The sequence below is a fragment of the Phocoena phocoena genome, chromosome 4 (assembly GCF_963924675.1).
Source record: "Phocoena phocoena chromosome 4, mPhoPho1.1, whole genome shotgun sequence".
NCBI classification, from domain to species: Eukaryota; Metazoa; Chordata; class Mammalia; order Artiodactyla; family Phocoenidae; genus Phocoena; species Phocoena phocoena.
This window is the reverse complement of record NC_089222.1, coordinates 73621384-73687547: the sequence shown is the minus strand read 5'-3', so window position 1 is coordinate 73687547 and position 66164 is coordinate 73621384. Positions and strand designations below refer to the sequence as shown.

At 38.9% G+C, this 66164-nt stretch overlaps 4 protein-coding genes across 6 annotated transcripts; 2 read left to right on the top strand and 2 right to left on the bottom strand.

The window, feature by feature from the left end:
- The first annotated feature begins 16687 nt into the window (after positions 1-16687).
- Positions 16688-54155, top strand: SENP5 (SUMO specific peptidase 5). 2 transcript variants are annotated; one of them, XM_065876729.1, is made up of 10 exons: positions 16688-16833; positions 26590-28130; positions 37021-37126; positions 37288-37426; positions 37692-37739; positions 39662-39739; positions 48482-48619; positions 51268-51351; positions 52829-52879; positions 53748-54155. In XM_065876729.1, exons 2-10 carry the CDS (start codon positions 26621-26623, stop codon positions 53856-53858), a joined length of 2265 nt encoding a protein of 754 aa, XP_065732801.1. In that variant the 5' UTR covers positions 16688-16833; positions 26590-26620; the 3' UTR covers positions 53859-54155. The 2 variants fall into 2 exon arrangements, with proteins under 2 accessions (XP_065732801.1, XP_065732802.1); XM_065876730.1 differs by lacking the exons at positions 16688-16833; positions 48482-48619 and having other exon boundaries at positions 26621-28130; positions 53748-53858.
- Positions 29588-29713, bottom strand: LOC136122934 (short transmembrane mitochondrial protein 1-like). Its single transcript, XM_065877049.1, has one exon. The coding sequence runs from the start codon at positions 29711-29713 to the stop codon at positions 29588-29590; it is 126 nt and encodes a 41-aa protein (XP_065733121.1).
- Positions 54156-58804: 4649 nt separating the features above from the next.
- Positions 58805-65263, bottom strand: NCBP2 (nuclear cap binding protein subunit 2). Of its 2 annotated transcripts, none has more exons than XM_065876688.1 (4): positions 65161-65263; positions 63056-63237; positions 59988-60126; positions 58805-59378 (listed from the first exon to the last, which is right to left on the bottom strand). In XM_065876688.1, the coding sequence occupies exons 1-4, from the start codon at positions 65236-65238 to the stop codon at positions 59307-59309; spliced, it is 471 nt and encodes a 156-aa protein (XP_065732760.1). In that variant the 5' UTR covers positions 65239-65263; the 3' UTR covers positions 58805-59306. The 2 variants fall into 2 exon arrangements, with proteins under 2 accessions (XP_065732760.1, XP_065732761.1); XM_065876689.1 differs by having other exon boundaries at positions 59307-59378; positions 59988-60109; positions 63198-63237; positions 65161-65238.
- A 205-nt stretch (positions 65264-65468) lies between these two features.
- On the top strand, positions 65469-65768 carry NCBP2AS2 (NCBP2 antisense 2 (head to head)). Its single transcript, XM_065875842.1, has one exon. It carries the CDS (start codon positions 65469-65471, stop codon positions 65766-65768), a length of 300 nt encoding a protein of 99 aa, XP_065731914.1.
- Positions 65769-66164: the final 396 nt, after the last annotated feature.

Below are 66164 nucleotides of genomic sequence, written 5' to 3'. Positions count from 1 at the left end.
AAAGACCCCATCTCCAGATTCTATACAGTGAGGGGTAGGGCTTCGATATATGAATCGGGGGCAGACACAGACATTCAAGCCATAATAGGTCATTTTTTTAAAAGAGTTTTTTAGTTATCTCCAGGTTTGTTTATTTTTTCTGGGTTCTTTTTTTAAGTATAACACTGTCTGCAACTGCACTAAACGTTTCACATTGGGTTTTCTCAGTTCTCAGTGGGACCCACTGCTCATTCATTTCGCTCCTAGGTCTTTTTTTTCCTTTCTCATTTTTTCCAAACTATCTCATGACTTCCAACCCCTTTATCCCACCATCTCAACACTTTCTTCTCCCCTACTGCCACAATTCTCTGGGTTTTTGACTTTGCCTTCTTCCTTTTGGTCTCAGTGAAAGATGTTCTTCCTCTCAGTGGCCAGACTCAGCGGGGACCCGTTCGCAGTATTCCACCACCTCCCAGGTCTCCAGGCCACTTTGACTGATCCTAACTCTCCTATACCTTTTACCTATGCCTCTGTTCTTTCCAACCCTCAGCAAAACAAGCATGCTCACCTGTCTTCCTTTTAAAACAGTTTCCTTTGACTTTCCTCAGGTAAACTTGTGGAAAGAGGAGACCATACTTGCTGTTTTTCTCATTATCATATTGCATCTACTGTCAACATGTCTTTGAAACTATCTGTACAAACCTCTCCAAATCACTGAATTTCCAAGAGATTCTCAAAACATCAAAAAGAAGACTTCCCTAGGGACTTCCCTGGTTGTCCAGTGGTTAACACTGTGCTCCCAATGCAGGGGGCCTGGGTTCGATCCCTGCTCAGGAAACTAGATCCCACAAGCATGCTGCAACTAAGATTCCGCATGCCCGCAACTAAGACCCAGTGCAGCCAAATAAATAAAGCAAAAAAAAAAAAAACAACAAAAAAGTGACTTCCCTTGACTGTTAACTAGCGTGCTCACTGGTGTATTTGAGAATTTCTAAGATTCTACTCGTTATCAGTCTTCCTTTATGCAAAATAGAGGACTTTTATTCCTAGCTTTTTAAAAGTGCTGTGACCAGATATTTATTTTGGGCTAAGGTCCAGAATGTGATGCAGGTATGGATTTGGTAAGCTTTTAATCAGTAGGGTTCTGTTTTCACCACTGAATATAAAATATACAAGTAGCTCTTGGTAAACTTAGCAATCGGGAAGGAAGAGTGGTAAGGATAAAAAAAGAGCAAATTCTTAAAAATCTCTTCAGAACGTAATTTGTACTGTACATTATTTGAGTAGTCTTAAAACGTGTGTTCTTTTAGCATATTAATGTGGGCACCCAAAGGAGAAAGGCTTACCTAAGAATGTGCAGAGTGATGGAGGAAAGCCAGCCCAGCCTTAAAAACCAGTCATAGATTCTTGGTCAGAAATTAAGAGTTGATGAGTATAAAGAGATTTTTATAGCCTGTGTAGTCCTGATTATAACTTTTTAACCTAGGCATCTTAGTTTTTGTTTAGGGGAAAAGACTAAAAATATTGCCTTTCTAGAAAACAAAATATGTTCAGTATATAATGACAGCCTTTGTATAAATTTGTAACCCATAAGGTTGATTATTTTGAAATGAACAACACTCGTGGATATATAACTTCTGGTATACTCATTACTTTTTATCCACAGATCCCAGTTTATGTTCTGTAGCAGATGAAAACATTCATCCTAGTTGTGCTGCCCTTTTTCTTTTTAAGCAATCAAAATGGAATAACAGTGCCACATACATTCTTGTCTTTCATTTTTAGATCTGTAGGTATATACAGTATTGCCATGAATGCACTGCCAAAAAATGTTTTTCTCTATTTCTTAATGAATTACTTTACCTTGACTTCTCCTATATTTAAAAACAGAAATGCACCATTTTCAAAAACTATTTGATCTGGGCCATAAGATTAAGGAATGTCTAACAGTACAATCTGATTCTGATTACTTTAATATATTGTCTTTAAAATATTTAAAGAGTTTTGTGGTTGAAGCTAGGAGACCTCTTAATCACATTCAGTATTCCTTACACTTCAGGATACTATAAGTTTTGCTTCTAGTAACTTTGTTGAAGAGCTTCGTTTTTCAATAAACTAAAAAAAAAAAAAAAACTTTAACCATTTGACGTTTTACTACAGACATTGCCACTATTTTGATCACACTCTTCTTGGTGATACAAGAAGTATTTAAATGTTTTGCCTTTTCTTTTGTTCATCTGTAGATCTTCTGGAGTATGTTCTAAGACCAAGGATTCATTGAAAAATAAGTTTAGGCCATAGGCTGTTCAATACATGGATCAGCCACTTTCATATAACTTGCATTGTCAGCCAAGCAAATACTTTTCCACTTCCTTTCATCTATGCATGTTTTACTGCTGATACTCTCCACTGTGTGCCACTGTGTGTCCTGTTTCAGTATTTATTTTAATGACTATGCACAGGTGACCATGGTCTTGACACAAGAAGTCTAAGTACTTGAGTATTTCTTGCTGCACATTTCTTCATCACTAAGCATTGTAAAGCAGAGCTTTATTAAAGCTTTTTTTTTGTAACTTGGTTTCATCATATAGTTATTTGTGCTTAGGAGTTTCTTCTAAATAGAAATAAAATTGGAGTGTATAATTTAAAATTTTGCTGCCAATGGGAGAACCAGTTATGCTTTTAGTTAGTAACAGTATTACTCTAGTACACTGTGCACTGAAAATTGTTGCTGTGAATTGGTTGTTTTCTGTTTGTTTTGGGTGATAATAAAAGTGCCTACATTATAGGGATTTTTTTTTAGGGTCAGATGACCCTAAAATGACACATAAAATGCTTGGAATGTGCCTAACACATACTTAGCACTCGATAAGTGTGATCTATCACTTTTTTTTTTTTTTTTTTTTTTTTGGCCACACTGTGTGGCATGCAGAATCTTAGTTCCCTGACCAGGGATTGAACCTGAGCCCCCCTGCATTGGAAGTGCGGAGCCTTAACCACTGAACTGACAGGAAAGTCCCCACCTATCACTTTTTTAAACCATATTCATTGGACAGCCTTTTATGACAATGCAGTAGCAGATAGTGGGGCTAATGAACTGAGAATGCTGCACAGAGCTATTTGCCCTTTCCCCCACCTCATCTTTTAAAAAATGTATGCATAATATATCTTAAGGAAATTATATTGCAAATATATGAAGACAGCCCCAATACATCATTGTTTAGTAACATACTATGAAATTACGTATTTCATTTTACAGTATTGCATAACTTGCAATATGAGACACTCTGTATTATATAGTTTGGATAATCATTTTCCTGAAAGAGATTAAAAAATAAAAAGAAAAATATACTTTGAAATTGGTTTATATATTATTAATAAGTTTGACTGTAAGTAACAGGTACCCAAGAGTGACTGAACAAGCAGGAATTTAAGTCACACCAAAAAAGTCCACTGGTAGTTTGGGTTGTCATAGAGTCCAGCGATGCCACCAAGAACTTGGGCTTTGTTCATATTTTCACTCCACCATTCTTCACACGTAGGCCTATATCCTTATGCCTGTTGCCACACAGATGCACAATGGCTGCTCCACCTCCAGTCTCACGTCAGGCAAGAAGAAGAAAGGTGGGCAAAAGACAACGAGGAAAGCAGGAAGGAGCAGTGCATGTATCCAGTAAAGAACATGTTCCCAGAAACCCTTATTTTCTGTCTCATTGACCATAACTCTCATTTGGCTTCTCCTAGCTGCAAGAGATCTGGGGAAGAGTGTTTTTAAAAGCTGAGCACCTTGCCTCCCCAGACAAAATCAGACTTGTTAGTAAAGAAGGGGGAATGGATGTGGTATACAGCAGTGGCCACCATAGCTTGCATGTGAAAACTGCACAGTTTCAATTTTTTATAGCTCTTCCCCTTAGTCTGTTCATGCTGCTGTAACAGAATATCATACACTGAGTGGCTTATAAACAACAGAAACATTTCTCACAGTTCTGGAAACATTTCTCAGTCTGAGATCAAGGTGCCAGCAGATCTGGTATCTGGTGAGGTCCCTCTTCCTAGTTCATAACTCTGCTTCTCACTATGTCCTTATATGGTGGAAGAGGCAAAGGAACTCCTTGGGGGTCTCTTATAAGGGCACCCTCATGACCTAATCATCTCCCAAAGGCCCCACCTCTTCATACCATCACATTGGGGGTTAAGTCTCAACCTATGAATTTTGGGGGAGACAAACATTCAGTCTCTGGCATCACCTTTCACATCTGTTGTCTCCTTTGATACTACATAGCTCATTTTTACATAGAAGAAAAAGGGTCAGAGAGGCTGAATAATTTACTCAGTAATGACCCAGCTAGAATTTCAGCCTTTCCATTACCCATCAACTCCTCGAGAGTTAACTGGAAACAACTCAGCTCCATAGGCCTCACCTCAGCTGTATAGATAGCTGATTTTGAAGGAATGTAATTGTTTACATAGCTTATGAAAACATAAATGCAATTTCAATATTGTTGCAGTGTTACACATTTAGTAATCCATCAGTGGGAAGAGACTACAAGTAGCTGCTATGAATTCTTGATACCCAGAGCAGGAGCAGAGATGACCCACTTGCCCAGTGCAAATGGTCTTTCATGGCTTTGCCTTGCCTTTGAGTTCCCTCTAGAGGGCGTTGCTGCCACTGACAATCTGAAAGATCGATCCTGCGGAACACGAAGAAAACATGATTCTTGCCACTGCGGTGTGATACTCAGGTTTACAACACTACTCTGGAAGAATTTAGATGTAACAATCTGTTTAGAAGCACAGACTCTCTTGGTTCTTTAGTCAAACTCAGTATCAGCAAAGCCACGTTCTTGTGGGGAGAAAACTAGGCGAGGCATCTCCCCCAACTTTCCGGTGCTCCAGAAAGCCCAACTCCTGTAATCATTTTTATTCTTTAAAAAATGTTTAACTACATAAGTAAAAGAGGAATACATTCTCATTTCATAACTAACAGCAATTCAGGTTTACTCAACTCCACTCCAAGTCCCTTTCCTGAAGGAAATCTTACCCATTTCTGTCTTTTCAGACTTTTCTCTATGTATTACATCTAGACAGTGACAGTAATGTAGACCAGGCAGTTCCTGAAGTGTGCAAAGAACATTTATTTTTGTTTCCCTCTCTTCTAATCCATTTTATGAGGCTAGTTATTACCTGTTCCCTGGATGAAATTTAGAGCGAAGACTCAGGCAGTTTTACCAGCAAGTTCTATAAATATTCAAGGAAAAATAATTCCAATCCTGCACAATCTATTCCAGTATGTAGAAAACACTCCCCAAATCCTGTTATGAGGATAGCATAAAGTGTGATACCAAAACAACATGTGAAAGGGAAAATTACAGGGCAGGCTTATTAATGAAAAACCAAATATGGCAATGTATAAAAAAGGTAGTACATCCCAATCAAGTAGAGTTATGCACAGTTAGTAAAATTTTACATCAATTTAATTTACCGTATTAGTATATTAAATGAGCATCTCAAAAGGTGAAAAAGAATTTAGTAAAATTCAATATCAACTCAATTTTTAAAACATATTTTAGCAAAGTAGGACTGTACTTCTTTAACCTGATGAAGTGTATGTACAAAAAACCTGCAGCAAGAAATCATAGGGACTTCTCTGGTGGTCCAGTGATAAAGACCCCACACTTCAACATTCACAGAAAGATACACAAGATGAAAAGGCAGAGGGCTATGAACCAGATGAAGGAACAAGATAAAATCCCAGAAAACAACTAAATGAAGTGGACATAGGCAACCTTCCAGAAAAAGAATTCAGAATAATGATAGTGAAGATGATCCAGGACCTCAGAAAAAGAATGGAGGCAAAGATCGAGAAGACGCAAGAAACGTTTAACAAAGATCTAGAAGAATTAAAGAACAAACAGAGATGGACAATACAATAAGTGAAATGAAAAATACACTAGAAGGAATCAATAGCAGAATAACTGAGGCAGAAGAACGGATAAGTGACTTGGAAGACAGAATGGTGGAATTCACTGAAGTGGAACAGAATAAAGAACAAAGAATGAAAAGAAATGAAGACAGCCTAAGAGACCTCTGGGACAACATTAAATGCAACAACATTCGCATTATATAGGGGTCCCAGAAGGAGAAGAGAGAGAGAAAGGATCAGAGAAAATATTTGAAGAGATTATCGTCGAAAACTTCCCTAACATGGGAAAAGAAATAGCCACCCAAGTCCAGGAGGCACAGAGAGTCCCATACAGGAGAAACCCAAGGAGAAACACGCCGAGACACATAGTAATCAAATTGGCAAAAATTACAGACAAAAATTATTGAAAGCAGCAAGGGAAAAACGACAAATAACATACAAGGGAACTCCCATAAGGTTAACAGCTGATTTCTCAGCAGAAACTCTACAAGCCAGAAGGGAGTGGCATGATAAAGTGATGAAAGGGAAGAACCTACAACCAAGATTACTCTACCTGGAAAGGATCTCATTCAGATTCGAAGAAGAAATCAAAAGCTCTACAGACAAGCAAAAGCTAAGAGAATTCAGCACCACCAAACCACCTCTACAACAAATGCTAAAGGAACTTCTCTAAGTAGGAAACACAAGAGAAGAAAAGAACCTACAAAAACAAACCCAAAACAATTAAGAAAATGGTCATAGGAACATACATATCGATAATTACCTTAAACGTGAATGGATTAAATGCTCCAACCAAAAGACACAGGCTTGCTGAATGGATACAAAAACAAGACCCATATATATGCTGTCTACAAGAGACCCACTTCAGACCTAGGAACATATACAGACTGAAAGTGAGGGCATGGAAAAAGATATTCCATGCAAATGGGAATCAAAAGAAAGCTGGAGTAGCAATACTCATATCAGATAAAATAGACTTTAAGATAAAGAATGTTACAAGAGACAAGGAAGGACACTACATAATGATCAAGGGATCAATCCAAGAAGAAGATATAACAATTATATATGCACCCAACATAGGAGCACCTCAATATATAAGGCAACTGCTAACAGCTATAAAAGAGGAGGAAATTGACAGTGACACAATCATAGTGGGAGACTTTTAACACCTCACACCAATGGACACATCATCCAGACAGAAAATTAATAAGGAAACACAAGCTTTAAATGATACAATAGACCAGGTAGATTTAATTGATATTTATAAGACATTCCAACCAAAACCAGCAGATTACACTTTCTTCTCAAGTGCACACGGAACATTCTCCAGGATAGATCACATCGTGGGTCACATATCAAGCTCAGTAAATTTAAGAAAATTGAAATCATATCAAGCATCTTTTCTGACCACAACGCTGTGAGATTAGAAATCAATTACAGGGAAAAAAACATGAAAAGACCAACACATGGAGGCTAAACAATACGTTACTAAATAACCAAGAGGTCACTGAAGAAATCAAAGACAAAATCAGAAAATACCTAGAGACAAATGACAACGAAAACACGATGATCCAAAACCTATGGGATGCAGCAAAAGCAGTTCTAAGAGGGAAGTTTATAGCAATACAGTCCTACTTTAGGAAACAACAAACATCCCAAATAAACAATCTAATCTAACTGTACACCTAAAGGAACTAGATAAAGAAGAACAAACAAAACCCAAAGTTAGCAGAAGGAAAGAAATCATAAAGACCAGAGCAGAAATAAATGAAATAGAAACAAAGAAAACAATAGCAAAGACCAATAAAACTAAAAGCTGGTTCTTTGAGAAGATAAACAAAATTAATAAGCCATTAGCCAGACTCATTAAGAAAAAGAGGGAGAGGACTCAATAAAATTAGAAATGAAAAAGGAGGACTTATAACAGACACTGCAGAAATACAAAGCATCCTAAGAGACTACTACAAGCAATCCTATGCCAGTAAAGTGGACAACCTGGAAGAAATGGACAAATTCTTAGAAAGGTGTAACCTTCCAAGACTCAACCAGGAAGAAATAGAAAATATGAACAGGCCAATCACAAGTAATGAAATTGAAACTGTGACTAAAAATCTTCCAACAAACAAAAGTCCAGGACCAGATGGCTTCCCAGGTGAATTCTGCCAAACATTTAGAGAAGAGGTAACACCCATCCTTCTCAAACTCTTCCAAAAAATTGCAGAGGAAGGGACACTCCCAAACTCATTCTATGAGGCCACCATCACCCTGATACCAAAACCAGACAAAGATACTACAAAAAAAGAAATTTACAGACCAATATCACTGATGAATATAGGTGCAAAAATTCTCAACAAAATACTAGCAAACAGAATCCAACAGCACATTAAAAGGATCACACACCATGACCAAGTGGGGTTTATCCCAGGGATGCAAGGATTCTTCAGTATATGCAAATCAATCCATGTGATACACCATATTAACAAATTGAAGAATAAAAATTATATGATATCGCAATAGATGCAGAAAAAGCTTTTCACAAAATTCAACACCCATTTATGATAAAACTCTCCAGAAAGTGGGCTTAGAGGGAACCTACTTCAACATAATAAAGGCCATATACGACAAACCCACAGCAAACATCATTCTCAGTGAAAAACTGAAAGCGTTTCCTCTAAGATCAGGAACATAACAAGGATGTCCACTCTCACCACTATTATTCAACATAGTTTTGGAAGTCCTAGCCATGACAAACAGAGAAAAAAAGAAAAGGAATACAAATTGGAAAAGAAGAAATAAAATTGTCACTGTTTGCAGATGACATGATAATGTACATAGAGAATCCTAAAGATGCCACCAGAAAACTACTAGAGCTAATCAATGAATGTGGTAAAGTTGCAGGATACAAAATTAATGCACAGAAATCTCTTGCATTCCTATACACTAATGATGAAAAATCTGAAAGGGAAATTAAGGAAACACTGCCATTTACCATTGCAACAAAAAGAATAAAATGCCTAGGAATAAACCTACCTAGGGAGACAAAAGATCTGTATGCAGAAAACTATAAGACACTGATGAAAGAAATTAAAGATGATAGCAACAGATGGAGAGATATACCATGTTCTTGGATTGGAAGAATCAATATTGTGAAAATAACTATACTACCCAAAGCAATCTACAGATTCAATGCAATCCCTATCAAATTACCAATGGCATTTTTTATGGAACTAGTACAAAAAATTTTTAAATTTGTATGGAGACACAAAAGACCCTGAATAGCCAAAGCAGTCTTGAGGGAAAAAAATGGAGCTGGAGGAATCAGACTCCCTGACTTCAGACTATACTACAAAGCTACAGTAATCAAGACAATATGGCACTGGCACAAAAACAGAAATATAGATCAATGGAACAAGATAGAAAGCCCAGAGGTAAACCCACGCACCTATAGTCAACTAATCTATGACAAAGGAGGCAAGGATATAAATGGAGAAAAGACAGTCTCTTCAATAAGTGGTGCTGGGAGAACTGGACAGCTACATGTAAAAGAATGAAATTAGAACACTCCCTAACACCATACACAAAAGTAAACTCAAAATGGATTAGAGGCCTAAATGTAAGAGCAGTCAATGTAAAACTCTGAGAGGAAAACATAGGAAGAACACTCTTTGACATAAATCACAGCAAGATCTTTTTTGATCCACCTCCTAGAGTAATGGAAATACAAATAAACAAATGAGACCTAATGAAACTTAAAATCTTTTGCACAGTAAAGGAAACCACAAACAAGATGAAAAGACAACCCTCAGAATGGGAGAAAATATTTGCAAACGAATCAACGGACAAAGGATAAATCTCCAAAATATATAAACAGCTCATGCATCTCAATATTAAAAAAACAAACAACTCAGTCCAAAAATGGGCAGAAGACCTAAATAGACATTTCTCCAAAGAAGACATACAGATGGCCAAGAAGCACATGAAAAGATGCTCAACATCACTAATTATTAGAGAAATGCAAATCAAAACTACAATGAGGTATCACCTCACACCAGTTAGAATGGGCATCATCAGAAAATCTACAGACAACAAATGCTGGAGAGGGTGTGGAGAAAAGGGAACCCTCTTGCACTGTTGGTGGGAATGTAAACTGATACAGCTACTATGGAGAACAGTATGGAGGTTCCTTAAAAAACTAAAAATAGAATTACCATATGACCCAGCAATCCCACTATTGGGCATATACCCAGAGAAAACCATAAGTCAAAAAGACACATGCACCCCAATGTTCATTGCAGCAGTATTCACAATAGCCAGGTCATGGAAGCAACCTAAATGCCCATTCACAGATGAATGGATAAAGAAGATGTGGTACATATATACAATGGGATGTTACTCAGCCATAAAAAGGAATGAAATTGGGTCATTTGTTGAGATGTGGATGGATCTAGAGACCGTCATACAGAGTGAAGTAAGTCAGAAAGAGAAAAACAAATATCATATATTAACGCATATATGTGGAAGCTAGAAAAATGGTACAGATGAACCGGTTTGCAGGGCAGAATTTGAGACACAGATGGAGAGAACAAACGTATGGACACCAAAGGGGGAAAGCCGCGGGGGGGTGGGGGTGGGGGTGTGAATTGGGAGATTGGGATTGACATGTATACACTGATGTGTATAAAATGGATGACTAATAAGAACCTGCTGTATAAAAAAAATTTTTTAATTAAATTAAAAAGAAAAAAATGACCCCACACTTCCACTGAAGGGGGCCCGGGTTCGATCCCTGGTCAGGGAATTAAGATCCCACATGCTGTGCGACATGGCCAAAAAAAAAAAAAAAAAAAAAATCAACTCAGTGGTGAAGCACTGAAAGCATTCTTTTGAGGATCAGAATAAGGGAAGGATACCCATATTCACCACTTTGATTTAAATTTGAAGTTGAAGACCCTAGTTAGTGTACTAAGATAAAGAAAAGATGTAAGAACTGGAAAGTAAGATTAAAAACAACCCTGTCATTGGCAGATAAGGTTGAGAATGCTGGAAACCCAAAAGAATACATGATGAATTATTAGAATTAATAAGAAATTTAGCAAGTTTGCTGGATACAAAACCAATGTGCAGAAGTCAATTCTATTACTAAACACTAGCAACAACTAGAAAATATAATCTTAAAAGTCTACCATTTATAAGAGATAAAAAATATAGAATACCTAGTACTAATACCAAAAAAGCATATGAAGTTTATAAAGAAAATGTGAAGATTTTTAAAAATTTTATTGAAGTAAAGTGGATTTACAATGTGTTAATTTCTGCTGTACAGCAAAGCGATTCAGTTATACATATATACTTTTTCATATTCTTTTCCGTTATGGTTTATCACAGGATATTGAATATAGTTCCCTGTTTTATACAATAGGACCTTGTTGTTTATCCATCCTATATATAATAGTTTGCATTTGCTAATACCAAGTTCCAAATCCTTTACTCCCCCACCCACCCCCTTGGCAACCATAAGTCTGTTCTCTGTGAGTCTGTTTCTGTTTTGTAGATATGTTCATTTCTATTTTAGATTCCACACATAAGTAATATCATATGATATTTGTCTTTCTCTTTCTGACTTACTTCACTTAGTATGATAATCTCTAGGTCCATCCATGTTGCTGCAAATGGCATTATTTCATTATTTATGGCTGAGTAGTGTTCCATTGTATATATATATCACATCTTCTTTATCCATTCATCTGTTGATGGGCATTTAGGTTGCTTCCATGTCTTGGCTATTGTAAATAGTGCTGCTATGACCATAGGGGTGCATGTATCTTTTCGAATTATAGTTTTGTCTGGATATATGCCCAGGAGTGGGATTGCTGGATCATATGGTAACTCTGTTTTTAGCTTTTTGAGGGACCTCCATACTGTTCTCCACAGTGGCTGCACCAACTTATATTTCCATCAACAGCATAGAAGGGTTCACTTTTCTCCACAGCTTCTCCAACATTTATTATTTGTAGACTTTTTAATGATGGCCATTCTGCCTGATGTGAGGTGATACCTCATTGTAGTTTTGATTTGCATTTCCCTAATAATTAGCGACGATGACCATCTTTTCATGTGCCTGTCGGCCATCTGTATGTCTTCTTTGGAGAAATGTCTAGAAAATGTAAAGATTTCATTGAAAGATTTAAATTTTTGGATTGGAAATTTCTTTATGGATAGTTTCAATTGTGCATGTTTAAATAAAATTAAAATTATGAAACAATTCCATTTAACCCAGAGAAACATTGGTTCAAAATCCGAAATATATAGTCCCCTGAATTTTGGTATAACGAGGCACTTCCTAGGAGCCATGAAGTGGCTTGTGTACTAATCTAGCACCTTTGGATAGTTTTTGTTTGTATGAGCCATGCGGCCAATACCCATCCATTTGCTATTCCCAGTTCTTTGGGGGAACTGGTCCCTAGAGAGCCACATCTCCTTATTGGCTGCTAACCATTCTGCCAGTCAAGAAACTTCATCAAATTCTAGAAGCCTCTTCTCACTTGGAGTTTTGTTGTGAAAGTTAAATTTTGTGATGCCCATAAAATGTTTAGTGCATGGTAAGAGCTCAATTAATAGCTATTTACGTTTTTAAAAATATTCTAGAGGAACTTCCCTGGTGGTCCAGTGGGTAAGACTCCATGCTCCCAATGCAGGGGGTCTGGGGTTGAATCCTGGTCAGGGAACTAGATCCCACATGCATGCCACAACTAAGAGTATGCATGTTGCAATGAAGATCCCACGTGCTGCAACGAAGATCCCACGTGCTGCAACGAATATCCCACGTGCTGCAACGAATATCCCACATGCTGCAACAAAGACCCGGTGCAGCCAAAATAAATAACTTTTAAAAAAATACCTTCTAGGGACTTCCCTGGTGGTCCGGTGGTAAAGAATCCGCCTTCCAATGCAGGGGACGCAGATTAAATCCCTGGTCAGGGAACTAAGATCCCACATGCCACGGTGCAACTAAGCCTGTGTGCCACAACTACTGAGCTCATGCGCCTCAACTAGAGCCCGCTTGCCACAAACTACATAGCCCATGCGCTCTGGAGCCTGTGCACCACAACTAGAGAAGAGAAAACCCACAGGCCACAACTAGAAAGAAGCCCATACACTACAACGGAGAGCCTGTGCGCTGCAACGAAAGATCCCACGTGCCTCAATGAAGATCCTGTGTGCCACAACGAAGACACAACACAGCCAAAAATAAATAATAAATAGATCTTAAAAAAAATCTTCTAGAGGACAAACTTAGGGCAACCAAATGGTAACCGAATAAAGTATGGAAAAAAAGGTTCTTCACTAAGCAATGGATCTATATAAATGTCTAAGTCTAAAGAAATGTCAGAATTATAGTTATGAACAGGAGGTATCATTTATACAGTTGGGCATTGTGGACATGATAGAACTGAGTTTTACACGTCACTTTTGCTTCCAAATAGGATGTAGTAGGTTGCAGCAGGACAATGTGCCTGCTACAACAACCTTAAAAAATGCAGAATAAGTTAAAAACATCATATTTTAAAATATATTAGAGGACTGTGAAATGACTAAGACTTTTTACCTTATTTTACGTAAACTAAAATTCCAGAGAGGGGAGGGCCCTTCTGAGGTGAATTGATAATCAGTGGCTGTTTTCTTTTGTGGAAACATTTGCTGGTTCTAGTTACAGGCTGAGGATCAGTCTTAACCTAGGCAGAGGTTGTCTACTGGGGCAGAGAAAACCCAGAGGAACTTTTGGTGGTCATGTGGGACTATTGGGGAAGTTTGAAAACCAGAAGAGCCTCAGTGCATGGCTGATTTTCTGCGTGGGGCATTTGCTGTGTTCGAGACCTCCTTGGGAGGCTGCGGACCTGGGCCAAAACTTTTTAAAAGTCATGGTGTTTAGGAAACCATGCCCCATTAGAGGGACATGGCCTCCTCAAACACATGGCTACTCTCTCCCTTGGAACATTTCTCATATTTTGAAGCTGAATAGCTGGAGGTGAAAAAGCTAAGCTCAATGTCTCTAAAGAACTGAACTGAATAGTACTGTAGTATTTCAGGTCTGAGGAGATATACCCCGGAGGAACATGGATGAACCAGAAGTGGAATGAGTCCAAGTAAGAAGGAAACCTTGCCAAGACCCAGCTCGATCCCTAATTAGATTGTGATTATCAGACCCTCACTCTATCAACCTAATGGAGGGAAGGGGGAACTCTCACTGGGAGATGATATCATGTGGTGGCTCACTCTACAGTTCTTTTATACACACTGTCTGGCACAGAAGAAAACATTACCAAGTCTGTGAAGAGGCAGGAAAACATAATAATCAAAAGAGAAAAATGAACCATTGAACTGGACCAACAGATGATTAAAATGTTGAAGTTAGCAGACAAAGAATGAAAAACATAAAACTGATGAAGAAGATAAGACAGAGGAAAAGATGAACAAAATGGATGAAAAGATGGAGACTTTCAATGGATAACGAATCTATTTTAAAAATTATAAAAACAAATCAAATTCTAAAATTGAAAATACAATATTAAAAATTAACACTGTGCACAGATTTGATAACAGACTGGAGATTATAGAAGAATTAGTAAACTCAAAAACAGGTCAATAGAAAACATTCAAACTGAAACGTCAAGAGACAAAAAAAAGATGATACAAAGTATAAAACATATGGTGAACAAGGTCAAATAATCTTACATATGTAATTGGACTCCCAGAGGAACAGAGATAAGAGAATGGAGCAAAAACAATAGTGGAAGAGACAATGGCTGAGAATTTCCCCAAACTGATGAAAGATGTCAACCCACAAATTAGAGAAGCTCAGGGAAACCCAGGCCAGATAAATAAAAGGAAAACCACAGTAGGGAACAAAATAGTCAAATGGCTGAAAATCAACAACAAAGAGAAAATAGTAAAAAGCAGCTAGAACTTTCTCTTTGTGCAGCTGTCTCTACACTGGGGACTCTTTCCTCTGAACTCTAGCTGCTTTGGTGTCTTCCCCTCAACACAAGGAGACCACCAGGCTCCTCTTGGTTTCCCCTACCTGTGACTGTCCTGGAGACTCTTGCCAGGCAGTAAACTGGTGCATTTGGGGGGGGCTCACCCCATTTATTGTCCATCTCTCAGGGATCACCATTCTTTTTTGCCTTATATCAAATGTTTTTTAAATGTTGTTTCAGGGACTTCCCTAGTGGTCCAGTGGCTAAGACTCCGTGCTCCCAATACAGGGGGCCCGGGTTCGATCTCTGGTCAGGGAACTAGATCCCACATGCCACAACTAAGAGTTCACATGCCGCAACTAAAGATCCCACATACTACAACTAAAAGATTCTGCATGCTCCAACTAAAAGATCCCATATGCCGCCAATGAAGATCTTGTGTGCCGCAACTAAGACCCAGTGCATCCAAATAAATAAATAAACAGCTATTAAAAAATAAATGTTTCATATTTCTTGTCTGGTTTTTTAGTTGTTACAGTTGGAAGGGTAAAATCTGATATCTTATTCCATCTTGGCTGGAAGTGGAAATCTCAAAAAGATTTACTTTTAAACTGAGGAAATGTGCCAAGCTGAGCTTACATATATACTATTAAAACTCAATAACTACAGAAATTGTTTATAAGGAAGACCAAGAAAAGCTTTTGTTTGTAAAGGACTACTTTATCACTGGCATTGGTTAGAATTTGCTGACACGTGTGATGATTAAAAGCAAACCACACTGTAGTCGGTTTTATTATTTTTTTAACCTTCTTTACAGTCAGTGCACACCCTTATTGCTTGTGCCTGGTGCACAAGGCTCCCAGCACCCCACCCTTGGTATTCCATAGTATACATCTCCACTCTATTCCAAAAATCGAATACGGCCAAAATTGAATTCATCTTCCACAATAAATCTGGTATTATTATATTTTCCACCTATCAGGATATCGTATTAAAATTATGTATGTCTCCCCACAATTAGACTGAGGGCTTGCAAGAGAAATATTACTTCATGTTTACATTAAAAAAAAATGCTTGTTGAAAGAATCGTGCTTTAATATATCAGACTGAAGTCACTTTCCTCTTTGTTCAGAAAGAGAATGATAGATTTATTGCACAGACTTACTAAGCTCTTGTAGGCCAGTTACTATTTGGTGCTGGCTGGGGCTACAATGGTGAATAAGACCAGGTTCTGCCCTCCTGGGGAAGTGTTCTCAGTTGAGGAGAGGCGGGTCAGAGATATAGAGGAGGCACATCGCAATGCCAAGGGGAAAGATCACCATCGAAAAACCAGAGAAGAAAAGCTTGGGCCAGGCCTCAAAGTGCAACCAGAGCAGGAATGTGGTCCTTCGCTTTTGACCAAAGGGAAAAAGGATTAGTGGAGGGAGACGCCGTATAGTAGCTGCGGTCCGCCTTAGCCCTATGGGGGTTAAAAACTTGAGAGCAGGCTGTAAAGAAGTCTCAAACCCGTTCTGCAATGTTCAGATCGCAGTTTCTACAATCCTCACGCGCCACGAGGAAAGAGCCGGGTCCGCGACCGAAAGCGCAGTCCTGACGCCGGGGGCGCGGACCGTCAGAAAGACGTCCCGGGCGGTCGGGGGAGCATGCGCCGCCGGAAGTGGAGGGAAGGCGGGGCCACGCCCCCAGCGCCGAGCCCTTGCTTCCCTCCCCCGCCCCCTGCACGCGGCGCGGGCGGGGCTGAGGCGGAAGGGCACCGAAGGAGGTGACGTTGTAAACGAGCGCCGGCTTCTCGGCAGTGGCTCTAGAGGAAGCTCGGCGGCTGTAGCCGCTGTAAGCAGGCCGGACGTCTGCTGGCTGACGGGCTTTCCCCTAAAGCTGGCGAAGGCGGGGCCGCAGTCCGAACTGCTGCAGTATCTGGACCCACGGCGGGGCAGGTGCCGGTAGCGAGGGATGTAGGTAAGCGAGAGCCCGGGTGTCAAATACGGCGAATGACTGACGGACCAGGCTGGCTGGCCATTCTCGCGCCAGTGCGCGCCAGCTCAGCACCCTGGCCTGGAGGCCTCGAGCGCTGCTCTTCCCCCACCGCCGAACCAGAGGCAGCGGATTTCTCCCCGGGCGCTGTTGTGCTTTTCTGGGGGCGGGGAAGGAGCTCGTCCCGAGGGACCAGTGTCCCCTTTTTCTCGCCAGTCCGAGCTGTACGACGCAGAAGCGGAGAGGGCTAGCGCCCCCGGCCGCTCTTCCTGAAGCCGGGGGAATCTTTGAGCGGAAGAGCTGCTGGTAGAGGTCCTCCAGCTCCTGCCGTCTTGGGTTTTATTTGTTCGGACAATTCTGCTTCCTTCCTGCCTTTGGTTCCATCCTCACACTCCTGGGACCCTGTTCTAGTGAACGGGTATGGCACAATTGAACATTTGGGCGGTGGGAAGCCTGTTTTTCCCTTCTGTTTATGCTAGGCAGTATCAACCCCCGTTTTACAGTGTATGACCACTCTTTTGGGGGAGGAGGGGTGCGGAGAGGATGTCGGAGATAAGGGTTTTGGACTTTTAGTTCGAAAAGCTGGAGTTCGAAAGGCAGAATTGAAATCCTGGCCTGCCACTTGGTGGTGGCTTTAATCTTGTGTAGACATTTTTAACCCATGTAAAGTGGAACTTTCTTATACCTATATAAATTAGTTGGGAGAATTAAATGAAATGAAGAAAGCAGAACGTTAATCATGAACTATTTTGGGAATCAGGTTAAAGTCGGTTTAAGAATACCCAGGACGCTTAATGGTAGGTTCTTAATTATGTCTTTTACCCAGAATAACTACGCTTGGTATGGAGAAGGGTGCCAGAAGAGATACTAGGATCTTGTGGTTAAAAGCTAACTGCAGTCTCTGCTTTGGGTCGGGCAGCATTAGAAAGAAATCAGTTCCTCCTAGTCACCCAGAGGTCTCATGCTTATTGATCACACATTATTGTTGTATGAGGGATGACCTAAATCAGTTTTGCTTCTTGCTCAGTATGTCTAGTGGGCCCTTTCTAGGAGAAAAGCTGGGAGGGGCTTCATTCACACCTTGGCCCTCTTTAGAAGGAATTCTTTGCACGTTTCTGAGGACTCCTCCCTCTGCTTCTAGAGCATTTCATGTTAATTGAAAATGTTCAGAGAATAAACATAAGGACTTGAATCCTTTGAGTGGCTGAACATTACAGTTCTAAGTTAATATGAGGAGATACCTTTCTCTATATTGGTGAGAGAAGACCATTCCCTGCTCTGAAGTTTAAGTAGACCCTAAGAGAAGTGTTTGGGGAGGGGAGAAGAGAGATGCAATCAGTGACTTGAGTGAGTAGCACCTGTTCTTACAGTTGCTTGGTCAGACAAATTAAGGATACTTGCCTTCCCTCATTGGAGTGTGATGATGCTCAGTGAAGCATGATGAAGTGCAATCTTCAGTTCCTTTGACACAGAATTGTCAATTTGGAATTTTACGTCATGGATACGGAAGGGACCTTGAGGGTCATTTAATCCAGTGGTTCCAAAACCTCCAGGGACATCAGAGTCAGTTGGGGAATTAAAACAAAACCCCAGATGCCCAGACACTACCTTAATAGATCTGAAATGGGACCCGGCTATTTGCGATTTTTAAAAAGCTTTTCAGGTGATATTCACCGTTTGAAACCGCAGATTTTAGTTTATAAACAGGCTCAGAGAGGTGAAGTGTCAATTAGTTTGTTGCCTATGCTTTTTAAATTTCTTTCTCTTTTTCTTCCTTTCCTTAACAAATAACCTTACTTGAATCAATAGTACTATTTCAGGTTTTGTATCTGAGAGCACAGAAGGGGAAAAAAGTCATTTGTCAGTAGCTCTATGTAATTCTGTTTTCATAGTTCCCTATGCAATTAGACTCCTTAATGCTCTTTAATGAAAGTATTAGATTTTACAGTAAAATTTTTTACTAAATGTTGCTTAGGTTTTTTTGTTGTTGGCAGAATTATATAAAGACCATATCATTTTATAAATCAGTTTCTTAGTAGACTTTTATGCCAAGCCTTCATAAACCATGGAAGAATTCCAGTTAAAGAATATTTTCACTTTTGTTCTGGCGTGTCATAAATTCACTGTACTGTCCACAGGTTTCTCTCCACCACCATCCCCCACAATGCTGGTATGCATGACCTCTTATTTTGTATCACTAGCCAGCTTCCTATGGAACTCAATTTGAGAACTGTTAGAGAAGCCCTATAACATCTCTAATTGCCTTATAAACACCTGATTTAACCAGAGGCTCTTGGTATTGCCTTAAGCTTGTCCTTGAATTTTTAGTCCCTTTTTCATTTTTGGTTAATTGTACCATGCCACTGATTTAAAGAATTTGATAGATATCTAGAAAGGATGAACTGATAAGGAAGTAACAGTGCCTCATATGTATTTTTCTTGCCCATTACAGTGAAAATGTCGTGATTTTTTTAGGGGGGTGGTTAATATTTTCAGCGTTCTTAAGGTAATAGATCAGGCAGAGTTGAACATTCTCTTTTGGGGAGATACATTCATTAGCAAATTATTCTTTGAATAAGAATCACTGAAACGATGAAAAGGCTGTGTTAGTAGAGCCAGAAATGGACCGTACATCACAAATCCTCTAAAGGAAGATGCTGAATTATTTTCTTTTTAAAAATGACCCTGTTTATAGCATGTTAACTTCCTACAACCAGATGACACAAGGGCATTCTGAATTCACTGATTAACAAAGCCATGTTAACAGAGAGGTAATCTATAAATTCAGAATCTAGAGAGACATATGGTATGTGTTTAAGATGAAAAACCAAGTCACTGAGTCTCTAATTTTTTTTTTTTTGGCCAAGCCGTGTGGCATGTGGGATCATAGTTCCCTGACCAGGGATTGAACCTGAGCCCCCTGCATTGGAAGCGTGGAGTCTTAACCACTGGACCACCAGAGAAGTCCCTCTAAATTTTTAAATTTTGTGTCTGAAATACCTTAATTCTGAAGCCTAAAAATTGGTGAATTTCAGATTCTGACAGAATACACTTTTCAAGTAGAGGTATTGAGAAAGGATAAATGGGAACCCAGGGTTCACAATTTTAATGTAAACTGATATTATGGATTTAACAGAAACAAAGGCGGGGTGGGGGGTAGTGACAACTTGAAGACCCAGTGAGAAGTGGAGTTTAGAAGTCACTTGCTGGTCCTTGAGGCAGTCTTCTCTGTCTGTAAGGACTTGAGACCAAAATTGGATATTTAACTTAATCTGCTTTATGTGTGGTAGCTGAATGTACCTATCACCAGTAGGTACCATAAATGTACAAGTCTCCAGTTCTCAATCTGGACCTTTTTATGGTTCATTCATGTCCTCTGATGCCAGTGGGCAATACGTTTTATTTTTGTTTTGTTTTGTTTTGCGGTACGCGGGCCTCTCACTGTTGTGGCCTCTCCCTTTGTGGAGCACAGGCACCGGACGCGCAGGCTCAGTGGCCACGGCTCACGGGCCCAGCCACTCCACGGCATGTGGGATCCTCCCGGACCAGGGCACGAACCCGTGTCCCCTGCCTCGCAGGCGGACTCTCAACCACTGCACCACCAGGGAAGCCCTTTGTTTTGTTTTTAATCTTGTTTCCTACTACAAGCCATTCATTCTGTCTCATTTTTTTTGGGGGGGCGGATAACCTCTCCCCTGTTTATTCACTACACAGCAGCTATTCTCATTACTGTCTTACTACCTACAGGAGAAAGAACTTTTTCATAGTGATGCTTGAGTTAATCTGTACAGTGGTTGCACTGCAAAATTTTACTCAAATAAATATTGAACCCCTCAAGGATTGTTCAGACTTCAGGCTGTCCTAGGGTCAGTGAGTATCTAATAAGAGTTGAAAGCTCACTTCTGTTTCCCTTGTTGTGTGTGTTTTATCTTTTTTCTTAAAAACCATATTTGCTTTGCTCTTTATTTTATTATTATTGTGACTTGACCACACCCCATGGCTTATGGGATCTTAATTCCCCGACCAGGGATTGAACCTTGGTCCTCAGCAGTGAAAGCGCGGAGTCCCAACCACTGGACCACCAAGGAATTCCCTATTTTATCTTTGGAGGAATGTTGGTATTTGGTGAACACATAACAGTATGGCCGAGAATACAGGGGCAGAAATGTTAAGGGACCCCATGTGGAGGTTGCTTTTAATTTTAATTACATGTACTCTGAGTTCATGCTTGGGATATGTTGATTTTAGGGTACTCTGGCTGGACTTTTATTGGAGAACCTTCAACAGTATTATCTTTGTCTTTTTTCTTTGGCTAGGTAGATTTCCCAAAGAAGAATCTTCAGATCTCCTGCTTGGAGCTTATAAGCTGGGTTGTCAACAGTCTTGTAGCTAAACTGGGGGAAATGGTAGAGGTCTTAGCATTCAGTATGTAAACACTCATGTTCATTTAACTCAACTATTTTCAGTATGATACCCTCATTCCCAACTGGACCAGATGTTTTCCAGTCCAGGAATCCTTTGTTTTTCCTTTAGAGCTGCGTTATCCAATGTGGTAGCCACTAGCCAAATGTAACAACTTAAATTTAAATGATTAAAATTAAATAAAATTAAATATTTCGTTCCTCGGTTGCACTACACACATTTCAAGTGGTCAGTAACCACGTTTCCATAGACTATCATATGGGGCAGGGCAGATACAGAATATTTCTATCATTGCAGAACTCCTGTTGGCCAGTGCTGTTTTAGTCTAGAAAGTAACACTCCAGGCTTCTGCAAGGATCAGGGAGGGGCAGTTGGCTGGTTTTTGTGGCGAGTAGAAGGGTATCTAAATGATTTGATTTATCCTCTTGTTTTTAGCACCGTGTTCACACCCCACTTACAGAACTTCCTGCTGCCAATTCCTGACCTGTTTTGAGGCACTGTTGTATAAATTGGATTGCTTTCCTTCTTGCAAGCTTGACATTTAACTTTCTTTTTTTTTTTAATTAATTAATTTATTTTTGGCTGCATTGGGTCTTTGTTGCTGCATGTGGGCTTTCTCTAGTTGCAGCGAGCAGGAGCTACTCTTTGTTGCGGTGCGCGGGCTTCTTATTGCAGTGGCTTCTCTTGTTGCAGAGCCCGGGCTCTAGGCGTGTGGGCTTCAGTAGTTGTGGCACACGGGCTCAGTAGTTGTGGCTCGCGGGCTTAGTTGCTCCGCGGCATGTGGGATCTTCCCAGACCAGGGCTTGAACCCGTGTCCCCTGCGTTGGCAGGCGCCACCAGGGAAGCCCTGATTTTTATATTATTAATTAATTTATTTGGGAGGCACAAAAGGGCAGATACATGTATATTTTCTTATTTTTTCTTTTATGAAAGGTGGCTATATATAATATAGTAAAGAATTAACCTTGCACAAAAAGAAAGCCTTTATCCTTGGCTTTAAGGAGGTAATCTCTAAACCCTTGGAATGTTATGTCTGATTGGAGTGTCTTTATTTGCCTGGGGGCTTGGGTCACTGATAATCTAACAGTATGATATAGGATGGGGATTGGCCACGCCAGAAAAACCAACAGTGTGATTTAGGGTAATGACTTTGGTATCAGTCGATCTCCAGAGGGGTTGAAGACTGAGCTCAGTCGTGTGGGCAATCAGTTATGCCTATGAACCCCCATAAAAACTCTGGACATCAAGGCTTAGGTGAGCTTCACTGGCTGGCAATTCTTGTCACACTTTGTCACACACTGGTGCTGGGAAAGTAATGCTGTCTCTACTCCATGGGGAGAGGACAACTGGAAGCGTCTCATTTGTTACTTCCCCTGGACTCTGCACTGTGTAGTTCTTCACTTGGATGATTTTAATCCACATTCTTCAGCTGTAATAAGCCATAACTATTAACAGTTTTTAGTGAGTTCTGTGAGTCATTCTGACAAAGTATCAGACCTGAGGGTGGTTTTGGAAACTCCCTGAACTTTCAGTTGTTGTCAGAAGTGAGGGTGATCTTGTGTGGACTGTTCTCCCTAACTGTACATTGGCTAAACTATTGCAGTGGTTTACCATTGATACTCATTTGAACTCTGCTTTTTTCATTTAAACCGGAAATTACTCCACGTTAGTTCATAGACCTTATCCTTATTCTGTTACAGCTTCATTCATTGTGCAGATGAACCATAGTTTATGCAACCACTGCCCTATGTATGGGCATTTAGGTTGTTTCCAGTATTTTGCAATTACAGACAGTGTTGCAGTGAATAACCATGTACTATGTATTTTCATTATTATTGGAGATGTATCTTCAGGGTAAATTCCTAAAAGTGGAGTTGTTGGATTAAAAGGTGAATACTTGTATGGTTTTGTTAGATATTACCAAATTCCCCTCCAAAATGATTTTATCAGTTTGTATTCCCAACCAGCAAAGTATGAAAGTCTTTTTTCTCCCACCAACAAAACATGTTGCTGTAACTTTTGCCAAATTTTTTTGAGGTATAATTGACATATATTAGTTTCAGGTGTACAACATAATGGTTTAACATTTGTATACATTGCAAAATAATTACAATAAGTCTAGTTAAATCCATCACCATACATAGCTCCCCACCCCCCAAATTTTTTTTCTTGCGATGAGGGCTTTACTTTTAGCAGCTTTCAAATATGCAATACAGTATTATTAACTGTAGTCACCATGCTGTACAGTACATCGTCATGAATGACTTGTTTATATGTTTATTTATGGAGGTTTGTACCTTTGACTCCTTTCACCCATTTTGCCTATCTCCCAAGCCCCCTTGACAATTTTTTAATGCATGAAGTTGAACATCTTTACTTATGTTTAAGGGCCATTTAAAAATATTTATTTGTGAATTGTTTCATTATGTCTTTTTCCCATTTTTCCATCAGCCTTTTCCTTTATCCCTCAATTTAAGATATTAAATATTAGTAATATTAGCCCTTTACTTTCTATTGAGTTTTTCATTTTTGCTATTTTAAGTGTCCTAAGCTCCTTTATTTTTTTAACTGTTCCTTTAAAATAAAAATCCCATTCTTTTTTTCCCCAGTGGATGTAATATTTTCTTCTTTGAGGATAGCGTTGGGGTTTTTTTTCTTTCTTTTTTTAAAAAAATTGTAAAATATACATAACATAAAATTTACCATTTAAATCATTTTTAGGTATACAGTTCAGTGGCATTGAATACATTCATATTGCTGTGCAACCATCACCACCATCCATCCTGAGACCCATTTTAATTTTCCTAAACTGAAGCTCTTCACATTAAACAATAACTTCCCTTCTCTCCCCTTCTTAGGTTTTTTAAGTTAACTTCTCTAAATATGCTTTTGCTTTTATCTGTTTGTTTTTGTCTACTTTTTATCCCTGGAAGTGTGGTGATTCTTAGTTATGCTGTCTTTTGACCACTAAGAAGTTGGTTGGATGTTCTGAGCTTGTGGTGGGACTTGTCACTTGTGGGGTGCACTGTGGGCCATGCTGGGCCATTCTGTGGGGGCATACCTGTACTTATATATTTTCTTGTGGAATAATCAGTTTCTCTGAAGAAGAATCTTCCAATCTCCTGCTTGGACGGGAAAGACAGACTGCTAGCGTTTTGGGAGTTGAGTGGGAAAGTGTTGTGGGGTCTTATATTCAATATATAATTCCATCTTCAAACTGTTCCTGGGATCCCCTTGTCTGCAGAACTTCCTTTCTGAAGGAGAAACTTCTAATCTTGGGTCGGGGAGGGACAGTTACCTGCTATGCGGAGTTGGGGAGGGATTTGGGGGTTTCATTGCTTCTTAAACTTTGGGGTAATTGTTTGGGCCTGTGTAGTTGTGGCATCCCCAAATATCAGTATCTGTTGGTCTTTTTGAATGATCTATCCCTACCCAACCCCCTGCCCACCCCCAGAACTGATCTCCTCCTTTGGGGTATAAACTTTTCTGGGAGCTGAGTGAGGAAAGAGGTTGGGGAGAAATTCCCTATGTAAACTGATTTATCCTCCTGTTTGTACCCCTGCCCTCAGTTGTACATGATGTGCCTGACTGTTCTAGTTCACTCCCTTGAGTAAGTGAAACTTTGATCATCTGCCATGGTAGGAGAAGGGATCTTAGAGTCTAATTGCTTCTTATTCAGACTTGCAACCAGTCCTTCCTTTTTCAGCTGTCTTCCATTCCCTGACCTTCATAGGTATTGTTGCTCTTGGTTCCTGAGCCTTTCTGAGGTCCTGTAACTTGCTGCTTGGCTTCCCCTACTGCTGGCTTAGATTTCAGCTCTTTTGGCTGGCTAAGTCTGTTATCACTCATTCATCTGCTTTCTTCTTTCAGCAGTTTTATTGCTCGTCTCCTTTTTTGTTGTCATTGTCCCTGAGAGGTTTTGCCTTTTTAAAAACTGCATTTCTGTCATCTTAATGGGATTTGGAAAGGAAGCAGAAGTAGACATGTGTTCAGTCCTCTTCTCCCCCCTGCCCCGCCCCCAGAGAAAACTGATGCACAGAAAGGTAATACAGCTTTTCCTAGTAAGTTATTAGTAGGCTGAAATTAGGGTATTGGTTTTTGATTCTTCTGTTCCACCTGCAGTGGCTGGTGCCTTTCTTTCTAGGCTAAAGAGCCTTCAGTAATGTTAGATCTTATTAAGTCTGAGGGGAAATTAAGTCTGAGGGAAACACACTTGTGTTGGTTCTTTTTTCTTATACTTACTTGAGAGCCAGAACCATAACTGGTTGAGAGCACCTGATAGAGTCCTGTCTCATAGTCACTCAGAAAGTCTTTGATGGACTGACAAAGAGGAGGCTGGTCGGTCTCCCTCTTGAGGTACTGATATTGCATGCATATATTGACTGTCCGCCTGTGGATGACTGTACAGAATAAAAGTCCCTGCCTTTCCTTTCTGAAATTTGTTGTATGGGACTTCCCTGGCAGTCCAGTGGTTAAGACTTCACCTTCCAATGCAGGGGGTGTGGGTTCTATCCCTGGTCAGGAAGCTGAGATCCCACATGCCTTGTGGCCAAAAAACCAAAACATGAAACAGAAGCAATATTGTAATAAATTCAATAAAGACTTTAAATATGGTCAAAAAAAATCTTTAAAAGAAAATTTGTTGTATGGAACAAATTGTTTTGATGTGAACTCAGTCTTAAATGGTGTCTGGTCCCGTCTCCCTTCTCTATCCTTCATTTTACAAATGAGAACACAGAATTTGGGTGACTTGCTTAAAGTCACTTAGCTAATGAGAAACAAGGTCAACATGTAGAAATTCTCTCCTGACTCCCTGCCCTTTCTGCTTCATCAGAAACTGGCTGCATATTGGGAAATGATTCTTGAAACTTGTTTCTATCAGAGGCAGGTACAGCAAAATGGGGTCATGTTGGAGCACTCATGTCTTCCCTTATCCCTCATTTTCATTGTGGGGAAAACCTTGATCAGGTAGGATTTCATTATGTCTGATAGTATAAGTTGAACTTCATATGCTTTTTTCAATTTTCTAATGTATATTGCTGTGAATATCTTTTTTTTTTTTGCAGTATGTGGGCCTCTCACTGTTGTGGCCTCTCCCGTTACGGAGCACAGGCTCCGGACGCGCAGGCTCAGCGGCCATGGCTCATGGGCCCAGCCGCTCCGTGGCATGTGGGATCCTCCCGGACTGGGGCACGAACCCGTGACCCCTGCATTGGCAGGTGGAGTCTCAACCACTGCGCCACCAGGGAAGCCAGTGAATGTATCTTTATGACCTTATTTTTAGGGTAGAAATGTAAATTTTCTTTCTCTTCTTTACAGCTGCATTCAGATCTCATTATGCATCAGAAAAATGAAAAAACAGAGGAAAATTCTATGGAGGAAAGGAATCCACTTAGCCTTTTCTGAGAAATGGAATACTGGGTTTGGAGGCTTTAAGAAGTTCTACTTTCACCAACAGTTGTGCATTCTGAAAGCCAAGTTGGGAAGGCCAGTTACTTGGAGCAGGCATTTAAGGCATTTCCAGTGCAGAAAGAAGGCCCTTCAATTCCAGAAAACGTGGATCCAGGATGAACCCCTTTTTGCTAAGGCAAAGTCCAATGTGGCTGTTCAGAATCTTAGTACTTTGTCCTCTAAAGTGAAAGGAAAGGACACTAAACACTTCATTTCCTCCTCAAGGACCTTCCTGAAACTCCAAGCAGAGAAGTTGCTGTCATCAGCAAAGAACTCTGATCATGAATACTCTGGAGAGAAAAGTCTCTTGAAGGCAGCCACTGACATACCAGCAAATAGTGTTTTAAGTCAGGCCAGTGGTCACAGACCTAGGACGGAGCCACAAGCTTCTGATCCTCCTATGAAGTTCAATGGGGAGAGCCAGAGTCCAGGTGAGAGTGGCACAATTGTGGTCACCTTGAGCAACCATAAGAGAAAGCGCTTTTGTTATGGCTGCTGCCGAGGGCTGGAGCACCACAGGAATGGGGGACCCCTGATTCCAAGAAAGTTCCAACTTAATCAACATAGAAGAATAAAAGTATCTCCTCATATGATGTATGAGAAATTATCCATGATTAGATTTCGGTACAGGATTCTCAGATCCCAGCACTTCAGAACAAAAAGCAAAGTTTGCAAGCTAAAAAAAGCCCAGCGAAGCTGGGTGCAGGTCACTGGGGACCATCAAGAGACCCTTAGGGAGAACAGTGAGGGTGGCAGTTGCAGCTTATTCTCTTCCCCAGAACCTAAAGACCCTTCTTGTCGGCATCAACCATACCTTCCAGATATGGACAGCAATGCTGTGGTGAAGGGAAAGAACTCTCATGTGCCTGATGGCCACACTAAAGGAAGCCCTCTCTTGGGCAAGGAGCTTAGTTTAGATGAAGCATTCCCTGACCAACAGAATGGCAGTGCCACATACATCTGGGACCAGTCACCCTGTTCCTCTCCTAAGTGGGAGTGTACAGAGCTGATTCATGACATCCCCTTACCAGAACATCATTCTAATAACATGTTTATCTCGGAAACCGAGGGAGAAGTTATGGCTCTGGGTCAGGAAAATCGGACAAGTACTGTCAATGATGACAGAGTAAAACTGTCAGTGTCTGGGGCAGATCAATCTGTGAGTAGTGTAGATGGGCCTGTGTCCGAAGAGACTGTTCAGAGTGAGAGTTCATGCCAGATGGATGAGGATGGATCTTTCAAGCAGAACATTCTTAGTTCTAAGTTGTTGGACCACCCTTACTGTAAAAGTCCACTGGAGGCTCCTCTGACGTGCAGTGGACTCAAACTAGAAAATCAAGTGGGAGGTGGGAAGAACAGTCAAAAAGCCTCTCCAGTGGATGATGAACAGCTGTCAATCTGCCTTTCTGGTATGCACTCTTCCTTTATTCTCCCTCAATCTCTGGCCCACACCTGCTGTCCATTATCCTTTCTAGGAGAGTCCTATTTGGTCCTTCCCCACATGGATTTCCCTTTAAGCAGTTAGACATTCTTTTATATTGCTGTATTATATAGATGTTCCATAGTTTAGTAAGTTTTTGATTGCTTTTAGTTGTTTCCCTCTATAAACAATGGTGCAGTGGAATTACTTCTTTATACTTCTATGGTTGTTTTTGTAAGTTAAATTCCTAGTAGTAGAAATGATGGTGGAAGGATAATCACACTTAAAATTTTAAGAGAATTGTTAAATTGCCCTCTAAAAAGTTGAACCCGTTTGCATTTGCTAAAGTTTGCTAGTCTCATAGATCACAGGAGAGTTCTTTGTTTTAATTTGCCTTTTTAAAGTTTGAACATCTTTTTCAGTCTTTGCCATTTTTTGTTTGTATATAATTTTACTTTGCCTTTTTCTCTATTGGATTGTTTATATTTTATTTAATATATGAGAAGCTCCTATGTACCATTGTTGGCTCTAAGAATGTGGCAACAAACAGGATACACTGATTCCTACCCTCAAGGTCCTTAGCATCATTATAGTTTTTTTTTTAATGAGAACCACTATAAAGTTATAATGTAAATACATTTTTTTAAATGTAAAAAGGCATAAAATTTCCTTTATAGACAACTTCTCATTTATATGCCATGTAATGTAAAATGTGCCTATAATAAAATAAGTATGATTCTTATGAGAGAATAGAGCGAGATCAAATGCACCATTAAGAAAAACATGCATACGAGACTATGAATTCTACTGAGGACAAAGGCCATTACTTTAAATACTTTTAAATTCCTGAGTTCCTGATAGAGTTCTCAGAACAGAGTTTCTTGGTTAATGAATAGCAAATTGATTTATTGGTTAAATTAGCAACTATGGAGCTTCCTGACAACAATATAAAATTAGTGGATAATTCACCAGAAACTGGCTTCTAGATTTTCATTTTAGTTACTACTTTGAAACAACATAATTTAGTACCAAAGGTTTAAACACCCAGTATAATTGCTAGACTGTGAAATCAGCATTATTTATATCTCATCAGCTATACAAAACTCATCATTTTTTTCTTTCGAAAAAAAAAAACGGTAGTAGAAATCCCAAAGAATAAGGGAGAAACTACTAGTTAAAGGTCATGTTTACTAATCTAGCACCGTAATTCCATTCTCAGGACCTCCCAAGTGGCTGGAAGGAGGAAGGGAAGAAGTGAGGATGTTGGAAAAGTAAGGGTTGTTCTTAACTTGTGGCCCCATTTGTGCTGTAAGGCAATGCAGGGTCTAGCAAAGAAGAAAATTGCTGAGGCTGGAGATGAAAACAAAAGCTTTTGGTTCAGATGGTAAAGGAGGCCCTCAAGAACAGTAGAATCAGTTTATCCAGGAGGCAGTGCTAGAGTCGGCCTCATGAACTAGGGGGTTTCTTCTTGACGTCCACGTCCTTTTTAATTTCTTCAAGTATGTCGTAGTTCTGAGCCAGATACATTCCCACCACATTGCGAAGAGTAAATCCAAGCAGGAACTGGAGCATAGTGTCGGCAAGGAGGGCTCGAAGGGCGGCTGCAGCTCCTTGGGCCGTCCGAGCCTGCCTCCCCTGGCCTAGTTTTAAAGATGTTAAATTAAATTTTGGTAAAAGCCCTCAGTACCCTGACTTTGTGTATGACATTTTTGCTTAACAGAAAATTTCAGTTCTTACATAGTAAAATTTATTTGTCTTTACTTTATGGCTTCAGGTTTTTACATAGTGCTTTAAAGTCTTCTTGTCAAAATCTACCCCATGAAGTCATTTGGTATAAACACTTCTGGAAGATAATATGGCAGTATCAGTCTTTGACCCATTCCCCTTCTTGCAATTTAGCCAAGATATAAAAGAGTACAAATATATTTGTACAGGGACATTACTTATAGTATTGTCTTGGTAGTAAAACACTGAGGACAGCCAAAGCAAGTGTTTTTATGGACCTATAAATTACAGCATATCCAGGCAGTATACTATGAAGCTATTAAAGAATAAATTCGAAAAGTGAAAAAAGCAAGTTGCAAAACAGAAGGAGGCTGTTTTGTTAAAAGATACATGTGCACATAATGAGTATTTGTGTGCACATGCATTTGTATAGGACATATCTGGACAGATATATCAAATTGTTATAAATGGCTTTTTCTGGGGAGTTAGGAGAGTTACTTCTTGGTGGTTTAAACAATTCTGAACACTTTGCTTTTTCAACCATTAAGTATGTGTAAAAAACTTTTCCCCACAAAATGACAAAGTACAGAGTCCTAGAAAATCTTTTAAAAAAAAATTCTGTTGTTTATGCTGTCCTAGAATGAAGACAAATTTCCCTACTATGAGGTTAGCAGAACCATGATTCATAAAATCTGAAAAAGTTAGCATTCACCCACAAATACCAATTAACTTACAAATATATATGTAGCACTTCCAAAAAAGTTGATAAATTGACTATGTCCTATAGTAAAACTGTAGCATAACATGAAGACAAGAATTTTTTACAGAATTCACATTTAGTGATCTGTAATGTAGTTATTTTAATAGGCTAAAAGAGAAAAATCATGGTATCTCAGCAAGTACTGAAAGCCTGATAATGAAGCTTAGCTTCCTTTGTGTTTAAATCTCTTTGAAAACTAGGAATAAAGAAAACTTCCTTCACTTAGTAAAGAATATCTGTCAGAAACCAATAGTAGATTTAAGAGGATGAAGTAAGCCCATGGAATCTCTTCTTCCTCCTACCAAACCCACAGAAATTATGAAAAATATATTTAAAACATATGTATCTCTGTACTCAAAAACAAAGAGAGTTTTGGTAGATCAAAAACTGAGAAACTAACAAGGCATAAAGTAGAGGGAAGATCCAGAGGGGAGCCCCAGTGACAGAAGGAAGATTAGTGCAGGAAAATGGTGCAACACTGAGGGTGTACCATTTCTGGAGATGGTGGAGGTGGAGAGGAAAGGGGAGACCCATGGTAAAAGACCGAGTAGTTGGAAAATCTCCACAAAAGCATCTCTCCCTGCCTGTGCCATATATCAGCAAGGAGGATATCTGCTATCAAGCTGAAATTTCTCCCCCCACCCCAATTTTATTGAGATATAATTGACATATAGCACTGAAATTCTAAGAATAGGAGATTGGTATGGAGAGTCAGGACATTCCCCTCTACTCCTGCCCCATTACTTATAATGCCTGGCAAGAATGAAGAACAGCCCTTTCCAGAAGAACTGTTTTGGGGGTTCTTAGCATCCGCACATTGAAAATAGTTCAAGGCAGAGCAAAAGCTACTGCCCATCACAGCCTTCCCTCCACCCGCAAGTTATTCAAGTAGAGATGAGCCTGTAATCTATCACCAAACATCTGGAGAAAGCCAACACAATGGAAGAGACAAATTGAACTAAACTCGAGTAATCAGGATTAATAGAGCAATCAGAATAGGAATCAGTATAGGACAATCAGCATGGTATATGCTCCCTTAATTGACTTTGTAGTGTTAGCCAATATTCTGTGGTGTCCTAAACGCTGGCTCTTCTCTAATATAACTGCACATTATGCTCATTTTGTATTTATATATTTATTAAGAGCCCGTTGTACTTATCAAAATTTACTTTTGTGTTTCATATTTTTATCAAATATTGCATAAACTGATGCAGTATTTGTTCAGAAAGTTACTCCCTTCAAAACCAAGTTGAATGCTTTGCAACAACAGTAGTGTTATGTTTGTACAAGACAACTTTAAAAAATTTCAGGGAGGGTAGGAAAGTCTAGGATTCTGTACTCAGATTAGCTGTTTTGGAAGGAAAAGAAATAGATTCCTGTATCACAATATGTTCCAGGTGGATTGAAAAGTTAACTAATTAGAAACAAATACAGATAAACAAAAACTTGTACACAAATATTCATAGCATCATTATTCATAGTAGCCAAAAAGTGGAAAAAACTTAAATATCCATCAACTGATGAATAGATGAATAAAATTTTGGTATATCTATACAATGGAATATTCTGCCATAAAAAGGAATAAAGTACTGATATATTTCAGTTTGGGTGAACCTTGAAAACATGCTAAGTGAAAGAAGTCAGACACAAAAGGCTACATACCATATGATTCTATCATTTTGAAATGTTCAGAGTAGGCAAATACATAGAGATAAAAAGTAGATTAATGGTTGCCAGGGGGTGGGGAGAGGGGGGAATAAGGAGTAATTGCTAATACATACAAAGTTTTTTTGTGGAGTGATGCACATGTTCTGGAATTACGTAATGGTAATGGTTGTACAACTCTAAATATATAAAAACCCAGTGAATTGTAGATTTTTAAGAGGATGAATTATGGTATGTGAATCATAGCTTAAGCTGTTAAAAAAAAACACAAGACCATTTTTATAATCTCATTGATAAGACATTTTAAAGCATGATAGGGAACTCAGAAGCAATAAAAATATACCAATTTGACTCCATAAGCATTAATATCTCATAAATATAGATAACCAAATTCATAAGTGAAAATCTGCAAGTTTTAATGTCCTTTGACCCAGAAATTTGAAAATGTTTTTGGTTTTTAAGGTTTGGCTTGCAGGATCATAGTTCCCTGACTAGGGATCAAACTCTTGCCCTTGGCAGTGAAAGCATGGAATCCTAACCACTGGACCGCCAGGGAGTTCCCTCAGAAATTTGAATTTTAGCAAGTGTGTTCTAAGGAAACACTAGAACAAGAATATATAGAGGGTTTTAATTGTAACATTATTTAGAGAGCTAAAAATTAACAAATGGCCATCAGCATGGAATTGGTTAAAATATGCCAGATCAATTTAATGGACCACTAGATTGTTTTGAATTGACTTAGGGAAAAAAAATCCATGTATTGAATATAAAAAAGCAGCTTCCAGAAGAGTGAGTATAGTTTGCTACTTACATGTTTAAGACATACATGTTCATTAGGGCATAAAAGTTCTAAAGGAATTATGGGGTGGCTGCCACTTTATTTTAAAATGTTTATGGTCATGTATTGATACTAGCATAAATACTTAAAGCTTGTTCCCATTTCAAGTTTATGAAAATATTCAACCCTATTTTCTAGACTATTAATGTGTTATTTTTACATGTGGGTGTTTGGAAAAAACTAAAGATGGATTCCTACATTTTTTTTTTTTTTTTTGCGGTACGCGGGCCTCTCACTGTTGTGGCCTCTCCTGTTGCGGAGCACAGGCTCCAGACGCGCAGGCTCAGTGGCCGTGGCTCACGGGCCCAGCCGCTCTGTGGCATGTGGGATCTTCCCGGACCAGGGCACGAGCCCATGTCCCCTGCATCGGCAGGCGGACTCTCAACCACTGCGCCACCAGGGAAGCCCGGATTCCTACATTCTTTACACCAAAATGAATTTCAACTGTGAACAAAAGATTTACTTGGTAGTTCTAATACTATTTATTGATTAATTCATCTTTTCTCCATGATTATGAGATGCTGCCTGCCATTCTGATTCCTATCTGGTTGGTTTCTCTGTTTCTGTGATAGCACTATTCTGCTTCAATCACTGTTATTTGGTTTTATAATTTGATGGGATTAGGCCCTCCTTCTCAACTCTTCTCTTTTGCCCCTATTCACCTCTCCTCCTTAATCTTTTTCAAAAATTTCTAAGAATTTCTCACATTTTTGTCCCAAGATGAATTTGGATTTGGTTTTTCATTTAAACCAATGAACAAACAGTGGCTTTTGATTGGTATTGCATTACATTAATAGACTAATTTAGGGAAAATTGCATTCATTTTAATATGGAGTTTTCCTTCTAAAAACCAAAGAATTACTCCATTTATTGATCTGTGTCCCTTACTAGAATTTGGTAGTGCTTTTCACTTGTTTAATAAGTTTAATAAACTTAAGCACATTCCTTAAGTTTATTCTTAGGTATTTTGTGCCTTTCTTATTTTTGATGGGACCTTTCTGACATGTGTATTGTATCTTGTTGGAGAACCAAGTGGTTGCATTTCATATGTGCACAACACAATGAACCCCTTCCACTTTCAGGGTGGGATGTGATCCATGTGACCCATATCAGTTGTTGCAAGAAAAAGCTGTCTAACACAGTTGGTTTAACATGATGAGTAATTTAACTTCTAAAAAACACCTCAGTTTTTGTTTTTCACATTATTACCTTTTGTACTTACAAGATGGAATATAATTTGAACTCCAATTTTTCATGGTTTTGTTTTTTCCTAATATTTTATCCTTTGCTTCTAGGTCATACTAAAATTTTAGTACTTCTGGAATAAAAGAAATTGTATATTCCAAATGCATTTTCCTTGTTGGTTCATTAGTTTGGTGAAAACAAGTGGATAAATAGTGAATTTAACTCTCATTTTATTTTAATTTTTTGGCTGAGCCCTGCAGCAAGTGGGATCTAGTTCCCCAACCAGGGATAGAACCACTGCCCCCTGCAGTGGAAGCGTGGAATCCTAACTATTGGACCTCCAGGGAATTCTGTAACTCTCATTTTAAGAAGTCTGTTTTTTGGGTTACTCTTGGCCCATGGGTATTAGAAGGGAAAGGTAAAATGAAGAACTAAGTTGTTTTGTAGAGAAGAGATAATAGATATTTCCTGCATTGGAGGTGGCACAGCATAGACGTTAACGGCTCAGTTTCTGTTGTCACATAACCTACAGTCAGAACCTGATTTCTGCCATATGCTAGTTAAGGGTCCTTGGGGAAGTTATTTAACCTCCTTAAGCCGCCTGTCTCCATTTTTAAAGTACGGATACTGTCTAACACATAAGATAGTTATAAGGATGAAACGAGGTATGCTGGTGCTTGGCTTATGAGTGCTTTTTTTTTTTAAATTATGTATTTATTTTTGGCTGCATTGGGTCTTTGTTGCTGTGCACGGGCTTTCTCTAGTTGAGGAGAGCAGGGGCTACTCTGTTGCAGTGCACAGTCTTCTCATTGCAGTGGCTTCTCTTGTTGTGGAACATGGGCTCTAGGCACGCCAGCTTCAGTATGAGCACGTTTTAACTGTTGTTTACTTCTGGTCCTAGTGAGATAATGGTGTGCATCAGTGAGACATTGTCATTAGGGTTGTCCTTGAAGATCCAGGTAGGGCTTTTCTACTGCATTACCAATCCATGTTTATCATCTGAAAGTGAAAACAAAAATACGGATAAGAGGAAAAAAACATAACAACTTAAACATAACAACTTAAAATCCCCCAAACACTGCCATTCAGAAATAACATTGTTAACATAACAAGGACACCTCTTGTTACAAGTTTGGAATTGGGTCCATATTCGATTGGTAGAAGAGATTGCTTTCGTATTTGAAGAGTCTCAATTAAGGTTGCTGGGCCTAAAGTTTAATTTTTTGTTATTAGGGGCAATATTTTTGTATAAAATTTGTTCCTTAAATTCAGTTTCTCAAATGTTGGGAATCCTTATCTTCTGTTTGGGTCCATTCTCCCATGTAGACACAAGACTATGCTTAGACAACTGTAAGATATGATATACTAAACACTATCGGCAAACATAGGCCAAATGGATTCCTAGTGTAGAAGCCCCAAGTCATCATCTCCTACTCTGACTAAACTGGAACATGAGACTCCCTTTGTCTTCTGTATGCCTAAAGCCTAGACCAGGAGCAGACATAAGCAAGCAACTCTTTCCTGCTTACTATACTCTTAAGCCTTTCAAGTTGGGAGCTACTCTGGTGGGATACTAACAGGAGGAAAGTAGGTTTTTCACACATTTGTCTGCTCCTCCCCCATACAAAACACTCCATTTCCAGGACAGTTACTGTGTTGTGATCATTTCTGTCCATTTTATATAGATACTTAGCAGAGGCCATTCTTGAAGTTAGAAAGGGGGCTGGGTAAAATAAGTGGCTAACAGTCCTCATTTTTTCCATCTTAACTCGGTGGACTTAACTGTCAGACCGATGGTTAGCCAGACTGTTGTTCTCCCCACTCCCCTCTCAGTGGATAGCCTAAGTCATATCTCCACTTTGTGAGCCTCTAAGCCTTCCCTCAGCTTCTTTGTAGTTACTTAGAAATAATGGCCTGTTTTTATTTCCTAGCGTATTTTTAGGTATATTTCTTCAGTGGATTCTCTTGGAAACCATTAAAATGCATATACCTATTACTTAAGTTGATGTAAAGACTAGCCTGTATCCTGGTCAAGAAGTCATTCTTTAATTCTGTTTCCTCTTTTAAAACATGCCTCACCAGCTGTTACCCAGTTAAGCTCACTCCATAGGGTTAAGCTCACTTCATAGGGTTTAGCTCACCTCATAGGGTTATGCAGTATCATGAGTATTAAAATAACTATCAAATTGTATATTTAAAATGCCTTAGTATATGTCCCTTGTTATGAGATGTGAAATTTCACACCTTTATCAAATAATAAATACAATGACAGTGATCTCAACAATTCTAATTGTGATTTTAAAAAAGATAATTTCTTCAGTTACTAAATGTGATAGACACATTTAACTAGGTGATCAAACCCTTTAGGTTTTACCTTTGGGAGATAGGATTCTTCTCCAAGGTTAAGATACTGAAAAATGTCAGTCTTTAGTTTCAGCTATCCATTTTCTAACAATGCATCAGTAGCTTAAAAATCCAATGTGAAATGATGCCTTAGAGCATTTCTCTCTAGATTGGAATGGTGAGGGCCTGATCCATTTAATTTTTTTTTTACAAAGTATAACTTTTAAAAGATTTCTTTTTATAATGCATTTAGTAATGTAGGTTAAATGTATGTTAAGTGTTGTGTATAAGTTAAGTAATGGGACGGTGACTTTGCTGAAAATGGCTTTTCCATCTTAAATTTTCTTTCTTCCTTTATTTAAGGATTCCTAGATGAGGTTATGAAGAAGTATGGCAGTTTGGTCCCACTCAGTGAAAAAGATGTCCTTGGAAGATTAAAAGATGTCTTTAATGAAGACTTTTCTAATAGGTTTGTCAATGATGCTTAAGTTAAGCCATTGAAAAGAAAATTATTGGCTTATATGACTTTTCTCTTGATTTAAAAAAAAGGATACTTAGCAGTAAACTGAGTTGAACTTTTGTTTCGTGTTGTTTTTTTTTACTTTTTCTTTCAAAATATTTCTGTTTCAGAAAACCTTTTATCAATAGGGAGATAACAAACTATCGGGCCAGACATCAAAAATGCAACTTCCGCATCTTCTACAATAAGCACATGCTGGATATGGATGATCTGGCAACCCTGGATGGTCAGAATTGGCTGAATGACCAGGTTAGTGTATTGTATATTCTCAGCATGGAAGTTGCAGAGGATGTTGGACAATAAAATGTAATTAATAACCTCTAGGTTGGCCTCACAATTATCTTTTGGAATCAAGGATTCTTTATTCCTTACTGAAGTGACTCATTCACTAACCCAGTACAGTATTGGAAAGGTTTGATTACTGTTAGCAGTAGCAATATGTTATTCATTCTGAGTGGATGTTCTGAATTGCATAGGGTTATTAGTAAGCTGGTTTTATGTTGACTTTTTATAGGTCATTAATATGTACGGTGAGCTGATAATGGATGCAGTCCCAGACAAAGTAAGTGAAAACTTTCTCTTTAGGAGAAAGAATCCTTGTGTATTAAAGGAAGAAGCTTTTTTTTTTAACTTTATGTAATTATTGGATATTTCTTAGATTTTTAAAAGGAGATTTTTGTCTTGATACGTGCTAGGATTGCGCATAAGGTCTATAAAATCATTTCAGCATAAGAAAGTCATGATGCCAGTATTTTCCTGCTTATTTATTTCAGAATGGGTGTGTTTTTTGATATCTTGAAGAGGCTTTTTATTTTCTTTAGTGGGTAGATGCACAAAAAGGACTATTTGCTTTGAATTTTTAAATTTAACTTTAAAAAACTTTAACTTAATGTATTACTCCCTTTACAAAAGTAGTAAAGTAGTATTCATCTTCACTTTTTCTTGGATTAATCTTTGATACTCAGTTTAAGTACAAACTAACCCCCCTTAAACTCTAAAATTCCCTCAAGAGCTTAGTTACTATTTTTTAAAATTTAATATATTAAATTTTCTTTCTGAGTACTCACATTGCCTGATGGGGAGGCTTTAATTTCAAGCAAAACCTTTCCAAGTACTTTATAAACTTTTATAAATCTAATAATTTAAACAGGTAAATATAATGAATCTCAGATTCCAACACTTTATTAATAAAGACAAAATGTCATAACTTTCCGCTTAAAATCAAAAATCTGTTATACATTTTAAATTGGTATCATGAAGCTAATCTGTCAGATTCTCTATTTTGTCAAATTCTCTTAATCATCAGAAATCTAAACATACACCTGTATGTTTAGATTTAAACACCAGATGATTTTTAACATAAAAGTATTAATTTCAAGAGTATAATTTCCCTTCATTACCACTACATTTAATTCTAAACCTTCATTGGATGAAAAGGACACTTAACCAAGGCTGTCGTTCTCAAAGTATAGTCCCCAAACCAGCAGCATCAGCATCACCTGGGAATTTACTAGGAATGCAGAGTTTTGGATCCAACCGACACCTACTAAAGCAGAAACTGGAGGTGGAGCTCAGCAGTCTGTGTTTTAACAAGCCCTGCAGATTCTGAAGGACTCAAAGTTTGAGGATTACTGTCTAGAGATAGCTACTACAAGCCTTTTTTATTAATATCTTAAACTGTGTGATTCTCAAAACCAATGTGCATCAGAATCCTCAGAAACCAGATTGCTGAGCCCTGCCCTCATAGTTTCTGTTTTAGTAGGACTGGAGTGGGGCCTGAGAATTTCCCTTTTAACAAGTTCCCAGGTGATGCTGATACTGCTGGTTTGATGACCACACCCTGAGAACCTCAGCACTAAGGGAACAGTTTTATCATCTCAAGTGAGTCAAAGTTAGAGTGAACACTTTAAGACCGTAGTATGTTTACCGTCTCAGGTGAGCTGATACTCGTTTATAAGCCAGAATTTTGAAAAAGGCAAGGATGCAGGACATGATGCTACATACGACTAGGGTAATTTTTTCAGTGCTAGAAATGATCATGCTAAAGCCTTTTTATAGTTGTTATGACTATAGGAGTCTCCAAGTCCACATCCTTCAGATAGTGTTAGTTTTGTACTCCACATCCCTTGAGTTCAAAGTAATTGTTACCTGATTCTTTCATAGCCTGTTTCAACTTTATCACCTGATTTGACGAGATTTATCAGGTTGCTTCTTTACTTGATTGGATTCAGGTAATTTATTTACTGCCCCATTCCAGTTCTGACTGTAGACCAACCACATCTGTGAGGTCATCCTAATGAAAATTTGAAACAGTCTTCTTTGAACTGGTTAATGTATGTTTTGGTCATTATTTTTAAGAAGAAACTTTTCCTCATTTTTTGGTCCATCTTACATTCAGGGATTTTAAAATTTCCATTTTCTTGTGAAGTTAAGTCTTGGCACAGCTTAATATAATCTGAGTGCTTGTATTTGATGTCTTTCTAGGTTCACTTCTTCAACAGCTTTTTTCATAGACAGCTGGTAACCAAAGGATATAATGGAGTAAAAAGATGGACTAAAAAGGTATTCTCTTTATTTCTTTTTTTTTAATTTCTTTTTTATTCTAAATTTGAAATGCAGATGATAAGCCACTTTGAGTGGAAGGATAACTTTATTGCCAATTATGATGTTAATTAGAAACAGGCTTTTTAATGTAAGTTTTTTATTGTTTCTTTTGAATCCTTTTTATTTTTTATCATCATTTGATTATGTTTAGTTTTTAATTTTATTTATTTTTATAGATCTTTATTGGAGTATAATTGCTTCACAATACTGTGTTAGTTTCTGTTGTACAACAAAGTGAATCAGCCATATGCATACATATATCCCCATATCCCCTCCCTCTTGAGCCTCCCTCCTGCCCTCCGTATCCCACCCCCTAGGTCATCGCAAAGGAATCTTTTTGCTTGAAAGACAAGACACTAGTAAAATTCTTGAGTCTGTCCAGTTCATTGGAATCTGCTATAACAGAAAGCACTGGATTGGAAGTTCATGGTTCTGACATTGCTATTAGCTTGCTGTACAACTTAGATAAGACACTTAATTTGGGCTTCAGATTGCTTATTTATAAAACAAAATGATAAATTAGAGCAATCCCTAAGGTAGTTTCCAACCTTAATTTCTCTCAGTATTGACTGTCAGAAACATTATTTTAAAAGCCTATTTATATACTATTTTTGATATTTTGAAATTACCAACAAGTTCAAAATTCACAGTCATAAGTCTAGAGATACTGTAACTTTTCACTTTTTATACTGGATGGGTTAGAGAAATTAGGAGTAAGTCTTGTCTTATGTAGTTGTGGGTGGAAATAATTTTTTGCAAAGTACAAACACCTGATTGAACATTGCTATATAGGTAATATGTTCAAGGCATCATCAGTAGTGGCAAGATAAACTATATGTGGTTGAAGAGTGCACATCTGGGGAAATAGATATAATGAACTCAGGATTCAGACCTGGGTTCAGATCCTTTTTTTTTTTTTTTTTTTTTTTTTACACACACACACACTGTATTTTATGTTTACAAGAGATAAATAGACTGACACCAAGCATTGTAAATGGATGACCACAACAAAAGCAACAATGATTGCAATTACCAAACACGAAACACACTCATACTATGTCATAATATTGACATTCAGTCCAGTAATCCTCCACTGTAACAGCTCCTTTACTTTGCAGTGAAAATTGATTTGTATATTTTTTGCCCCTGAGTCCTTTGGGACTTTTTTTTTAGTCAAACAAAGTCACAAAAATTATAATCATCCTCATCAGTTCACTCAGTCCCATGTAATTAATTTTTTTTATCTTGATCTTTTGTTAGCAGTTTTATGAGTTCATCAGTTTTCCATTAGAGTTCTGAAAATGCTTATTCATTCAGTTCAGCAGTATAGTCAGTGACCAGAAACCTGTACTTGTCAGAGTCTTTTCCATGAATTCCTTGAAGATGAAAGAAACCCTTTTATAGGAGCATATTTGCAAAAGCATCAGAGTACACCCAGAACTGTCTGTAAATGACAGAAGAGTTAAAAATGACCATGGTTAAAGATTTGATGAAAGTTCATAATCAATTGACAAGGAAATTTAGTTATTTCTGAGATATACATTTTAAAGTAATAACTAGAATTATGACTTACAACATTATACCGGAACATATAAGATTTTTGGGGTTCAGATCCTGGTTTAGCCACTTAACTGGTTGTAAGACCTTGGGTGAATTACTTAATTACTTTAATCTTTAGTTTCATCATCTATAAAATAGGAATACCGGTTTTATTTATCTTGTGAGGATTAAATGAGATAATGCATGTAAACCACTAAGCACATGATAAACACATTAAGTGGTCATCATTTTTATATTGTGATGGGAGAAGCATGGGAGAAGACTAGTGTAGCTGGAATGCAGAGCAAAGAAGAGAGTGACATAAAGTGGATCTGATCAGGGTCTTGAGGTCTGTGTTTTGAATTTTATCCTAAATGTGTAAGAATCTATTGAAGGGTTGTAGGTGACGACATCCAATTTGTAGTCTGCTCTAGTGGCACTGAAGAAGATGGACAAGTGTGGGAGCAAAGTTGATGTGGGTAGAACAGGAGGCCACTGCAGATTGATGATACTTTAAATTAGAATGGTAGAGATGGAAGATGTACACAAATTTGAGTGTGACCTAGGGAGTAAAATAACAGAACTTGGTGATGAGTAGGTTATGGGAATGAAGGAGAAGGAAGTGTGAAAGATGACTTCTGAGTATGTGGCTTGTGCCACTGGATGGGCTATGGTGGTGTTTATATTAGAAAAATTGAGGACAACTAATTAGTAGGGGATTGGTCAAATTAAAACTGTACATACATATAATAGGATGCCACTTAACCAGGAAAAGTTACATAGCTGAGGAAAGATGATCATATGTAGTATGGATTAGAGAAAGGTTAGACAGGTATACCTTGGAGATATTGTAGGTTTGGTTCCAGACCACCACAATAAAGTGAGTATTGCAATAAAGTGAGTCACTGGATTTTTTGGTTTCCCAGTGCGTATAAAAGTTATGTTTACACTATATTGTAGTCCCTTATGTTTGCAATAGCATTATGTCTAAAAAAATAATGTGCATACCTTAATTAAAAATACTTTTTTGCTAAAAAAATGCTAACCATCCCCTTAGCCTTCAGTGAGTTGTAGCAGTAATATCAAAGATCATTGATCACAGATAACCATAATAAATAAAATAATAAAAAAACAATTTGAAATATTGCAAGAATTACCAAAACGTGACACAGAGACATGATGTAAACAAATGTTGTTGGAAAAGTGGTGCCAATAGACTTATCTATGCAGGGTTGCCATAAACCTTCAATTTATAAAAAATGCAATATCTGCAAAGTACAGTAAAACAAGGTATGCCTTGTAAATAGCATGGAAAAATTATACTCATGGAAGAATTCCTGAATAATAAGCAACATGAGAATGAAGGAATAAAGTCAAGTATAAATATGTGAGTCATTTCATTAAATAGAATAAATTAAATTGTTCCATCCTCTGGAGCCTCTCAGATTGGGTTAAATCAGAAAATCCAGCTATGTGCTGTGTATAAGAAGTAAACATAAAATAATACGAAAAAGAAAGCTTGAAAGTAAAGTGACAGGTAAAGAGGTACTAGGCAAATGCAAACCAAAAGAAAGGAGTGGCAAGCAAAAAGGAGGAATAGCAGTATTAACAGCAGATGAGGTAGAATTTAAGGTGAAAAGTACACTGTATGATAAAACTTCAATACATAGGAGATATAACAATGATTACAAAAGCTAGGAGACCTTGGTAAATAGTGATAATGGGAGACCTCTTTCATAGTTGGACAAATCTAGTAGATAAAAAATAAGATCATAAATAAAAAATAATACAACCAGTGCTTTTGGTTTAATAGATATATACTAGATCTTTATACCCCTCAAAAAGAGAATATACATTTATTCCTATATCTAAGGAACACTTGTAAAAAATTGACCATGTACTTAGCCACAAAGAAAATTATTACACTATTCCTTAACCACAGTTCAGTTAAATTAAAAATAAATATTAAAAGATGACTAAAAAAACTTAATTAAAAAATTGCACTAGATATAAACCCTTGATATGACCCCTGGGTCTAAAAGAAAATAAAAAATGAAATTATATACAAACTGTCTAGAAAAGGATAGAAAGGGCAACACATCTTACCAACCACTATGGAACATAATGAAAGCTGTTTTGAGGAAAAAATAATGGCCATAAATGCATTATTATTAAAGAAAAAATGAAAGAAGAATTAAGTACTCACTAAATTAGACTACATTAATATAAATTACAGAACGACCAAGGATTTGAATGCAACAAGACAGTGAAACAGTGGAAGTACAAAGGAAATCCATAGCAGAACTTTAAAAAAATAATCTCAGAGTAGCAAAGTCCATTCTGTGTACAACTTAAAGCTCAGATGACATTAAAAAAAAAAAAAAAAAAAAAGAATTAATTACCTAAAAGGACAAACAGTAAACTGGGAAAAAATATTTGCAATTCAAATCACAGAACTAATTTTTTAAATATATAAAGTGTTTCTATACATCAATAAGAAAAAGACCTCACCAACTCAATAGAAAAATGGGTGAATGATAAGAATGAAAAGTTTTGGGACTTCCCTGGTGGCTCAGTGATTAAGAATCCACCTGCCAATGCAGGGGACACAGGTTCGATCCCTGGTCCAGGAAGATCCCACATGCTGCGGGGCAGCTATGCCCGTGTGCCACAACTACGGAGCTTGCGCTCTAGAGCCCGCAAGCCACAACTACTGAGCCCGCATGCTGCAGTTACTGAAGCCTGCGTGCCTAGAACCCGTGCTACTCAACAAGAGAAGCCACTGCAGTGAGAAGCCCGCACACTGCAATGAAGAGTAGCCCCTGCTCGCCGCAACTACAGAAAGCCCGTGTGCAGCAATGAAGACCCAACACAGCCAAAAATAGATAAATAAATTAATTTTTTAAAAAAATGAAAAGTTTTGTAGTAAAGAAGTGCTTATTATTGAGTTCTGGTTGTAAGTCCTTTGTCAGATCTATACTTTTTTACTGCTTTCTCTCAGTCTGTGGCTTTTATACTTATTTCTTAAACAAGTGTGGTTTTTTTTTTTTTTTTTTTTTTTGGCCACACCGTGAGGCATTTGGGATCTTAGTTCCCTGACCAGGGATTGAACCAGTGCCCCTTGCATTGGGAGTGTGGAGTCTTAACCACGGGACCGCCAGGGAAGTCCCTAAATATGTGTTTTGATGAATGGAGGTTTTTATTTTGATGCAATCTAATTTACCATACTTTTTTCTTTTATAGTTTTGCTTTCTGTATACCCAGTCTAAAAAATACTTGCCTCATATGTTTTCTTCTAACAGCTTTATAGTTTTAGGTTTTACATTTACATCTCTGGTACATCTCAGTTTTTGTGTAAGATACAAAGTAGGGATCAAGGTTCTTTTTTTTCCCCTTCATTGGCATTTCCTGAAAAGGCTTCTCTTTCCCACTTTAATTGCTTTGGCATCTTTGTAGAAAGTCAGTGGACAACATATGTATGGGTCTGTTTCTGGACTTTATGTTTTCTTGCATCAATCTCTTTGTTTTTATGCTAATACCACACTGTCTTGATCACTTTATCTTTACAGTTTGTCTTAAAATCAGTGTAAGTGTCCAGCTTTAGCCTTCTTTTTCCAGATTGCTTTGGCAATTCTAGGTCCTTTTGTATTTTCATATAAATTTTAGAATCATTTTGTCAATCTCTGCTTTTAAAAAACTTGCTGGATTATGATTGGGATTGTGTTTAATCTGTATGTTCATTTGGGTAGAATGGACATCTTAACGGTATTAAGTCTTCTAGCCCATGACATGGTATATTTTCCATTTATTTGGGTCTTTAATTTTTCTCAGCAATATTTTATAAATCTTAGTGTACAGGTCTTGCATGTATTTATTTATTTATTTACGTGGTTGCGCTGGGTCTTAGTTGCAGCAGGCGGGATCCTTAGTTGTGGCTCACCAGCTCCTTTAGTTGCAGCACATGTGCTCCTTAGTTGCAACTTGCAGGCTCCTTAGTTGCAGCCGCTGGGCTCCTTAATTGTGGCATGTGAGCTCTTATTTTTTTTAATGTATCCCTAAGTGTTTCATATTGATGAAACTGCTAAAAACAATTTTTAAAACGTTATCTTCCAGTTGTTTGCAGTTAGTGTATAGAAATACAATTGATTTCTATAAATTGACCTTGTATCCTGTGACTTGTCAGACTCACTGGTTTTAGGAGCTTTTTTGTAGATTCTGTGAGAATTTCATAGAAAGTCATGTCTGTAAGTAATGACTGTTTTATTTCTTCCTTTCCAAATCGTATGCCATCTTTTTCTTGCTTTATTGCACTGGCTAGGACTTCTAGTACGTTGTTGAATAAAAGTAATGAGAGAGGACACCTTTGCCTTGTTCCTAATCTTAGGAGGAAAGCATTCAGTTTTTCACTACTGTTTATGATGTCAGTTGTAGGTTTTTTGTAGACGCTCTTTACCAGGTTAAGGAAATTCCCTCCTATTCTTAGTTTGCTGAGAGCTTTTAATCATAGATGGATGTTGAGTTTTATCAGATGCTTTTCCCTATATCTAAGGAGATGATCCTGTCTTTTCTCATCTTTATTCCTTTAATGGGACCCAAACTGAAGGAGCAGCACCTAATCTTCAGACATGTCAGTCTCAGGGCCACATGATGGCTCTTGAAGTTTCAGCTTGGTCATGAGATAAATTCATTTCTCTTTACAGTGAATCATATGACTACATTTTTCCCCCTGGAAGGGGCAGTGAAGCCACATGGTAATAGGTAGTTCTGTATAATCCTCTTACAGGGAGGACACCAAGTAATTGAGATCAGTAATACAATTGACCACACACATCATTCTTTTTTTTTTTTTTTTTGGTCCCTCCTGCTGTAGCATATTCTTATTTTAGCATTTCTTATTTCATCATTTTGAACTATATTTTCTACAATTTTAAAGTACTTTATATATTTGAAGCTCTTTTCATCTCCAAGGCATTATATTTCATTTTTTCCTGTAGTTTTTGGCAATATACAACTTGTTACTGTTTCAGATATTTTTTTCTTAGAAATTTAAGGACTAACTTTGAATTAGATAAGTTCCCACTACTAGCTCTCCACTTTATTATGCAAATGAGAAACCAACTTTTTTAATACCTACAGAGAGGGCATAGTTCAGTGAGAAAGATTTTTGTAAACAATGCGTTTCGAAAGTTCATCTTCTAATTCTACCTTATTAGCATGCCAAGCCCATGAGCCTCTCCCAGCTCTTTGCCATCTAGAGTAGATAACCCCCCATTTCTCCTGAAGCTAAATCCTCTGATAACTAGAGGGCTTTGTGCCTACCTTCTTGTTCATACACAAGTCTCAATACATAGTCTCAATACACACTCCACCTGACAAGTGAAACCTTTAACCTACACATGTTGAAGAAATGTGCTCCAAACTCAGCCTTGTTTAGACATTATCTCTCAATCCAAGAAAGCCTGTTAACAACCAGACTCTTCATCATCACATCCTCTATTTTTCTATCTTAGTCACTCCACACACATCATTCTTAATTACATATATGTAATAAGGTTGTGTGTGTGCGTGTGAACATTAATATATTAAAAAGAAGAAAAAGATCTGGAAAGACAAACTGAAGTATATCTTTTATCTGTATTTTGCAATTTTTATTTTAAAATTGATTTATAATTAAGAAAAAGTTTCTTTTTGAGAAAAATGTAAATTTGGTCTCATTTAATGCTGTATTTTAAATATGATTTCTTGTTTTAGATACTCAGAATTTTTGAGCTGGAAAGGACCAATTGTATGTCCTATTTAGTATTTCCTGTCCACCTCACCTCTCAGGTTTATGGATACATAAACTGAAAAGCAGAAGTGGTTTGTTACGAGGTTATGTAGACTGGTAGAAGATTCTTCTAGAACAGGACATTATCTGAATATCAGAAAGCAAAGAACGCTTGAGAAATAGTTTCTAAGAATCTAGTTTAAAGTAGCCCTATAGGGACTTCCCTGGTGGCGCAGTGGTTGAGAACCCACCTGCCAGTGCAGGGGACACAGGTTCGATCCGTGATCCAGGAAGGTCCCACATGCCGCAGAGCAACTAAGCCCATGCGCCACAACTACTGAGCCTGTGCTCTAGAGCCTGTGAGCCACAACTACTGAGCCCTCATGCTACAACTACTGAAGCCCTTGTGCCTAGAGCCTGTGCTCCGCAACAAGAAAAGCCATGGCAATGAGAAGCATGTGCACCGCAACGAAGACCCAACACAGCCAAAAATAAAATAAGTAATTAAAGAAGAAAATAGCCCTGTAATCGTTTTAACCCAGGGAATCACTAAAATACAAAAAACGCCTGAGAAAAATCCATTCACTCTTTTACAGATGTTTATTGAGTACCTACTACTTTATCATCCAGTCCACAACTGGGATTTTGAGTGGTACAGTGAATGTTTCTAGATTTTTAAACGATATGTATTACGATATGAAGGGTGAGTGAGGATGTAAAGGACAGGAAGAATTATCAAGGCTCTTTTTCTCAATTTCGACATCTGAGAGATTTGAGGTAGTGATAATAACAGCTAAGATTTATTGGCTACATATAATTTGCTAAGCACACTTTTGTGCATTTTACATTTATTGTCACTCTCAACAACTTCATAAGGTGGGTACTATTGTTATCTGTATTTTATAATTGAGGAAATCAAGGCACAGAGAAGCTATGAAAATTGCCAAAGTCATCTGGCCAATAAGTGGCAGAGCTACAATTTGAACTTGACCAGACTTAACTTCAGAGCCTGTGACCATATTGCAAGGCTATGTTGTTTTCTAATACCACAATTCCTTCCTAAATAAGAATTGATTCTAGGTCAAATATGTATATAAGAAAATAAGTTAGGCTTAAAAATAAGGGGCTAAGTCATTTTAGGTAGTTAATAAACACAGGTTTAGCAGGTTAAATGGAAAACAGTGCTTTCTGTTATCTTCAGTTTTCTTGTGTGTTTTAGCTTACTAGTTACAAACATGGGCTTTAGACTAAGATCTGGGTTCAGATTCTGGCTTCACCACTTCCTAGTTTTATGACCTTGGACAGGTCAAAGGTCAGTAAAAGGAAGCTGCTGTTTGTTGTTGGTTTGGAAAGCCTGTGGTGATGGCTACATTTCTTTTTCTTTTCTTGATCAGGTGGATTTGTTTAAAAAGAGTCTTCTGTTGATTCCTATTCACCTGGAAGTCCACTGGTCTCTCATTACTGTGACACTCTCTAATCGAATTATTTCATTTTATGATTCCCAAGGCATTCATTTTAAGTTTTGTGTAGAGGTAAGTTAATATACTGCCCCCCCCCTTTTTTTCCCCATTTATTTTGTGATTGACCAGATGGTATCTCAGCTCTAGGATAGAACAACAGAAGTCAGTACCACAGATGATCATTTTCTGTCATGTCATGTCAAAAATGTTGGCAGAGAAAAGGACAAGAGGAATCTCCAGGTGGGAAGAGGTAGCTGTCCACGATCTGGATCCCTCTCTGAGATACATGCCCTGTTTTGGATTTCATCAGATTTTTTTCTGTCTTTCCCTTAAAACTACATTTTGAATGTGGATAGAAATCATTTTCCTTGGTTTCTCTTAGAGCTAAAATTGGCTTGTATCTTCAAAATAACTTCTGTAGAGTGTATTATAGCCAAGAGAACCAGCTGGCAAAATATTAGAGTTCAGTTAATAAGAGTTCAATAAGATGGTGGGATACAAAGCAAGAAAAATCAGTATGTTTCCTGATTCTCCGGCACAGTTAGAAAATGTAAATGAAAACAGAAAGATTCCATTTTCAAAAGTAGCAAAGACATGAATTACCCAGGAATATACCCTAACAAAAAATGGGGACATTCTTTGAGATGAAGACTCCAAAGTATTTAAAGGAAATCTGAATAGATGGGAAGACAGGCACACTCAGTATCGGAAGGAGATTAATTCTCCCTAAACTAATATAAACTAATTTCTGTCCTAATCAGTTTCCCAGGAGGATTTTGAATGAAACCTGATAAGCTCATCCTAGAATTCATATTGCAAAATTCATGTGCATGAACAGCTAAAATAGTTTTGAAGTAGATCAAAACTGAACAAAGGAATATTTGGTCTACTAGATGTCAAACCATATCACAAAGTTTTGAAAATTAAAGTTATTTTAATTATATTGGTTTAGGAATAGACAAGTGGATTGGTGGAACAGCATAGAGAATCTAGAAGTAGCTCATGTATATGTGGGAACTTAGTTATAATATAATAAAGTTGGGGACGGACAGGCTATTCGATATATGCCATTGGGAAAATTAGCTCTCTATTTGGAAAAGTAAAATACAGGTTCTGTTTCATACTATTTATAAGAACAAATTCCAGATGGAATAATGACCTAAATATAAAACACAAAGAGTGTGGAAGGTCTTATACAGAACCAAAAAAAGCAAAAGACATAAAGGAACAGATTGATAAATTTGACCATGTCATCATTTGAAACTTCTGTCTGTCATAAAGTTAAAAGGGATAGATTTGGAGAAAATGTTTGTGACATAGATAATAGTCACTATCCAGAATATAAAAAGAACTACAAATGAATAAGAAAAAGAAGGATCTAATAGAAAGGGACAAAGGATAAAATAAGTGATTTTTAGGAAAAATGAAAATAGCCATTAAACACATGGAGAGATGCTCAGCCTCACCAGAAATAGGGGAAATGCAAATTAAAACTACCTCAGGGTTCCATTTTTTTGCCTGTTATGTTAGGAAAAGTTCGATGTTACTAAAGTGGGTGTAAGAAACAGGCATTCTCAATTTCTGGTGGAGTGTATAAATTGATACAGCCCCTTGGGGAACAATTGCAATTCTAAGTGCCAAAAAGACACATATCCTATTACATACCAGTTCTGTTTCTTGGTATATACTACATAAAAATACTTGTATATGCACACAAGAATGGGGCATACACCAGGATGTTCATTGCAGCATTACTGATAATAGTGAAAAGTCAAAACAACCTAAATTTAGCTCTACTAACAGACTAGCTAAATACATACATACGCTGTAGTATATTCACAATATTAAACTGACCATAGCAGTTAAAAAGAATATAGTAGATCTTTGTGTCCTAACGTGGAAAGATCTCCAAGACATACTGAGTTTGGAAAAGCAAGTTGCAGAATGATACTATATATGGAAAGAAAATACGAATATGCAGATACGTGTATGTGTGTATGTATGTATGTATATACAGACACATACTTGTATCTCTACATGTACATACATACTTCTGCTCCACCTTCAGGGGGTTAATTCATGTAACCTCTGACTTCACCCTTAGAAAAGATAGGCAGAGAAAGATACACAAAGAGGTGGAGGGCATAAGGGAAAATTAGGAACTTCAGTAGGCTTCATCTTGGTAGAGATTTCAGCAGTGGACTTGACTGTATTTAGTATCCAGGATGGGTTTTAAGTATCACTTTCTAGAAGCTGAATGATACTTTTACCTGCAGCCCTCAAAAATATGGAGTATATCTAAGGCTAGAATGTTTAAATTTCATTTCAGTTATTAATGATTTCTGCCATGGGTTCCTTCCCTTTGTTGGGCATTGGCAGTAATTAAGGCTTTCTTTTTGTTTTGCCAGTATTTATTTAAGTTTCAAATTCAGCAAGTTGACTTACTCCTGGAAAAGGCTGACCATCTCATAAAAAGATCTAATTAAAGCATATACCAGTGTCCACAGTCTAAGTGCATACAATACAGAAGGTCTGAGTCCTTCACTCTATAAAAATTAAAAAAGGTCTGAAATCAAGTTCCAGCTTTAAACTCTTTAATGCATACTCTGCCCAGTGGTGGGGCCACAGCCTCCTCCTTTGCTTCTGTCTGCTGCGGGCAGGTTCCATTTTTCACCAACTGATGGAACACAGCATCTGTGTTGTGGTTTCTTTTTAACCAGAATATAAGAAAGTATTTGCTGACTGAAGCCAGAGAAAAAAATAGACCTGAATTTCTTCAGGGTTGGCAGACTGCTGTTACCAAGGTAAGTAAGTGATAAAAATGAAAACCCAGGCATGTCAAGGGGCTGGAATTGTCTAAGGGGTGGGTGTCTTTAAAAGCACATGAAGACTGATCATGAAGATACCAATAGAGAGCCTAGAGGCTGCAGGGAGGCAGCTCAGAGTAAACCTCAGTTCAGTATTCATCACCTGGCTGCCCAATTTCCCACTGCCTGCTGGGGCAAATAAATTCAGTCATTTCATCCTGGGGGCAGCTGCTGATGATATAGTTGCTCTGTTGAAAAAAAAGGAAAAAAAAATTTTTTTGGTGGCATCTGCCTCTTGCCTCATGGCTCTTATTTCCAGATGACTCATGTAGACCCAGAGAAATACTGACGTGACTATTTGGATTCACTAAGGGAGCAAGTGTACTGGGCTGCTTTCCAGGCATTTGGGGAAGACAAGTGGCCTGAGTGCTTCAGTCTGAACAGTCTAGAAGCAGCACTATGTTTGGCCATAGACATAAAAGCTGTATGCGGGGCAGAGTGAGCAGGCCTAGCCTCTTAACCCTGTCACAAATATCAGTGTCTTCCGTTTTATGGGCACTGCTTTGTTTTCATAGTGTTTTTCTATGTATGATCTCATTTGATCCTTACAATCTGTGAGGTAGGCAGGTCATTTAGGGATAAGAAGCTCTTTATTGTAGATGAGAAAGCTGAATCCTAGGTGTGAACTTCCCCAAAGGCCATCAAAACTATTGACAGAGTGAAGTCTTTGAACTCAGGTCTATCCAGATCAAAGACACTGCTAAAAAGGCAGGGTCTTGATATAAACCTTTAACCCAAACCCAAAGGGACAAGGCTTATTTGTTTATCCTTGAACTGTACTATATGCTAACTTCTAAACTTATGTTTTGTATTTTAAATAACCTAGTATATTAGTTCAAACCAGAACTGAACTTGTGAATATTCTGAATTTACCCAGTAGTATATCCAGGTATTCTAAATTTAATCAGGATCTTTCATATTCCAACACTTTAGGCAGACGACAGTAACCAGTTCTTTGGAAAACATACTGCTTACCTTTACCATGTCTTTAAAAGAATAGGACAGAGTTGTGAAATATGAGATGAAAAGGGAAGACTGCCAAGCAGCATTGTTACTACGTATTCAGAGTCCAGGCCATGCGCTGTGTTCTCTGATCCACAATTCCATTTTGATTCCATTGTCAGTGAATTGATAGCAAAACTAAATATCCAAATGGAAGTTTTAAAATAGGATTTTATTTGATTTCCCACTTCTCATATTTAGGCAAAATGTTCTAAGTTGTGGTTGATTGATAGCTCTTTTCATGGCCAGATGCCTCCATAAACTCAAACACTTTGAATACCAGAGGTACACACCAGCTGTCTTGGATACAGACAAGTTTCCTGTCTCGCTCATTTTTCCATAAAAACAGCTTTTCTTATCTGAAGAGGAATACTTGGTTTTATTTTAATGATCGTTTTGTTTTTCCCCGTAGTGTATTCCACAACAGAAAAATGACAGTGACTGTGGAGTATTTGTGCTCCAGGTAAAGAAATAGTTTTTTCAGTATTTACAATTTATAAATTAAATTTATTGGGTTTAGGGAGAAGTGGGATCCCTCTGATGTATACAGGTACTAGGTACAGATAACAGAACACTTTTCCTCCCAACCCTCCTTTGTTGTTGGGAAGCAGTAGTTGTGCATTTTCATATATTATCATTAGGAAGAATCACCTTCTAAGGCTGAAGATGAATAATTGGTATCATCCATGTCATATCAGAGGCTATTGGTAAGCCACATTGGAGACTGATGTGAATTTGTCTGTTTCATAGACCCTTGGCATTGGTAGTATTAACTATATTTTTCTAACCATTGGTAGGTAGTCTTTAACCACAGAGTAAAACCTAATTAGATTTTAAATAAGGGCCACATTTAAACACTGTGCTTTCTCATGCTGTAGATCTTAGGTCTCAAAGGGCTATTGAAAAAGTTGTTATACATTTATGAAGGAAATTATAGTACATAATCCATGAATTTAGAGATTTCCGAAGATCTTGGAAGATGGGCTCTCTCACATGACTCACGTTTGTAAACAAATTCAAGTTCTCACTTAAAGGCCATGTTAGGTCTGGCTGCATTCTCAGCAGATTTCACCTTTAGAAGAACTGGAAGCCCCTTCATCGGTTTTGCTTTTCACAGTATTGAGTGGGGAGAGAGGGAGAGTCCCAAGACATATACTTGCCTGGAAAATTGACTATAATTTGGAGGTAAATGTTTTAAAACAGTTTTACGAGTTTAAACAAACTTTTAACATTCGCCTTAGACCCTATTCTATTAGGTCTGCATCTAGTAAAATATATTAGGCTGGTACATAACTCCACGTGCCACTTAAGTGTTTCTGGGACCTTTGCAGTACTGCAAGTGCCTCGCCTTAGAGCAGCCTTTCCAGTTTTCCCAAGAAGACATGCCCCGAGTGCGGAAGAGGATTTACAAGGAGCTGTGTGAGTGCCGGCTCATGGACTGAAACTCAGCAGGGACTCTGGGAAGTCTGACCAAGTTGGAGCAGATGGTTTGTTACTTGAATCTCCAAACACTTATTTGAATTTTTACAGATATTTCAGATCAGTGGTGTTGGGCCGCTGTTGTTACCTCAAATTTATTTTCTGCCCTTACTCATTTCCCTAGTTACTATGTACTATTTTTTAATGTTCAGTTTGGTTTCATTTTTAATTTTATGGATTCTGTGTGTGTGTGTCCCCCCCATATTTAATATTTATTATCCAAACGCATGCATATAGACAGAGCATGCAGTGCAGAGTATTAAAAAAAACAAAAAAAAGCCTAGTAGATTTGGTGCAGCTTTTGAAACTTAGTTAGATGTGAACTGAATACAGGTTTAAATTTTAATTCCAGAACCTAAAAATGCAGGATGTTTTTGATACAACGTAACTCTGAGAATAGTAGATGTTCCCTGGGGCATAAAGGGTAGCTAGAAGGGGTTTCAGACAAAGCCAGTCCTGTTTTATTTTTACCAGCAGCACCTTTCACTGACTTCCCTCTCCAAGTGAGTCACATTCTTTTTGAAGGGTGAAAAGGAAGTGGCCATAAACTGACTGGTATGTTCTATTTACGGAGGCACACTTGTAAGCACAGTGCCTGCTTTGGGAAGAGTTGATTAAGGTATGAGAAAAAGACAGTGACCTTGAGGGTCCATTTATCTTCACACATGAGAGATTTCAATCTTGGTTTTAAGAAGCATTTATAATAAATGCTTTAATCTTACAAAGGCTTTTGCTGGAACACTGATTCCCTGGATTTTTCTGGTTTTGACCCATTAAAAAATTAGTATCTGTCAAAACTAGTGGTCAAACAAATGAGAATTCAGCCTTTCTAACAGCAATTGTTTCCCATATGGAAGAAATTCAGATTTGCCAAATACCTTTCTATTTCAAGGGTATTTAAAATATAAACACTCAAAACCGAAGACTGACTTCAGGTATTTTGCACGTGGGTGGAGAGGAGAGAACAGGAAAGGTATTAAGGGAGACATGAAACTGTGGGAGTACAGCAAATGTTATGAGTTTTTTCCCTCTTATTTCTCTAGTGATCTCAACAGCATGCAGGGCTCATCTGCCTCTGCTTGACCAACCCTGAGACTCTAGCACAGGAGTCCTTTTTTTTGCTTCCATGAACCTCATCTTCTGGGGGAAGGCAGAAGTGGCCCTGTCCTGATTTATTACCCTTGGCTGCATTAGGGTTAAAGTAATGGATCTTGCATCTTTAATCTAACAAAGTTTTGTGATATTGGAAACGAAAGGAAATAGGGAAAGATGCATGTTAAACTACATCTTTTCTGAACTGGGGGAGGAAAAACAACAAACGTGTATACAAGAAATTCAGAAGCTTGTACAGAAAAATACCAAGTAAATGGCAGAAGATGCTTTGGTTTATGCCTCGTTAGGTGTGAGGTGTTGAAAATAAAAAGCTAAAATGTGCAGTTTAACTTGGCCATACGGTAGGGCTGACTGCCAGCAGTTGAGGGTGGAGTCAGAACATGTTTACGTGCAGGGTTCCCATCCCGACATTCCAAGCACCAACACCAGTGTTTACATTGTAAACAGCCCCAGCACTTTCCTAGTCCCTCAGACTCAAACTCCTTAGTATAATATAAAACCAGGTCAGTATTTCTTATTGTGCTTCAAGTCATTAAAAAGACTGATATTAGAGGCACTTTGTGCTGCTACAGGTAGGGTTGTATCAGCATTAGGAAAGGTGACAAAATGGGTTGGGTGTCTTCTTGAGGTTTTCAAGTATAATTATACAAACGAGATTTTTCAAACCTGTATGTGAGACATTTGCCTTTTTTTTTTTTCCTTGTAATGGGTAACTAGACTATTGATTAAAAATGTCTTATACTTTAGAGCTCCGTATCTCGTATCTCACTCTCTGACAGAAGGAGGCATACAGAAGAGACAGAATTGTGTTCTGGCCAAAATCTTAATGCCCAAAGTTTCAGTTGCCATTTCCTCCACTCTGAGAAATGGTCATGCTCTTAACAGGGAGGCAGAGAGAACCTAAGGTGAGCTGTCCCAAGTCCAGGGTGCCTTTCATGTCCAGTTTAGTAGGGCACCTTGAGGTACATTGTCCAGCATGCTTTAGCTTAAATGTCAGATATTTTAAGTCTGGTTAAAATGTTTCTCTGTTGTTCACGAAACTTGCTTCAGCACACATAGTTGCTTCCCCCCATCTTGAGATTAGGTGCAAACCTCTATTTAGCCCAAGCCCTAAGTTTAGAATGGCCTTTATCCTGATGTTTGCAATAATGGCTTCCTTGCAACAGAAATTTTGGAAATACAGTCTGGGCTGTTGGTAGAAGAGACAGGCATTGTTTTACTCTCACTAGCTTGGCACTGAGTTGTTTGGGTGCCCTCAAGGTGGGCAGACCTTATGCTTTTGGGGTTGAGGGCAGGCCTTATCAAACTAAAAGCTGCTTATGATGTGCCTTCAACAAGCTGCTCAGTCCTCTCCATCAGCAAATTTACCAGTCTGTAGTTGCTTTTATCCTTTCGTTAAATCTATAGCAATGAATGTAGATTTAGTTCAACTTTTAGTTAAGTTCTACTCAAGAATCATAGAGAACCAACCTTCTCTTAAGGAAGGGATGCACTTAAGGAAGGGAGAAGCAGCAGTTGCTGCCAGTAATCCCCAAATCATTTGTTTTGGCTTTGCATTTTGTTTTCTACTTATCATTGAATATGATTAACATTGGTCACCTTGAATTCATAGTTGGAACAAAATAACAGACCTAACTGGGACACAGCCAGCACTAGCCTAAGTTGAGCTGCCCCTTTTCTTTGCAGTTGTGGTATACTACTTCCCTGGGTTAGAAGGAATAATTGGGAGCTCTGGGTGAATCAGACTCTTCAGGCGAGAACCAGTGTGTTAATAGTGTGAATTAGATATCCTGATTACCTGCTCTGCTTAATTGTTATGCAACTGAACTAATCAGCAGGTGTAAAGCACATACTTTGTTATGTGCTAGGCTCTGCCTCCTGGCCTGTAGATAATTAAGAAGACCTAGGGAATGCCATCAGAAGTGCTAATTGTATTTGGGTGTTAACAAAAGCAAATCTAGACAAGCTGTCCACTTAAATGGTACCTTTTGGTTAGAAAAAAGTTATTTAAAGATTGTGATCATGTAAAAATCACTCAAACCTTCTAGCAAAAATATTTTTTTGAAAAATAAACTAAATGCCTTTATAAATGTGTGTTCTCTTGTGTTGGATAAAATGTACTGTTTGGTAATTTTTCCCAGTGACATACCAGTCACGACAAGGCTCATCTATTAACAGTGACCAGTGTGGGCTCTAAGCAGCCCACACTGTCCATTTAGTAGCATTTTTTGCAATGATGGAAATGTTCTGTATTGGCATCCTACAAATTCCATTATCATCTGCAACAGCCATTAACCACGGGTAGCTATTGAGCATCTGAAATGTAGCTAATGTGACTTACTGAGGAACTGAGTGTTTTAATTTAGTTAATTAGCTACATGTGGCTAGTGGCTAGCAATATTAGTAACTGTCAAATTAAAATGGACATGCAGGGCTTCCCTGGTGGCGCAGTGGTTGGGAGTCCGCCTGCCGATGCAGGGGACGCGGGTTCGTGCCCCGGTCTGGGAAGATCCCACATGCCGCGGAGCGGCTGGGCCCGTGAGCCATGGCCGCTGAGCCTGCGCGTCCGGAGCCTGTCCTCCGCAACGGGAGAGGCCACAACAGTGAGAGGCCCGCGTAACGCATAAAAAAAAAAAAAAAAAAAAAAAAAAAATGGACATGCAAATTCTGCATACTATTCATAGATTTCCCCCCAAAAATGTATTCCAGAGTAAAGACCGCTTCAATGTCATTATCGATGAGGAAACACAGACAATAAGTTGGTCCAATTTTATTGCACTCTGTTACAGAAGACAATTCAAATAGGAACCACTGTGGTTTTAATGCCTATAGAAATCTGAGTTACGTTTTACTGCAAAATATAAAATACATTAATTCAAACTAGAGTGTAAAAAAGATTTTAATAATGAATTGTATGTCCTCATTAGATATTTGCAAATGTTTTCCTAAATACAACTAATTTAGAGATATCTTTCTTTTAAAGTTCAAATAGCCAGTTTAAATTTGAGAAAACATACACTTACTGTAACATGAAAGATGTTCAGTTGAGATACTTCAGCCCCAACTTCACAAACTATTGGAAATTAGGAGATACTTTGTTGCTAGATGAAAAAATATCACTTACATCAGGGAAAATTATACTAGACTACCAGTTTAAAATGAGCAATAGTTCACATAATATTAGAGAAATTCTCTCTTGCCTTACAAATGCAAAATAAATCCTCCAGACTCCCTTCTCTGTAGAGACCACCAGCTCTACCCAGGCTCTGAAACTCAGCACAGTTAGCTAGGAAAAAACAAGACAGACTTCAGTATGAGAATGAGCCAAAACATTTCCGAGGGAAGCAGTTCTGATTTTGTTAAGTATTCTCTTGATCTTTAAGCTCTTTTTTTTAAAAACAAACAACCCCACTCAATTCCCAAGATCAGTTTGAAAATGAAAAAAATAGATCTGCTGGCTCTCGCAACAACCTTCATCATGCCAAGGCACTGGTTTAACTCACATCTCCTGATATTTCCTCCCCATTTCCTACTGACAGTGTCCCCCGCTTGCCCTTAGAGTAGTTGAGGTTCCCTCTAATACAGACCCTTGGTTTTTTTTAGCGTTAGCGAAAACATATTTTGAAAAATGTGTTTAGTAAATACCCTTCAAGTCCTGACCTAATTTCCTGATATAAAAAGCACATAAGAAGTGGTGTCCCCTGCGACTGTCTAAGGCTTACCCAACTATTTAGGAAGTTCCCTTGACTCTTAAGTTTGCCTTTAGAGATTAAAATTCAACATAGAAAAAAATTCAGTTATCAAAATCTATTCCTAATTTAGAGTAAAGCTACATTACACTGCAGAACTCCACTTATTAAACTTTATCTCATGCAAACTTAAAATTTTAAAAATAGTAATTCCAGGCCCCACAGTAGACCATAAACCCACTTAGGTGCAAACATGGTAAACACTTAAAAATTTTTTTTCCATTCTTCCTAGAAGAAGTGTGTTTTGGCTGATAGAGCAACATAACACATGAAGTCTGTTGCTAAGGAACACAATTCTTGACCCGGTAACAGAAATCATTCTGGTAATCTGACACACAACCAAGATGTTAAGACTATAAAATTAAAGGCATTCTTTTGGATTCTGTCCTTTAATAATTTTTTAAGTGGAAAACCATGAAGAGCCTTCCAGCTCAGTAGAGACATATTAAATAAGGCTTGGTAAAAATAGGCAGGTTCGCAGACCTTGGGAATGCACATCAAATTCAACAGGCCAAAGGAGTGAGTTTTTCATGACGGGGCTCTCACCACTCACTGGTTTTGGGCCAGTTTTCCATAACCTCCTCTCCCAGCATCGTAGTCCTGACGATACTCATCTCGCACCTTAATTGAAAAGAACATGTTACAGTATAGAGAAGATGAGTGTAACAAACATGCTTCCTAAAATGTGTCAAATAACTATGCCTTTTCAGGTGTCATGATGTGAACATTTCAAGCAGAACAGAACATAATTAATTTTAAGCAACTGATAATATAGCTCAACTGCCCTGCAAAATTATTTAAGACTACCTAATGGTGTTTTACCAAACACCAGGTTCATACTCAGCATTCAAAGATAGCACGTTGCAAAGAATAAACTATTTTAAAATAAAAATGTAAAAGTCATTTTAGTGCATTTTGCTTTCGTTCAACACTCTTGGCAGGTGGAGAACATTTAGCCCCAGCAGAAGTCCAATAATGGTTGCTTGTGATGTAGATAATACACTACTTAATGGTTTTTAAAAATAATTTATCATCACTTCTCAGCCTTTTGGCTAAGATCAAGTGTAAAAATAATTTACCAACCCCAATGGGTGGTTTTCAGATTCACTTCAAGCCAAGGTTATAGGCACAAAGTTATTTTCAAAAGAGCAAATACAAATTGACAAAACACTTGTCATTTAGGATTGGAATCCCAGGCAAAGGCTGAACCCAGAGCACCTTTCTGCATACCTGGCCCCCAGAACGCCCACGGCCATACTGCCTGCCCTCCTTAAAGCCTGCGTCCCAGTCTGTGCGAATGATCCGGTCATCCAGACGAGTTCCATTTATGTACCGCATGGCATTTTCTGCATCTGCTCTTAAATAGTATCTTAATTATTATTAAGGAATTAGCATTTCTCCAGATATTTCTGTAAACAGAGGAAGCAACATCTAAATGAAGCTGAGTTAAGAAAATGTACAAAAACGAATCCAACCAGATGGAGTTCAAAGACAATAATTTGTCTTGCACAGGCCTGTTTGAGATTGGTCCAGAAGCGGTCAAAAATGACACTTATCCGTGGCTACACTGATGATTTTTTTGATAATCCTGTCAAGTGTCTGGTTCCACTGTCTCCATATTTTGGTTTGCAAAATATAAAATATGTTCAGTGCAGGTTTTAACCATGAACTGTTATCCAAGAAAACAGCATCTTTGGGTTCCCTGAATATGAAGCTGTATATATTCAAGAACCTTAAAAAGAGGTCACGGTACATATGAATTGCCATTGCATTTCATTAGAAGGAAACACTCAAAATATCACTCTCATTAGTAGTTCCAAATCAGATCTACTAAATCTGTCTTTGGGGTGCTATTAAAAAAAAAATCTCTGTAAGTAATACTTACGATCATTAGCTGGGTTTAGGAAATACTGATCTGGACTTTTTCCCGTTGTCTTTAATTACACAGGTAGGGAAACACTGAAATTCCAGTGTCAGCATCTACACAATGCCTAGCACACAGTGGGCATTCAATAATTTTTTGTTGAATGAAATGAATGCTAAAGGGCAAACTGAGGAAAAAAACACTAACAATGAACGGTAGCCTTTCTTTCAGGTATTTGCCATCATGATTGTTGATCTCTGACCTTCAAGGCAGATGCAAAAACACTCCAGTTCTTAGAGACTGGTTATTATCTAGTATTTTCTTTGCCTTTTCTGTCCCCCGTGAACTATTTTACAGTATTGCCACCAGAGGCAAAAGTAAAACCTAGGCACTCGTCCCTCGTATCTGAAGGAAGAGTGGGAGAAGCTTGCAGAATCCAGAAATCAGATACCGAAATCAAAAGTGGGGCTTCTGGGACTTCCCTGGTGGCGCAGTGGTTAAGAATCCGCCTGCCAATGCAGGGGACACGGGTTCAATCCCTGGTCCAAGAAGATCCCACATGCTGCAGAGTAACTAAGCCCATGCGCCACAACTACTGAGCCTGCACCCTAGAGACCACGAGCCACAACTACTGAATCCCATGCGCCAAGAGCCCGTGCTCCGCAACGGGAGAAGCCACCGCGATGAGAAGCCCGCGCACCGCAACGAAGAGTAGCCCCTGCGCTGCAACTAGAGAAAGCCCGGGCACAGCAATGAAGACCCAACGCAGCCAATAAATAAATAAATAAATAAATTTACATATGAAAAAAAAAGTGGGGCTTCTGGTTCAAGCTGATAGAGCACGTTTTCTCTTCTTTACTTCTCAAGGCCCCCATTAAAACAGAAAAGAAACACATATACAAAGAGGAGAAGAGACCATAAGCAGACTAGAGATTCAACAGAAGGTGAAGAGTACTAGTGGATGAAACAAAGTCACAGTGCGAAATACCCTTGAAAGGGCTTAAAGGAGACAGCAAGCCCAGGAGGCTCGCTTTTTTTTTTGGTACGCGGGCCTCTCACTGTTGTGGCCTCTCCCGTTGTGGAGCACAGGCTCCGGACACGCAGGCTCAGCGGCCATGGCTCACGGGCCTAGCCGCTCCGCGGCATGTGGCATCCTCCCGGACCAGGGCACGAACCCCTGCATCGGCAGGTGGACTCTCAACCACTGCACCACCAGGAAAGCCCCCAGGAGGCTCTTAATTCCAAGTTGAATAACAAGTGAGTCTGCATATAGGGTTTAATTAAAGGTGTCTATGTGGGGAAAAGACCTGTTAACAGAAAGGCATTTAATCCCAGGCAAATAAAAGTAAAATGATAGGGATCTGAACTGTCTGGAGGAACTAGGGCATTGTCTTTAACATTAGCAAGCCAAATAAAATCCCTTTTCATTCTAGCATTTGAGGAATCCACATGTCCCAAAGGCAAGGCAGCAACTTAAGTAGTTCTGCCTGGGGACTTCCCTAATGGTATAGTGGTTAAGACTCTGCGCTCCGAGCGCAGGGGGCCCGGGTTTGATCCCTGGTCAGGGAACTAGAGCAGCAACGAATCGTGTGCTGCAACTAAGACCCAGCGCAGCCAAATTAATTAATTAATTTTAAAAAAAAGTAGTTCTGCCTAGATCCACATAGTCAGTCTTTTTTCCCCTAATTATGATCAGAAATCCAGGGATCACCAGAAACTGAAGGAAATTTTACGGCATAAATACAACCAAAAGAAACAATTCAGGGCACAGAAAAGAAAATTCAAGACACGGTAGATCAGGTCTGGAAAGTTTCTCAAACAAAATGACCGAAAAATATTAGTTAAAAAACAAAACATCAAAGGATAAATCCAGAAGGTCCAATATTTGGAGTTTCCAGGGAGAGAATACATGGTCACAAGTAAATATAGCTTTGGTTTTGACCTATAAAATCAAGCTATATACATCTACATAATGAAATACTATATAGTTGTTTTAAAAAGAGGTAGATCTACATATGCTAACATGAAGCAATTTCTAAGATAGGTGAAAAAAAATGAGTGCATGCAGTATGCTACCACACATCCATAGGATTACTTCTGGAAAGACCCACGAGACTCGTAACTGATTGTCTCTGGACTTAGAATGGTATAGGGCTTTTATTTTCACTATGCTCTGGACATTTTGAAACACCATAAGCATACATTTTCAAAGATTATTTTTCTTAATCAACTATGAAAAAAATGGATTTCAGAAAGAATGTTAATAGCTTTCCCAGTGTAACAGTATAGGCACACTGGACAGAAGGAAGGAGAGGCAGAGATAAGTGTAGGGATGCTAATCAACGAATATCCTCACTCATCTTTAAAATAGGGTACCAGCCACTCTGGGCCCCACCTCTGGCCAACAGCTACATCAAACACACAGGAAGGATACTCCACAAAGCAGAACCCACATGCTGTTTTCTTCATTTTATCCAGGCCCATGATGATTTTCTTTATGTCACCACTTTTGCTGAAGAGTTCATAGATTTGTTCTTCAGTCGTATAAAAGGAAAGATTTCCAACATACAATGTACAGCTTTTCTTTAGTAATTTTTCCTGTTCTTCATTGTCACCCTAGAATTTCCAAGAGCAAAGTGAAAAAAGAAAGGCACAAAACAATGTGAAGCGTATGCTCTAAGTTATATTTTTTAAAAGCATGAATATACATGGATACCACACACAAGAAACAGGTAATATGTCTGCCTCTAGGGAGAATCAAGGGACTGCAAGTCAGATCTCCATGCATGGAAGTCTCATTTAATTCTCAGAGTTGAATGAAGTAGGTCCTAATTTATTATCCTCATTCTACCTGAGGGAAGACAGTTAAGTAGCTTGTCCAGGGTCACACATCTAATCAGTAGTTGTAGCTGGAATCCAAACCCAGTCTTATCCCCAATCCCATACTTCCTTAAAAGTTCACAGGACAAGAGTCATTTTAACGATACATTAAAAATAGGTTTTCCAGGAGTCTGGAATGAGACATTAAATAAAGTAGATTCACTTTATTACTGCTGTTACTGATTTGTTAAAATTATGGTCAAGAAGCATTTTCCTTTTTCCTTCTTTTCTCACACATACAAGTCATGTCCCACCAAACAGCCTACAGGTTAGGACAACTGGTATAAGTACTTATTTAAGGTAGGATAATAATGTGGATCCCATTCAGGAAACACTGTAGAAATTCTACAAGACAGTATCTTACTACTATCTAAATGAAGCTATAGGCTTTAGACTGCAGAGATAAACAACAGCAAAAGTTGAATCCTTTCACTGTTTTAATCTTGCAGGATGCTTGAAATTCAGGATGGTTATGATGTGGAACTTTCTAAAGTAATGAGACCTGTAAAAGTGATAGAATGAAAAATCATGCCTGGCATACAGTAAGCATTTAAAAACAGTTGACTGCGTGAAAATCTAAGATCCTTCTCAATTTGACCTCAAATTTCCATTTCCCTACCGTACTGATGCATTTTAAACATTCTCCACACCTACCTTCTTCTGTATGTGACCCCTCCTTTCCCCGTCACAGGGAATTTTCTGAATCCTCACAGCCCCTCCCTTTCCACTCATCATTTCTGCCTAGATTATGATCACTTACCTTCATTGTAAATCTGTACATTTACAGTCCTTCCATTTACAATCCCATAATCCCTAGAGGATTATGAAGTCTTAGGGTGTGGAAACTGTCTTCCCTCTCTAAGGTGTAGCAGAAGGCTTCAGCAACAGCACTCAATACAGATTTACTAAACAACCAACCACTAGTTAATGAGTGTCAGTCACCTCCACCCTATCCCCGCCTTTGCTGATACTGAAGAACCCACCTTTAATAGCTGTAGCCTCCCCCTTTTCCACAGAATCTGCTGTGACGCGGGCCAAACGAAAATTTCCCTCTTCTGAAACCCAGCAGTTCTCCGATCTTGACATCCAGACACTTAACATGCTGGTCCCCCCTCCACACTCCAAGGGCTCCCTAAAAGGGGAGGCAGGGCTCAACTGTGTCTGCCACTCACCACGTACAACTTGTGGAGGGCCGTTTAACTAGCCCAAGGAGAGGACGCGAAACGCCAAAGCGCAGTTTGGCTGATGTAACTGAAAATTTAAAAATAATTAAAATCCCCGGTATCTGGGTCAGGATGGCGCCTCCACATGCTCCACGTGTCAAAAAGACACCGCTTTCCCTCATCACAAAGTCACCTTCCCGCGGCACCGTTCGGGAAAACCTGAGACGCCACTACTACTGCCGCCCGTCTGCACTGCCCCGGGGATCAGGCAGCGGCTGCTAGGAAATGTGAGAGAGAGCCTCAAATTCCCTGCCTACGAGAGACGATTCAGTGATATCCAAACGCCCTTTCAGAATCCATTCCACAGCAAGCACCAAGGCTTCCCTTCGCGTTTCGGGATACCAGGGAATGGGAGACGACACAATGAGACAAGAGCAAACCAATTCTCAGCCTTCTGGCCCGGGGCCTCCCCTTCTCGCTGCCCCGCTTGCCTCACCCGGAAGTGCTGGTCCCGGTACTGGCTCAGCTCGACGTAGGAGTCGCTGCGCAGCGCCTTCAGGAGGCCACCCGACATAACGCACAGATTTCGGTCGAGGTCGCCGCCACTGCGAGAAAAACGAAGCCGCCCCGGCGGTAGCGGAACCGGAAACGCTCGGAGGCCGCTGTGAAAAGTCGAAATCCCGTGCTCCAATCCCAGCGCGGCAGTGTCGTCACCCGGCGGCGCCGGCGCAGACGTGGTCGGTAGTCAGGCGTCGCCGATCAGAAGTGAGAGCGGCGTGCTCTGGATTACAGGGCGCTCCGAGGATGATTCTACGGCGGCTGCTGGCCGCCCTGTTGCACAGCCCGCAGCTGGTGGAGCGTCTCGCTGAGTCGCGGCCCATCCGGCGTGCGGCGCAGCTCACCGCCTTCGTACTGCTGCAGGCCCAGCTACACGGGCAGGACGCGGCCAGGCGCCTGCGAGCCCTCGCGGCAGGGGCCGCGGGCTCCCTGGGCTGCCGCGCTGCCCGCTTCAGAGACACCTTCATTCAGGAGCTACGCCGCAGCCTCCGGGAACGCCCGCGGCCACCACCAGGTAGCCAGAAGGGCCCGGGAGCAAACCCCTAAACCCAGGCCGGGCCGAGTCGAGGTCGCCTGCTTTCCCTTCCGGGCTCGACACCGGCCTCGGCGCTATGAAGTCATCCCGGACACTACGCATGGCTTGGAATCCGGACTCAGATGGTCCGCCTACAGAGGTCCCGCTCATCAGAGAGCCCAGGCCATACCGACACCCCTGGTGAAGGGAGCCCTGTGATCGGTCGGGACACAGCGTATGAGAAAAGCCCCCGAAGCCTGACAGAAGTAAAGACTGGTACCTGATACAGCGCGCGGGCAGAGAGCCATGGACCAAAGTACAACCGGAAAGAGGGTCTGCCCTCTGAAATGGGACTAAAACCAGTGATGGATGCTGCTGCCTGTGCACTGATATAGCAGGGCACTACTTCCAGGGGAGATCCTGGATGA

Bases quoted from the DNA above. Each gene is read 5' to 3' on its own strand.
- SENP5 (XM_065876729.1), top strand. From the start codon at position 26,621: ATGAAAAAACAGAGGAAAATTCTATGGAGGAAAGGAATCCACTTAGCC. The intron at 37,427-37,691 runs GTTAGTGTATTG...GACTTTTTATAG, and splicing joins AGAATTGGCTGAATGACCAG to GTCATTAATATGTACGGTGA. The intron at 48,620-51,267 runs GTAAGTTAATAT...CTTTTTAACCAG, and splicing joins ATTTTAAGTTTTGTGTAGAG to AATATAAGAAAGTATTTGCT.
- LOC136122934 (XM_065877049.1), bottom strand. From the start codon at position 29,713: ATGCTCCAGTTCCTGCTTGGATTTACTCTTCGCAATGTGGTGGGAATG.
- NCBP2 (XM_065876688.1), bottom strand. From the start codon at position 65,238: ATGTCGGGTGGCCTCCTGAAGGCGCTGCGCAGCGACTCCTACGTCGAG. The intron at 60,127-63,055 runs GTATCCTTCCTG...ATAATAATTAAG, and splicing joins TGTGGGTTCTGCTTTGTGGA to ATACTATTTAAGAGCAGATG. The intron at 59,379-59,987 runs GTATGCAGAAAG...TTTTCAATTAAG, and splicing joins GTGGGCGTTCTGGGGGCCAG to GTGCGAGATGAGTATCGTCA.
- NCBP2AS2 (XM_065875842.1), top strand. From the start codon at position 65,469: ATGATTCTACGGCGGCTGCTGGCCGCCCTGTTGCACAGCCCGCAGCTG.